The following is a 72,089-nucleotide window of genomic DNA, read 5'->3' as shown; positions in this document are numbered from 1 at the left end:
GTCGAACGTCCCACGACCAACGTTCCGAATCACGTTCGCGTTGCCTGAACACCCCACGACCGCGACTACAAGCACAAGAGTGTTCTATAAACTACAATTACAAGTCCAATTCACAAGAATATATACAATCCATCATTAAATTTATAAATTCCATACACATTGTTATCAACGTCCTAGAGCTAGCCTTTCAGTCTCACGAAGGTGTTGGTACTGAGGATTTGTACCTAACTCAGACTCTCGGTCATGGTATGCGCCTCTGACGTGTACAATCTGGTCCAATATGAAGTTGCAAAGGTCGTCGACGAGCTCTAAGAGTTGGTCATCCCTGTATGGGTCTCTTTTTATTCTTTCTCTTCTCTCCACTACAAGAGAACAAGTTTCGGTTTAGTATTTCATACCATTTACAAAGTTTTTATACTACGGGTGAAGAGGTTTAAACTTACCCTTAAGGGGTGTCTCCTGTAGGCACCAGTGTTACTCATTATAGAACATATATAGTATCCACAATGTACACTCCCAGGCTTCTGCTTGGGGCACTGTGTGTTTTGCATATGAAAATGTTAAGTAATGCTTTTGACAGCCATGTAATAGAGTACTGAAGAAGTAAGTTACACTTACCGCACATAGTGTTTTTATAGCCAACTTTTTTCTTCCTTGCTGGATCATGCCTTCCATGATGATTAGTGACATAGAATCCTAAATGCCCTATTCGAATTATTTTAGCAAATACAACTTGTTAGTATCCAAAAGTGAACATTACAAGTATGTATACAAACATATAAGCTAATAAGGATTGTCGATATGTATACGTCTTGAGAATCGATATGAAGTCTTTGTATGTCACCGTGTCCTTATTTAATGAATCAAAGACCCATGCCATGCTCCTCCCGACATCGACGGCTATACAAATTCAGTGGTTACTGCATGGATTTAATCATAGAACTAGATAAGCTCTTTTGCATCGAATATAATATATCGAACAAAGCTTTAAGTATAGAGTTGAGCTTACTCGAAGTTGTATGGTAGCCATATAGTAGAGTGTTGTTGGAGATTTTTGAAAGCTAGGGCAATGTATGCCGCAACCTTAAGGGACTCTTCCCTTAGTTTCGTCGTACGGATGTGCTCTTTCTCTCGAAGAGTTTTTGCAGCAGCTAGCTCTTTGGCATCCAGTGTCCACTGTTTAGGGTAATTGAAATTTAGTTTGGGCTATAGCTTGAGGGTCCACATACCTCGGCTTTCACACTTGGCATTTGTTTGACAATGTGCACTTGCAGTCTACAAATCACTGGCGTGGGTTAGTTACAACAAAATTCAAAGATTACATTCATATCATATCGAGAGGACAAGGACTTACAAGCATCACGTGCGGATTAGATTCATCTTCCATTTTTCCCAGGTGAAAGCATGTTTGCATGTCATTGAAGTCAAAGACAATTTTCCCGACCTAGGCTTCCAAATGTGCCAGTGGGGAAGCATGCTTGTATGATATCTATACTCGTTGGGAGAACACGCAAGTACCAATCATGGAACCTTCTCATTCCAAGTGGTAGGCTGCTGGATGTCCTAGTTTGGTAGGAAGGGCTTGCCTCTTTCATATGTTTTTCGGGCAATCCTTTGACCATTCGATGGCATCAACATTTGGATACTGCTTTGCAATTTGGTAGAGTTTGCTAGTGACGGCCTTCTCAGAACCCCATGATGGGACTTTTTAACTTGGTTCTCAGGCTTGAACTGGTCATGGGAATACCACTTGGACACCGACGAGACGTCTTTGATCAGGAACATAAACTGGACCTTATGGTGATTGGATGCTTATTTCGAAGTTCCCATTCAGGCACGTCCTCATCTTCTTGTGCTGCAGCTTCTTCAGGAGGCACTCGTTGTTCATGTTTCGGCTGTACTTGTTGAGAAGACTGTGGTATCTCATGATGCACTTGCTCGGTACGAGCTGGAGAAGGTTGTGGCATCTCATCAGGCACATGCTCGCTAGGAGGCGGGGAAGAATGTGGCATCTTAGGAATAGTGGGGGTCACGAGATGGTGAAAATATCTCCCCGACCTCAATAACTCGCTCCAAATTTGGGAGAGAGGGAGGTGGCGAAGAAGCAGTCATTATAATATACCGTTTGTGCTAGATGATGAACTGCCCCATAACGTCTCCGAGTAACACTAGCCCCTCGGGAGTTGCATAGTCTATCCTCCACTGCATGAACTTGGGCTTCACTGTATGCACCTCGACCCTAGTGTAGTCCGGAGGTATCTTATTATTGTGGTGTAAGCTACCAGGAGGATGTGCCACACCCGTTGCCACCTCCATCATAGTGTTCTGCCGACCGCTGAGAAACACCAAGGTGCAACTAGTTGGTTCCCGTATGCGATCGACTGGGGTTGTGGCTGCAATGGAACCTTGGCTGCTAGGAACTTTCGGAGGGCTGCCAACTAATGCCACTTCTTCCGACGGCGTCACTAATATCCGTGGCTCCGTAGACAGTCCTTGCTCCTCCAGCGCCTTCGCAACTAGAGCCTTCACTTGGAGCTCAAGACTAGTCTCCCGGTCTCGGCCATGTTTCTTGTACATGTGCCTGTCCTCTTCGAATCCTTGCTTCCAGGTCATCCTTTTCCCTAACCCCCTGGTGCGGCCTATGTGCTCCTTGTTTCCCAAGCCAAGGCTAAGCTCGTCCCTCTCTCTGGAAGGATTGAATGAGCCCTTCTCCTTGTCTTCAGCATATTTCAGTATCCTTGATACCGCCTCTTGGGTCTCCGGCTTATCAAACTTAAGATTACTGCCGGATGATTCTGTACTCCTCGCATATATCTAGTTCCTTGAGCGTACCTTCAAATTCGTCACATCGATATTCCCAGCAGTTGCGGCTTCTTCGTCCATCTTCCTAAACTGCTCTTCCTTGGCATAGTAGCCACCGGGGCCTAGATGATGGTGGTGTTTGTTCCTCTTCACCAGCTCGGTATTACGGGCACTGAGCTCCAATGCCTCCGGTGAAGTCTTCTGAGCCACGAGCTCCTCCCATTTGTGCTGAAAGGATTGAATGAGCCATTCTCCTTGTGTTCTACAAATGACCCACATATAAAACAGCTGCTGCACTTCTTCCTCCTCGGGTGACTCACTCCAACCCATGAAAGAAAGGAGGAGAAGCCTTAGGCACCTCCTAAAAATTACTTACTAAGGGGAAGGTTTTGGTCTCAAATCCTTTGGTGGAGAGGTTGTAGAAGGTAAGAAAATACTATTCCACACTTTTTTTTTGAAGTTTTAATGGTTGGTTAGTGAGTAATTAGAGTTTTATTTTTCTCTCTCTTCTATGGTGCTTGAGCTACTTATGAAGCAAATTAGAGCCAAGTTTTAAATGTACTAGGATAAATTAGGGAGGAGAACAAGAGCTCAGCTGTAATGGGGTCACCATAGCGCAATGAGCTTCAGGAACAAGGATAGTGCTAGTTTACGGTGTCGCTGAGGCCAGGCTGACAGTGAACAAAAGGCAAAATATACTACCTGGCGGTGACCTGCTGATGTCTATTCCAATACTGCCTCATAAATAAATTAATTCATAGAGCCGTGTTAAGTTAAATACTTCTAAGTTTGATCAAATTTATAGAAAAGAGCCATCAAATTTATGACATTAAATATAAAATATTAGTACTATTAAATATATCATAAAATATATTTTCATAATATGCTCATTTAATGTCATAAGTATTTTCTACAAATTCGGTCAAATATAGAAAAGTTTAATTTCAGATAATTCTATGAATTGATTTATTCAGGGACAAAATGTGTATTTTTTCTCTAGTGAAACACACTGTTTATTAGGATTTATGAAAACATCACAATAATATGATTTGATGACATCATCAACCCAAAAAAGAGATTTGTTAAAATTCAGGTGCCTAAAATTTAGTTCTTTCTGGTGATGGTTATTGTATATATTTTTTATTAAAATTGCAGGTTTCGTTCATTACAATTTTTGTAGACGCAACCTGTAATTTTTGGTATTGAGAATAAAAAACCTGTTAGACAAAACCACATACCCGATAAAAATTAATTTGTGTTGGCACAAAGACAATTAACAATTTACAATTATTTCTATAGGATGACAAGGACAAAACTTAATATGTATGACATAAAGACAAATAATAAATCATAAAAGTAATAATTCATTTATACTAGTTGGTGCTACAAGAGTGTTGCCTGAAATCACCTTCAAATTCAAGCACACGAAGTATAGGAAAAGTGCCAAAGAAAAAAGTTAGCAAAAATTCTAGCAACCTTTGACTCCTTAAGTACGAGATTCAAACCCCATACCCGGGTACTCATCCGACGACACAAATGACTGTAGCTAGCTGTGATACACCCATTCACATCTAACGCTACATTTGGTTTCAATAATGTTGGGATAATCAAACTAACACAACTTGCTAGTGATAGTACAAGCAAATACCCACAATCAACTTATTCATGGAAGCAAACATATGCATAACACATATGTAGAGATATATATACTCCCCCCCCCCCCCACACCCAAAAAGAGTGTCGTTATGAGGTTTCTGTTAGTCAAAACTTCTCAATTTTGATTGATTTTGTAGAAAATATTAGCAATATTTATATCTCCAAATAAATTTATTATAAAAATATATTCAGCGATTTATCTAATGATACTAATTATGCACCATAAATTTAATATATTCTTATATATATGGTCAAGGTGGCAAATGTTTGACTTCTTGAAAAATGAGAATGTCACTATTTGTGCGACGGAGGGACTAGGCAACAACAACCACATCAACTAAAGAGAAAGAAGATATAACGTGAAAACATCCAAATCAGGGTGAAAGCCATAGCACCGAGCCTGTAAAAGTTCTACTATCATCTTGTGGAATTACAAGTTTACTAGATTACACTAGAGGCATACCCCATACATTAATGTTTCTCAATCTTGGACATGAGTAACAAAATTTGGGTTGTTACCTTAGGGATATAGAATGACCTCACTAAAGATGGTGTAACAGTACATTGAAAGCACCAAGTGTCCAAGTTTGTGGATATAGAACTTCACGACCTTGAGAAGAATCCTCTCCACACCTCCCTCTTTCTTCCCTTCTGGAACAGTCTATTCTGGTCTTCTTACAATGGTTGAATAGTTGGTGGCTTTGAATATAGAGCATGTTTCGTTTGTTGACCAGGTAACTTTGCTTGGCCAGCCAGACAAAGTTTGATCCAAACAAGAATAATTATATGATAGATTATTATATAATCAAAACTTTAGGTTACCATAATCCCATAATCTAGGTGAGACCAGGTTATAGAGGATTGTGGGAGCTGAAAGTTCAATTTACCCCCAATCAATTGTCCAACTTGCCAAATTATAAAGGATAAGATAGAGATTTATTGTTTTAACTAACCTTAATTCAGTCACCATAATCCAAAGATCCAAATACTCTGAATATTATTATTAAAAAAAATCTGATTATTATAATCTAGATTATAGTAATCTTGTTATGATCCAAACATGCCCTAAATTTGCTGCCAATGTTTATTAGGGCATCAACCAGGCTCATAGTATAGTATGTGGTCGTAGATGTTGCTCTGCTTTCTTAAGCTGCACTTATTATATGAGGGCTTACTGGCGTGATCAAATACTTTCCCAACACATCAAAAAAAAATCTATGTCGGATTCTATGGAAAGATGTTTTTTCATGTACTTTCTAATTGTAAAAAACATCCAATTTTGTATTGGAACAATTTTAAAAGCCAATAGATGTACACAAGGCTTCATTCAATACAGGTCTAGCAAACTTTGTGCTCCGAAGATGAAAGCCTGAGATAAATATTTGTTCACACACAGTGTGAACACTTCTTATCTTGACAAAGTAATTGAACTGCGTTGCTCACTGGGAAGCCATATGTTTGGTTTCCTACTTTCCTTGCTCAACCATGTCAAATAGCGAGAAAGAGTCATGCTAGCGGAGGAGTCTTAGTTTGGTTTCATAATAAAATTTAGAGTAATGCTAAATCACACACTCGAGTGTTCCTCTCCCTCTCAACACTCGATTCCTCTCACTCTCGGTCCTCTCCATCTCCGACCTCTCCCCTCTTCTTCCCCAACTCTGGCAGGCTTAGAAGGGGCTCAGGGGAGGTAGGCTGGCCAGGCGGTGGGGACGGCGGAAGGGCGGCATTAGGGTTCTGGCAACGGTGGAGGCGGCCAGGCCAGGTCAGGGCAGGGGCACCATGGCCACGATGGCAGGGGGGGTTGCGTCCGGCGGCGGAGCTCCAACGAGACCCTACCGCGACGCGGGATGGTGGAGGCGCGCCGGGCTTGAGGAAGAAGAAGCTGTGAAGAAAAAATTGAGTTTTTTCGGCCTCCAAAACACTCAAGTGCGATGTAGACAGACTCTAAAATTTATCTTGCTCGGGAGCAAATGTCTACAACAAGGAGAGGAGACCAAGCAATGCGTGATATTGTATTTGTATATTCACTACTGGATTTAGGTTCAAATTACACTCGGCAAAGAACACACGGTAAAAATTTGATCGGCAAAGCCCTCTTTGCCGAGTGTCTTTTATCGGGTACTCGGCAAAGGCTTTGCCGAGAGCCCGGGGGGCACTCGGCAAAGAAAAGCGGCCGTCACGGCGCTGGCCCCGTTGACGGTGGCTTTGCCGAGTGCCAACCCTGCAGGCACTTGGCAAAGATTTTTTATTTTTTAAAAAAAAATTCTTTGCCGAGTGCCCTCTGGCCGGCACTCGGCAAAGTTTGATTTTTTGCACTCGGTAAAGTTTGATTTTTTTTTAAAAAAAATTCTTTGCCAAGTGCCCTCTGGCCGGCACTCGGCAAAGTTTGAATTTTTTTTAAAAAAAATTCTTTGCCGAGTGCCCTCTTGTCAACACTCGACAAAGTTTGAATGTTTTTTAAAAAAAAATTCTTTGCCGAGTGCCATGGTCATGGCACTCGACAAAGCTGGAAAAATGGTTTTCCGAGTGCCTATTTTCTAGCTTTGCCGAGTGCTGTGACCATAACACTCGGCAACGGGGTCCTTTGTCGAGTGCAACACTCGGCAAAGTGACCCAAAACGGCAATTTTTAATTTTTTTTACATTCCATCATGACAAATAAATTCATACAATCATATATCTCATCCATCACATATATATCTTATTCATCACATATATATCTCATCCATCACATATATATCTCACCCATCCACACATCCATCCGCACATATCACATCCATCATAATATATATCACATATATAATAATAAGTGCTTAAGTCCATCTAAATAAATCCATAAGTCCATCAAAGTCCACAAGTGCATCACAAGTCCATCACCAAGTGAACAACAAATGAAAAAAATACAACGTGCACTCATCTCGGCCACTGCGACTGTAGTGAAGGCCCAGTTCCATCATTTGGATGTGCATGAGGTGGATTATTCGAAACCACCGTCAGATGGAGACTGCACAAAGGAGAAAAGATTGCATGTTAGACAAGATTATTTAGAAAGCACAAGCGAAAGTAAAAAACTTTCATACTCACTAGGAGTAGCTGGAGCTGCTAGGACGCGGGGGCAGAGGTGGAACCAACAGCCCAGTTAGCAGAGAGAAGCCCACACGTTGCTCAAGCCCTTGTAGGAACTCCATAATGTCCGTCAGCCTCTGCGCCTGGGCCTATCGCTCGGCCCGCTCGGCCTCCAGCTGGCCGCCATCCTCTGGTGCCCTGGCCTCCAGCTCCTGACTGTTGCCTCATTTCTTGTTCCAGCCAGGGCCTGCAATATTTTACTCCAATGTTTCAGTAATGCAAAGTTAATTAAGGTGTGTAAAGATCGATGTATGATGAGTAAAACGGGAATAACCTTGAGTGCTCGGATCTAGGAGAGAGAGGGAGTAGAGGCCGTGTCGATGACGCCGTCGCCAAGCCAGAACCGCCCATGCTTCTTGCCTTGCCCCGCCCTCATGACGGCCTCTCCATCGAAGTCCTGGGTGCTCGGATCGTAGTCTGACCCATGGAGCGACCTCGCCACCTCATTGTACTCACTGATGCGGGAGTGGACGCTCGGGTTCGTGTATGCCTCGGGCGGGTCCTCTAGGTTGAAGGAGACGTCGAACGTCGCCTTACCCTTGTGGGCCATACACCATGCCTGAAAGTCCGAGCAAGCCTGGCGACTATATGACGCCGACTGCGAGAAAGACAACACAATGATTAGAAATCAGGCAGAACTGAGCGTCACAATAGATAAATGAATTCGCATACCCATGCTTGTTTGTATCCGGCGAGGCTGCGGCTGCCTTGATGGTGTGCTGGACCTTGCATCTGCAAACGACGATCTTGAGCATCCCTGTGTATCTTGAGGTACTCCTCCGTGAACCACCTCTCCACCATCATCGCCCAGCACTCGGGATACGCTTGGCACCACCAGGGAATCATCTACACGTCATCAAGTATTAGACATATAAGAAGATCAAATTAAACCAACTTAATCTCAAAATGAATCAATATTGATGTTCTTCATTTACCTCAAGGTACTGCTCCTGGGTCAGCTGCATCTCTCTTGCGTCTTTCTTGGTTTTTCTCTCTCCAAGCTTTGACCCGTAGTAGGTTACGATGGCCTAGATGTGCACCTCGTGATGCATGTCGGTGATGAGTTTTTTACAGGCTTTGGTAGTCACCTGCTCTAGCCCTGGCCTCAAATCCCTCCTCGCATCTGTAAAAAGTCTGCATACAAAAGCGATGTATCCATTCATTATTTCAAGAAAAGTCAAATGAATGCGACAGTATTGAGCAATGTTGTGCAGGGGAGACTTACCCAAAACTCTGCCTTCACCCGCGCCGCCTTGTTGGGGTACTCCGCATCGGTGGCGACGACGTAGTGGTCAAACGAGTAGGTTCGGCTCCGTCTTCGATGCGTACGTGACAATGTCAGGGAAGTGTTGCCTGCACAGAAGTCCCAGGATACCATTGACTAGCCATGCGCAACCACCCGACACAACCACCTAGTTCCTGCACAAGTGATTAAGAAAAATTATTAGTTTTTTTCATCATATCATATGAAGTAGTGATGATAACATATAAAGTTACTTACTTTTGTCCTTCGAGGTGAATCACTGGGCGTTGGTGAGGAAGCGAAAACCTATGGGAGGCTCCGTGGACCTCGCAAGTAGACACTCGAAGAGGAGTCGGAGGAAGCGAAACCCGTGCCAGCCGCCTCCAACTCGTTGTCCTCGTGCGGCCCCTCCTCCTCGTCCAGTCTGCCAAACCAGCTCATTGTCTGACTCATCCACAGGCACCACCTCCTTCTTCGGCTCCTCCTCACGCTGGCAGTGGGAGGAGACAGGCCCCCTCCTATGTCTGGCGGTCCTCCTCCTCCTCCTCCTGTCCGATCTCTCCACCACCCCCTCTGCCTCCTCCTGCAGCCGATGTGGTCTGTGGTAAATCGAGTTCACGGACCTATGACGGTCGCCTGCCATCTTTGTTCAATCACCTACAATAAAAAAGAAAAACAAGACTGTAATTAGAAATAGGTGCAAAAATGAACAAAACATAATTACAAAAAATATAGTAATACATGTATTAGAAATATTTGCAAAAATGAACAAAACATAATTACAAAAAACATAGTATTACATGTATTAGAAATAATCTTCACTGATTGAGATTAGCTGGATCATAGGTCTCGTCATCACTATCGACATTGTCCAACTCATCAACACTATCCGAAGGAGGAATGTTGTCTTCATTGTCATTGCCTAAACGTAATCACTCAAGCATTTGTATGTCCTGCAGATTTCACACCTTGTCTCTAGCGTCCTCGTCATCATCCCTTTCATTGTCTACTTCCATTCCTATTTCTTCGGTTAAGTCTATGTGAAAGGTCCTTGTTTGGTTTTGGTAATTGAGTGACAACTTAGGTGGACTAATTGTGTTTATGTGAGATACACAGGTGATTAGTCCATAGGTACATGTGTGTGAGCAACATATGCCATGAAGGTGAAAATGGCTTGGAGATAGTTGCAAAGCTCACACATGCGATGATGAAGGAGCTTAAATGCACATGAGACATGACATTGAGTCATGTGATCAAGGTGGAGAAGATCAAGACAAGACTTGGCTTGATGGACCGGTTGCAAGCGTAAAGGGCAAGTCGAAGGCTTTGGAGTGATGGACCGCGTGGCGGTGAAGCTTGAGCAAGACTTGGCGCCGATGGACGATGGCAACGGTGAAGAGCAAGTAGAGTCAAGATCGATGAACCAATATGATCATGTGATGATATGAAGTGGATCATATCATTGTTGATCGTGTTGGTGCATGTAGTTGCATCGACATTGAAGGAGATGGAATGGAATGCGCAAGGCAAAGGTATAACCTAGGGCATTTCATTTCACCGATCATAGGTGTGTAGAGAAGTTTATGACCGGGTTTAGGATAGATGGCCAGTACTATCAAGAGGGGCAAACCTGTTTGCATATCAGTCATCTAGTGCCACTCGAGTGATCTAACTTTGCATGGTCACTAGGATCGAGTGGCATGGCAAGTTGAGTGGCTAACATCCTTTGGGAAATGATTGTGAAAATGCTAACACACTTACACATGGTGGTGTACACTTAGTGGTGTTGGCACATTTACAAAGGAGGTGGTGTTTGCAGGGGTGAGATGGGTTTGGAGAGTGACCAGACGCTGGTGCTGCGTCCGATCGCGTTCGACCGGATGCGTTCCGATCATGCTCGGGAGCTTACTGGAAATGACCGAACGCTGAGGGTCCAGCATCTGGTCAGTTGAAGCTGCAGCGTCCGGTCAGGTCAAGTGACTGTTGGAATCGGAACACGTGGCCATCTGCGGGCGACCGGACGCTGAGGTCTAGCGTCCGGTCAACACGACCGGAGCATTCGGTCGGCCTGACCGTTGCCCAGTGAAGGGGTAACGGCTAGTTTAGCCCTTGGGGCTATAAATAGAAGTGGCCTTTGGCCATGGCCAGTGGGGAGCACCTTAGGGGACTTTGTGTCCATGCTTGAGAGTGCTTGGGAGCCCTCCATCTCACACATACTTGATAGCGATCATCCGATTGTGTGAGTGAGCGATTCTAGTGCGATTGCATCGTGAGGTTGCATGGAGTGGCACTAAGTGATCGAGTTGTAAGCCGGTGGTGCTTGTTACTCTTGGAGGTTGCCACCTCCTAGACGGCTTGGTGGTGGTCTCCGTCAAAGCGCGCAAGAAGCTTGTGCTGGCGCTCCGGAGAAGTGCTTGTGAGGGGCATTGTGCTTGCCCTGTGGGAGCCGCGAAGAGCAACTCTAGTAAAGCGTGTCATTGAGCTACCCTCACTCAAGGGGTAGGTTCTTGCGGCGCCCGACGTACAAGCTTAGCGGGTGATGCTAATTAGCCGCCGAACCACCAAGTGAGCGGTCGACACAACGGGGACTAGCGTGTTGGCAAACATGTGAACCTCAAGGAGAAAAATCATCGTGTCAACCTTGTTCTTCCCATTGGTTTGCATCCCCATTACACAAGCTTGCAATTACCTTTATATATATTAAGCTTGTGTAGTTGCTCTTGTAATTAGATAGCTTGTGTAGCTTACTAGTTACCTTCTTGCTTGTGTAGCATAGAAGTAGCTCCCGTGCATGGCTAATTTGGTTTGTGTAACCTTGTTAGTCACATTGCTTAGTTTGTGTAGCTAAGTATTTGCACTCTCTAATTTGGCATTGGTTGCCTTGTTATTGAGCATTGCTAGTGAGCTTAGTTGGCTTTGTGTTTTTGCTTACTAGCATGTGTAGGAGCTCTCTTGTTGCTTAAAGTACTAGTGGCATAGGTTTGTGTAACCTTGCTCCTAGAATTGTTTAGGAGAGCTCTAGCTAGTCCAGGCACCTTAGTTGCATAATTAGTATCTTTGCAAGGTGCTAGTGAACATATATAGAGGGGTGTAGTCTTATCTAGACCGATTGTTTTAATTCCACATTTATATCAGGTTAGCCGACGTGTTTAAGTTTTAGAAAAGACTATTCACCCCCCCTCTAGTCACCATCTCGACCCTTCACTATGTCAAACCTCCCTTGTAGTCCCTCTTCTTGATAGAACTCTCCATCATATGTGTTTGGGTTAAAGTTGTAATCTTCATCGTTTGAGACAGGTAGTTTACCGTGTGACGATACCTTGTGCACAATAGACCATTTGCCATTTTTGTGCCATGTCATCTGTTTCACGGATTCCTCGGTCATGTATAGCCATTGGATCCTCGGTAGGAATGAAAGATACCGTAGGATTTTCATGGGGATCGTAAGTTGCCTCTTCTAGCCATCATCAGAGTCTACCTCCAGGTACCTGGAGGATTTACACTTTGGACAGAACTTTGCATGCTCGTGTTCTTTCCTAAATAGGACGCACCCCTTCGGACAAGCATGTATATGCTCATATGGCATCTTAAGTGCACGAAGGAGTTTCTGTGACTCGTACATGCTCTTTGGCAGAATGTGGCCCTCTGGAAGCAGGGTGCCAATCACGGCCAACATCTTATCGAAGCCAAGTCGACTCAAGTTTAACTCAGACTTCAACCCCATTAAGCGTCCAATGGCATCCAGTTGAGACACCATTGACCGATTGTGAAGGGGTTTCTATGTCGAGTCCATCATGTCGTAGAACGCCTGTGCGGCTGCCTCCATCTCCTCCTTCTCACGTCCCTCATCGAACTATCCTTGGTGAAAGTCATCTAACATGTCTGCTACCTCGGCATCAGCATCAAAAGCCTCCACCCGTGGTCTCACCACCTCCTCTCTCATACGATGGGCTTCACCATGGTGGACCCACCGGGTGTAGTCCAGCGTAAATCCATTCTTCACAAGATGTTTACCCATTTCCACCTTGTTTACCCTTCTCCTATTTCCACATTTGCTGCAGGGACACAAAACTTAGGCAATGTCCTTTAGCGCCCTTGCCAAATGCACTGTTCAAGAAAGCATCGGTCTTGTTCATCCATTCCGTGGTGTAATCACTCTAACTTCTCTAGCCCGTGTACATCCACTGATGGTTATCCATCCTCTAACATATGTATCAGCGAGTAATGTAACCATCAATTGCATCTACATGGTGTTCCTACTGTCTAATAGGTGAGGATAGGTCCTAATCCCACCTGCGGATGCATAGATGAGGTTAGTTTCCATGCTCTACTCCTATCCGAGACAGAATTTTGGAAGCACCTCCCCGCTTGTTCTCCTGAATACACGTCCTGCCAAAGAAGAGTGCGTATCCGGAGAACAACAGGGAGGTGATGCCGAAACTCTGTCTTAGACCTAGAGAAGACCATGGAAACTAACCCATCTATGCATCCACGGGTTGTCCAAAAAACGTGGACTAATCCTAAAATGGATACGGTCATAGATATGCAAAGATCTGCATACCTCCAATCATATCTCTTTCGAACGGGAGACGCCTAACTGGGTTACGCGATCTACGACCATGATACGAAAAGAGGGGTTATACCTAGGGTGGTGACAGGAGTCAGGCTAGCGGGGCCATGGCGGGTCAGTGTAGTGGTGAGGCGACGCGGTGCTGGTAGACCAGCACAGTGATGGGAACTCTGACTCGGCTCCGACGGGCTCTTCTCTACAAAAATGGAACAAAATACTGTCATTTAAAAAAAATTAGCAGAACCTCCCCTGCACGGTGAGGTTTTCAAAACCTAAAAAAAACAATGGCACGATGGCCAACAAGAACATATGTCTTAAGAGAAGCCATGTAGTTTTGATATCAATCCATGCAGAAGAATATCTTCAAGTAGTACCACTACTTCTACTACTACTTCCACTATTGCTACCACTACTACCACTAGTTCTACTACTACTACTACTTCTACTACTACTACCACTAATTCTACTACTACTACTACCACTAGTTGTACTACTACTACCACTACTTCTAATACTACTACCACTAGCACTACTAGTACAACTAATACTACTATAACTATAACTACCACGACAACAACAAGAGAGAAGGCATACCTGACGGGCGCCGGGGGTAGGGGCGAGCAGCGTCAGGGTCAGGGTCAGGGGTCGCCGGAGTCGGGAACGGGGTTAGGCACGGGCGACGTCGGGGCGGGCGGTCCATAGGGCGCGATCGGGGGTAGGGTCGGTGGCCGGGGGCAGGGCGTGGCCGAGGGCAGGGTGCGACCGGGGGCAGGGCGCGGGCGGTGGCGCGTGCATGTGTGCGTGTGTGTGGGGTGCATGGCTGGCCCAGGGGTTAAATCCATACTTTGCTGAGTGCCCTTGATCTGGCACTCGACAAAAGGTTTTTTTTAAAAAAAAATTCTTTGCCGAGTGTCCCAAATCTAGCACTCGACAAAGATTTTTTTTTTTGGAAAATACATTGCCGAGTGCCCCTGACACGGCGCTCGACAAAGAATTTTTTTTGAAATGTCTTTATCGAGTGCCCCTGTGAAGGCACTCGGCAAAGAGAATTTTTTTTAAAAAAAATCAAACCCCTCTTTGCCGAGTACCTTATTCTTGGCACTCGGCAAAGACCCCCTTTGCCGAGTGCCATGCCCCGACACTCGATAAAGTTTTTTTTTGCCTCCAAATTTTTTGTGCAGCCCTTTTAAGGTACCAGAAACTCCTAGTTAGAATTTGGGGATTTTTTGTGGCTTTTTTATATATTTAGTTACTTTATTTCGTTTACTTGAATTTTTTCGAAAAAATATAAATTTGAACTGCACGTGGTACAAATAATGGAATTGTCGGTGTTTCGGACCGGGGGGGTCCTCAACCGACTAGTGAATTTGTTCTGCGTGCTCCCGATTCCGGATGGTGAATGCAAAGAGACACAAGATTTATACTGCTTCGGGCAATCGGTGCTCTACGCCCAGTCTGAGAGATCGAACTTGTATTCCTTGCACCGAAGTGCTCATAGTAGGGGATTACAAGCTAAGGAAGAGAAGGAACTAGTCCCAGGTCTAAGCAGGGTGTCAGTGTGGGCCAGTCTGAGACGTTGCTCTCAAGCGGCTGGAATGTGTGCGTGTGTGTTCCCCCGTGTTCTCCCCCCTACCTAAGTGGCCCAAGTCCTCTCCTTTTATAGTTGAAGGGAGGACAAGGACAGTACATGTATTACTATGCGGCTGTCGTGCCAATAGGGGTGGCACGTCCAAGCCCTGTGGCCTGTTCCTATGGCGGCGTGGTCAGTAGGAGTGGTCCATCCTTGGAGTACTAGGGGCGGTGTGGTTGTCCCATCAGATTCTGTGCGTCGTGGGAGCCCCGGGAATGCCTCGGAGCGGACTGTGGCGGCGAACGTGCAAGCCACTGTGGACAGACTATGCGCAAGGCCAAGACTTGGTCAGTGCCGAGGCTTGCACTGCGGTGGGGGGGGTCTCGGCAGGCACGAACCCCAAGATTGTCGAGGCCCTGGTGTATAGTGTCGAGGCCTTGTGCGGGCGGCTGATCGTGGGTACAGCGTTAGGACACAGTGGCCGGTAATCCCCATCGTACCCTATCCCAGCCGGTATGGCGCTGATCATGGACACAGTGTTAGGACACAGTGGCCAGTAATCCCCATCGTGCCCTGTCCCGGCCGGTATGGCGCTGATGCGACCTTGGGTCACGTCGGCCATTCTGTGGCATTGAGCCACTGTCCAGCTGAGATTGCGGGAGTGGTTGAAAGTATTAATGAGACGTGACACGCTGTCAGGGGGGTCGACCGAGGTGGGGGGCGACGGGCTGCGGACGAGCTGGCCTCGAGCGGTACAGAGAATGAGGCCTCACGCGAGACAGAGATCAGGCTCCTTGCCGAGGCCTCGCGCGAGAGGCCTCGCGTGATACGGAGAATGCACCTCCTGCCGAGGCCTTCTGTGGAGAGCCTCGGGCAAGGCGGAGACGACGTTCCCTGCCGAGGCTTTCTCTAGAGAGCCTCGGGCGAAGTGGAGTTTGCGTCAGGATGCCGAGACCTCCTGCTCGAGGCTCGAGGTGAGGAGGAGGAGGACCCAGTGGGCTCGGTCATGGCGGGTGAGGGGCCCACGACTTGCCTTCTAGTTTTTATTTATTAGATGGGACTCTAGTAACCCTTTTGATGTTTGCTTGGGGTACCCCAGTTCTAAGGTACCCGACAGCAGCCCCTGAGCCTCAGGGGGGGAGTGCGTGCACTCCCCCTGAGGGTTTGCCGAGGCTTATTTTATACCTGCCCCATAGGAATTGGGGTTTGTTTTTTGAGATTCCTGGTGGGTGCGCGCGAGCGCACCCGCCGGGTGTAGCCCCAAGCCCCTAGAGGAGTGGAGTTACTCCTCCAGGGGCTTTCTTCATCTATGCATCTGAACGAGTAGTTCTTATTGCATTTGCCGAGCCCCCAAGCGCAAGTTCGGGTTGCGGGGAGTCTCGGCGAGGCTGCAGGAAAAAGCCCTCTAGCCTCCGCATGGAGCGAGAGGTTCGTCAGGGGTCCCCTGAACTTTGGGTATGATCCTCACGCTTCCTTTCAGCTCGGAAGGAGGGGTGGAATGTGTCAGGCTACCCTCGATGGGCACGAGCGTGGACACTTCCGGTGAGCTGTTAGCGGGTAGTCCGAGTGGAGGCCCGAGCCCCATTCGCTAGGGGACGGCTAGCGGTCCAAAGACGCACTCTAAGAGTACCTAGGGGGTTTCTCTAGTGGGTGCTGAGGCCGTTCGCGGGCCTCGGTGGCTCGGCGCCTCCCTACGGTGGGATCCCATTCGGATACTTCCCCTGCCGGTCTCGAACACTGACTTAGGACGCCCCGAGCGACCATGTCGCTCGGGCCTAGGCCATTCGTAGGCTCACCCTAATGTTCATCCCTAACTCTGTTGCCCTAGGGGCAGGCTGTCGAAACCTCTTGGAGGCCCAGCCTTCGAACCCCTGGACCATAATGGGCTCGGTGCCCTTTATCGTGTTTGTAGCAAAACCTCTAGCGTGGTTTTGGACCGTTTGTCTTCGTCTTGAGTGTCCTGGCCCTTTCATCTGATCTTCACATGTCCTTTTCGTTTGGACGGAGGGTTAGTCTGCCGAGCCCATTCTGGTCTCAGGCAAGGTTGCAGGAAGAGCCCCTAGCCTCTGCGTGAGAGGGCCGTCGGGAGTTCCCCTAGCTTTTTATACGCCCCTCAGCGCGTGAGGGTTTGTTTGCCGAGGCCCCTTTGGGCACAAGCCTGGGTTGTGGGGTCTCGGCATATTTGCATGAGGAGCCCCCTAGCCTCTGAGAAGGCCGTCAGGGGTTCCCCTGACTTTTTTATGCGACCCTCGCGCTTCCTTTTCGCTCGGAAGGAGGGATGGAATGTGCCTCGCTACCCTCGATGGGCACGAGCGGTGGCACTTCCGGTGAGCTATTATCGGGTAGTCCGAGTGGAGGCCCAAACCCCGTTCGTTAGGGGATGGCTAGCAGTCTAGAGACACACTCCAAGAGTACCAGAGGATTTCTCTAGTGGGTGCCGAGGCTGTTCGTTGGGCCTCAATGGCTCGGTGTCTCCCTATGGTGGGATCCCATTCAGATACTTTCCTGCCGGTCTCGGACACGACTTTAGGCGTCCCAAGCGTTTCGCTTGCTTGGGCCTCGGCCCCATATAGGCTCGCCCGCAGTCGCCCCTGACTCTGTTATCCTGGGGCGGCTGTCGAAACCCTTTGGGGTCCAGCCTTCGAACCCCTGGATCGTAATAGGCTTAGAGCCTGGTTCCTTCCTATGAAAGGAATAGGCCGCGGGGAATATTTTCCCTATTGGCTCGGCCACAGGTGGCGCGCCTTTTGAGGCGGTCTCATGGGGAGGCGAAACAACGCCTACTACCGTAGTGGCCGAGCGTGACGTGATGGACGGGACATAATTGTCCTCGCATTTAATGCGGGAAACGTGGGCGCGTGGGCCGACAAAATCGGCTCGTGGTTAACCACGCCGGACGGGGGAAAACCTCCCCGATTTCGTTGATCGTTTGTTTTACCTCCTCCCTGCATAAATACCCAAGGAGCCTCACCCCTCCTCGTCTTACCTTGCCTACATTAGCACCGCCTTCATCGAGCCGTCGCCAGAGCAGCGGGTGCCGGGAAGAAGAGGAGAGGAGAGCGAGCCTGGGGAGAAAGCGAGAGTGTGGGAGGGAGAGAGAAAAACTCACCGCCGCACCCGATTCCTCCATCGCACCCATGGCCGGCAACGTCGTCGTTGTCGAGGCAGACCCTTGGGATCCGTCGGACGTCACCGAGGAGATGCTCTAGTCGCTTGTCGATGGTGGACTCCTCCACCTGGTGACAGACCCTAGTAGGCTGGAGTGGATTGCTCCGTACGGTGAGCCAGAGCCGAGGCCCCACGATGGCTATGTCGTGAGCTTTGTCTCCTTCTACGAGCGCAGCCTTGGTGTCCCGGCGGACCGGTTCATGCGGGCGCTCCTACACTACTATGGCGTGGAGCTCCACAATTTTAATCCCAACTCCATCGCTCAGGCGGCTATCTTCGTTGCCGTCTGCGAGGGGTATTTAGGGATCGCTCCCCATTGGGAGTTGTGGCTCCACCTGTTCTGGGCGGGGCATACTACCAAGCCAACGGGCACATCGGGTAAGAGGAAGGCGTCGAGGGCCGGAGGCTACACTCTCCAAGTGCGTCAGGACCGCCTGCACCTCTACATCCCGGCCCAACTCGCGTCCTCCAACCGTCGGTGGTACACGAGTTGGTTTTACCTCCGCAACAACGATGAAGGACTTCCCCCCTACACTGGGCGGATTGTGGGGAGTTGCCCAGAGAAATGGAAGTGGGGTGTCCTGAAGGTTGACCAGCCCAAGCTGGAGCCGCTCCTAGAGGGGCTGGCGAGGCTGCGGGGCCATGGCCTCACCGTAGCTGTGGTCGTGGCCGCCTTCCACCGCCGGAGGGTGCTGCCGCTAATGGCTCGGTGGCGACGGCTGTTCGAGATGAGGCTGGGTGAGCCCATTGAGGGCACCCGGATGTCCTCCTCTGCCCTCTCCGATGAGGAAATTCTCCATCGGGTGGGGGAGACGGTAGATGCGAAGTTGAGGGGCGGCAACTTGACCCCCTTCACGATGCGACCATCACGGGGGTTCCTTTCGCTGGTAAGTCGAGTGCCATTGTAGCCTCTGAGCCTCCTCAATCCCCCCTTATCCCTTGTTTCCTTATGCGCATTTGTCGTTCCTTCAGGGGATGAGGGACGTGTGCTCCTCTCCGCCGCCCGTTCCCGAGGACGTGGGGCGGCGGGCGATCAACCGCGCTTACGCCAATGCGCAGAAGAAGCAAAAGGATGCTAAGGCGGCGAAGCACACGAAGCACATCCTCGCACGTGAGGAATTGGATAAGCGCCGCCGTCAGCAACGGAAGGATGGTCTCTCGTTGGAGGAATCCCCATCGACGTCGCTGTCGACGGAGGCCTCGAACGGGAACGACAAGGGCGAGGGAGGGCGAGGTCCCCTAGACCACCTTCCTGACATCGTGGAGGTGGTGCCCGGGGCGTTAGCAAGCAGCCCGGCACCCCTGAGAAGGGGAGGAGAAGCGGACCTAGGGCCGGCGGTTGCCCACTCCGGGGCCGAGGCAGACGCGCCTGAGGCGCGGGCGTTAGGCAAACGCGCCATCAGCCCGGTAGGCTCGGCGGCCGTGGTGGAGCAGGTGGCGGTGGAGGCGACGCCACCTCCCCCGCAGAGGACCGAAAGGGCGCCGGGGTCCGCTGAGGCCCGACTGGTGCTGATGGATACGGATGCGACGCCACTGCCGCCGCCTCTACCATTGCGGATGAGGTTTGCTGTGGCGAAGCGGGGGCCGCCCCGTTCAAAGTAAGTGTATTTTTGGCAGGGTCATAGTGTCTTCCATTCGCTTTTTTGGTCTCACGCTGACCCTGTAGGTTAATTTTCTTTAGTCAGAAGCGGCCTGCGGACGACCTCCCCTTGGCGCCCCTCAAGGCGCTTAAGGCGAGCCCCGACTCCTCCGCCCACTGGGTGGTGGAGGCACAAGCCGCTATCCAACGCGGCGCGGCGTCGGCGAGGGTCGACCCAAAGGGACCGGCCGCCCAAGGAGGGGTTGCTGAGGCGGCCCCTACACAGTCGGATGGGGCCATCATGCCCTTCGTTGCCGAGGCTCCCAGGGCCTCTGAGGCTGAGGCGATGGAAGCCACGGCGCCCATGACCGCCGAGACCACAGTGGCCGTGGTCGGCGTCTCTACGTCCGCCGAGGCCACGATGGCGGAGGTCGGAGCCCCTGAGACCGCCGAGGCCATGATTGCAGAGGCCGAAGCCCCCGAGGTCACCAAGGCCATCGTGATGGCGGTGAGGCCATCTATGCAGGAGGCGGGGATGCAGGCAGCGGAGGCCTCGGTCGTGCCCTTGGTTCAGGGCCCGCCGTTGTTGCGGGAGAGCGCCCGGGAGGCGGAGGTCTATCCGATCTCCTCCGATGATACTTCCCGGGCGCAGGAGGTGGTCGACACCAAGGAGACCGATGCCGTGGAGCAGCCGGTGCCGCTCTTGGATGAGGGAAGTTCGGCCCTCGTGTGGGTGCAACCCGAGCCCCGCAGGTGGGATCACTCGTGGGTACTGTGGCGGAGCTGGGACGACCCTGAGGGGGAGCCTCTGTTCGCCCTCGAGGACACAGCCGAGGGTGGGCGCTGGAGCACCTTTGAGCAGTACCGCGAGCTAGCGGAGCGGTCGCTACGGACGGCGCTGTCCGTGGTGGCCGACGAACTGCCCGGAGTCGCCCAGGTTCGTGTTTTCCTTTCTCGCGTGATGTTGTTCTTTTCTCGGTTTTGTCGCAATCGACGACCTTTATTCTGCCTCCTTAGGAGCTCGAGACCCGGTCCCTCGGGAAGTTGGTCTTTCTCCGGCGGGAGAGGGGAATATGGGACCAGCTTCAGTGGCAGAGGGGCCTTCTTGCCGATGCTAACAAGCTTCTGTTGGCACGAAGCGCGGAGGTGGAGGACCTCCGCCTTCGCTGTGTCGACGCGAAGGTCGAGGCGGCCACAGCCTAGACGCAGCTCGCCCCCTTGGTGGCGTGGGTCAAGGAGCTGGAGGAGGAGCTTACCCGCACCGTCAGCAATCAAGATGCCTTCAGATCTCAGGCCGAAGAAGCGACGGCCTCGGGCAAGGCCCTCGCCAGGAAGCTGGGGCAGAGGAGAGTGCGCACCGGCTGACCAAAGGCACTCTGAATGAGGCCCTTGCTATGGTTGAGGCCTCGCAAATCGAGGCTATGGTTTTGAGGGGGACAGTCAAGGGTGAGTTGCAGTCCCCTTGTTTTGTTTCCTTCTCCTTATGTTCGCTACCTAACTTCCTTGTATGACGCAGAGCTGGGAAGTGAAGCTTCCAGGGCAGCCGAGGCCTCTCGGGTCGAGGCCCAGCGGTTGAAGGAGAAAGCCAAGGCCTGTCAGGCCGAGACCCGACGCTGGGAGCAGAAGGCCAAGGGTGAGTTCTGTGGGCTTCCGTCCCTAACTTAGGTTGTTTTTTCTCTGGCTCGACCTCATTCCATTTTCCATGGTGCAGAGTTAGAGGCGGAGTTCGCTCGGGCCACCGAGGCTTCCAGCGCGGTGCAGACAGTGCTCGACACCGAAGATCGAGGAGCATGAGGCGCTGAAACTGTGCTGCCCTTTCCGCCTATGAGGCCTTAGAGGTCGAGGGGGTTCAGTCAGGCAGCTCCCTTGGGAGTCGCTTGATTGCGCTGAGCAGCCAGATGCGTGAGCTGACTCCGAGGGGCGCTGCACACGGGTGTCAAGTGGGCGATGGCCGTCATCTCCTCTCACTACCTTGGCGTCGACCTCCCGGCCATCAGTGATGGCTATGTTCTGCCTGATGATGACGAGGAGGCCAACAGCGGCGGTCGCGAAGCTGATGGAGGCGGCGGAAGGCCCTAGCATGGTGCTGGCGACACTCTTCGAAGAGGAGGTGGTTCCTCCCCTACCATCTGCTGGTGTTGAAGGCCCCGAGCCTTAATCTGGGCCCCGGGGGCTATGTAAAGATAAAATAGGGGTTATTTCTGTATCATAACAGTTTGTGGCCAGTCGAGGCCTCTATTTCTAAGTATTTGTGTTTCCTAGTTGTTTTTCTCATGTTTCCGAGCCTTTGTCCTCTGTTGCTTCTGATCAGATTTCGTTTGGAAAACACCCCTTTGGGGCCTAAGCCGTCCCTTGAGCGAGAGGTAGTGAGGGAGTGCCGTAGCCCGGGGGCGTAGGCCGTCTCGCGACTCTACCGGCCTCTTGCTTAGGGAACAGACCTTGGTCCGAGGAGTCTTTACAAATGATTCGTTAGAACCTGCTAGAGTTTGGGCATAGGAATTTTTGCGACAAACAACTGAAGGATGGTGCGTGGGACCTAGGGGGGATTCCCCCATCTAGCCCCCGAGGGAGGCTTGGTTCTGCCGAGGCAGAGCCGAGTCTCCCTTGTCGTGTTTATTGTGCTGCCGAGACCTACGATGGGCTCGGGGGGTTTCTCAAAAAATAAGACCAACTAAAGAACTGCTTTTTAATTGTATTTCGAGAAATGACATATACAATGCTTGGAAATTTAGGGATAAAAGCGACATAGCTGTTCTATGTTCCAAGCATTGGTGAAGATTTCACCCTTCTCGTTGGCCAGCTTGTAGGTCCCGGGCTTCAGTACTTGGGCGATGATGTATGGTCCTTCCCATGGTGGGGTTCAGCTTGTGGTGACCCTTGTTGCTCTGTGCTAGCCTCAACACCAGGTCGCCTACCTTCAAGTCTCGGCCTCGAACGCATCGGGCCTGATAGCGACCGCAGGCTCTGCTGGTACTTGGCCGAGTGTAGTAGCGCGACTGTCTCGGGCTTCCTCCTAGCTGATCAAGGGCGTCCTCTCGGGTGGTGCGGTTACTTTGTTCGTTATAGGCTTGCAGCCTCGGGGAACCATATTCTAGGTCGGTGGGGAGGATGGCCTCAGGCCCCATAGACAAGGAAGAAAGGCGTGAATCCCGTGGCTCGGCTTGGAGTATTCCTCAGGCTCCAGATGACCGAGGGGAGTTCGGTGAGCCATTTCTTGCCAAACTTTTTCAACCGGTTGTGAATCCTTGGCTTGAGGCCTTGTAGGATCATGCCGTTGGCACACTCTACTTGGCCGTTGGTCCTTGGGTGTCCTACGGCCGACCAGGCCACACGGATGTGATGGTCGTCGCAAAATGTCAGGAACTTTTTGCCGGATGAACTGCGTCCCGTTGTCGGTGATGATGGTGTTGGGGACCCCAAACCTATGGATAATGTCAGTGAAGAACAGCACCAGCCTGCTCGGATTTGATTCGATTGATCAGACGAGCCTCGATCCCATTTGGAGAACTTGTCGATTGATACCGGTAGATGGGTGTAGCCCCTGGGGGCCTTTTACAGAGGCCCGACCATGTCGAGCCCCCACATGGCGAAACGGCCATGTGATGGGGATGGTTTGAAGGGCCAGGGCCAGGAGATGCGTCCTGCCGAGCATAGTACTGGCATCCTTCGTAGGAGCGTACTAGCTTGGTAGCGTTGGCGACCGTCGTCGGCCAGTAGAACCCATGGCGGAAAGCATTCCCTACGAGCGTCCGAGGCGCCGTGTGGTGCCCACAGGCACCTGCGTGTAAGTCCCAAAGTAGGGCTTGGCCCGCCTCGGAACTGATGCACCATTGAAGGACACCTGAGGGACTTTGCCTATACAATTCGTCATTGTAGAGGACGTAGGTCTTGGCTCAGCACGCAAGCCGTCGCGCTTCGGTTCTGTCATCAGGAAGCTCCCCCTGATCAAGCCAATCGAGGAACGGGACTCGCCAATCCACGTCCTGATCAGTCTGCGGAGGCTCGCGTTGACTTCCATGACCTCGGGCTCGGTTGAGGGGGTCTCGGCAGCGGAGGGGGCGTCGGGCTTTGCCATGGGTTCCACAGGTGGGCCCTCCTCTGTTGTCGAGGTGTAGCCGATGGAAGGTTTTTGGAGGTCTCTGGCGAAGACATTCGGGGGGACCGGGGCTTCGTGCCGAGGCCATCTTTGCCAGCTCGTCGACGGCCTCGTTGTACTTCCGCGCGACATGATTTAGTTCGAGACCGTCGAACTTGTCTTCTAGGCATCGTACCATCCTGCAGTAAGCCTCCATTTTGGGGTCGAGGTAGTTTGACTCCTTCATCACTTATCTATGATGAGCTGCGAGTCGCCTCGGACTGTTCGAGGCGCCATGCCCCAAGCTTCGATGGCGACTTGCAAGCCATTGATGAGGGCCTCATATTCGGCCACTGTTGTTGGAGGCGGTGAAGTGGAGCCGCACCATGTAGCGCATGTGTACTCCTAGGGGCGAAATGAAGAGCAGGCCCGCGCCTACCCCTGGTCTTCATCAGGGATCCATCGAAGTACAAGGGTCCTAGCACTCCAGTCTGAATTTGAGCAGGTGGCAGTTGGGTATCTGTCCATTCAGCCATGAAATCGGCCAAGACCTAAGACTTGATCGCTTTTCGAGGCGCAAAGGTCAAGGTTTCCCCCATAAGCTCGATAGCCCACTTGGCTATCCTACCCGAGGCCTTCCCGGTTATGAACTATCTCGCCCAGGGGGAAGGATGATACCACAGTCACTGGGTGCGACTTGAAGTAGTGGCGCAGTTTGCACCAGGGCCAGGACCACTGGCATAGACCAGCTTCTGGATGTGGGGATAGCGTGCTTTGGTCTCGAAGAGCACCTCGCTGATGAAATAAATAGGTCATTAGGGTGGGCAGAGTATGCCCTTCTTCCTGCCTCTCTACCACTACAGCAGCGCTGACCACTTGGGTCATTGCGACGACGTAGAGTAAGAGGGCCTCGTCCATGGCCGGGGGTATCAGGACGGGAGGATTGGTGAGCAGCCTCTTGAGTCTGTCGAGGGCTTCCTCGGCCTCGGGGGTCCAAGAAAAATGCTTAGACTTTCTCAAGAGTCGGTACAGAGGCAAACCTTTTTCGCCAAGGCACGAGATGAAGCGGCTTAGGGCCGCAAGGCATCCCATGACCCTCTGCACTCCCTTGAGGTCTCTGATTGGTCCCATGCTGGTTATGGCCAAGACCTTCTCTAGGTTGGCTTTAATGCCGCGTTCTGAGACTATGAATCCCAAGAGCCTACCTCGGGGGACCCCGAACACACACTTCTCGGGATTGAGCTTGATGCCCTTCTCTCTAAGGCATTTGAAGGTTATCCTTAAGTCGTCGACGAGACCCTCGGCCTTTCTGGTCTTGACCACGATGTCGTCTATGTAGGCCTCGATGGTCCGCCCAATGTTGTCGCCAAAGACCTGGGTCATGCATCGTTGGTATGTGGCACCTGCGTTTTTGAGGCCAAAGGGCATCATCACGTAGCAGTACATGCCGAATGGTGTGATGAAAGAAGTCGCGAGCTGGTCGGACTCTTTCATCTTGATCTGATGGTAACCAGAATACGCATCGAGGAAAGACAAGGTCTCGCACCCTACGGTGGAATCAATGATTTGATCAATTCGAGGTAATGAGAAGGGGACCTTTGGATAGGCTTTGTTCAAACCGATGTAGTCTACGCACATCCTCCATTTCCCATTTTTCTTCTTGACCAACACGGGGTTAGCCAACCATTCTGGATGGGACACTTCCTTGATGAACCCAGGCCACCAAGAGTTTCTGTATCTCCTCACCGATGGCCCGACGCTTTTCCTCGTCGAAGCGGCGACAGGCGTTGCCTCGCTGGTCTAGATCCAGCCCGGATGTCCAGGGCATGCTCGGCGACCTCCCTTGGTATGCCCAGCATGTTCGAGGGACTCCATGCGAATATGTCAGGCATTCGCACGAAGAAAGTCGACTGAGCACGGCTTCCTATTTGATGTCGAGGGTGGCGCCTATCCTCAGCGCTCGGTCGTCGGGGCAGGCGGGGTCGACCGGGATGAGTTTGATGGTTTCAGCGGCTCGAATGCCCTCAGTGCGACGCTTGGAGTCAGGCACCTCACCACTAAGTTAGTCGAGGTGGGCGATGAGGGTCTCAGCCTCTGTAAGAGCCTCAGCAGTACTCGATGCATTCGAATGTCATAGTCGTATGCATGTTCGTACGTGGACTCAATCGTGATGACACCGCTAGGGCCTAGGCATCTTGAGCTTGAGGTTGGTATAGTTGGGCACTGCCATGAACTTGGCGTAGCACTGACCGCCCTAGAATGGCGTGGTAGGCTCCCCTGAACCCGACTACCTCGAAGGTGAGGACTTCCTTACGGTAGTTGGAGGGGGTGCCGAAGCAGACAGGAAGGTCGATGCGCCCGAGGGGTCGCATGCACTTCCCTGGCACGATGCCGTGGAAGGGTGCGACTGTCGCCTTCAGAGCCTCGACCGGTCGATCTCCAAGAGCTCCAGGGTGTTGGCGTAGAGGATGTTGAGGCCACTGCCTCCATCCATCAACACCTTGGAGAGTCAGGTGTTGCCGATGATCGGGTCGACGACCAGTGGGTACTGCCCGGGATTCGGAATATGGTCAGGGTGGTCATCTCGATCGAAGGTGATTGCCTCTCGAGACCAAGTCGAGGTACTGGGGGGTGACCACCTTGACCGAGAAGACCTCTTGACGTTCCCTCTTGTGCTGCCGTGCCGTAAGGCATGCCGAGGGCCCACCAAAGATCATGAAGGCGTTGCGTACCTCAGGGAACCCATCGTCCTTGCCTTCATCCCGGTCGCCGGCGCCCTTCTGCTTAGCGTCGTCGTCGGGGAGCCCGAGCCTGGCATAGTAGCGCCGCAGCATGGTGCAATCCTCGAGAGCATGCTTGACCTGGGCTCTGGTGGTAAGGGCAGGGTTTCTTGAGCATGTCATCGAAGGGCCTAGGGCCTTTGAAGCCTTGGGGATTCTTGCGCTCTGTGGCCGCTGACCAGATCAGCCTCCAGGACCTCCCGCTTCCCTAGGCGCCCCTTTTTCTTTCTCTTGGGGAGGTGGGAGGCTGAGGCCTCGAGGGCCTCGTCCCTCTACTTACCCTTGGTGTCGATGTCGGGGAAGATGGCTCCGACAGCCTCTTCACCCGAGGCGAAGCTGGTGGAGATGTCAAGGAGCGTGGCAGCAGAGCGCGGCACGTTGTGACCTAACTCTCGGACCAAGTCCTGACAAGTGTGGTGCCGAAGAGGAAAGCTTGGACGATCTCCAAATCGCCGACGCTGGGCAACTCGGTGCACTGTTTGGAGAAGCACTAGATGAAGTCTCAGAGAGACTCGTCTAGCTTCTAGCGATAGCTCTTAAGATCCCAGGAGTTCCCAGGGCGCACGTATGTGCCCTGGAAGTTTCCGACGAAGATCCTAACCAAGTCACGCCAGTCGTGGATTTGCGAGGGAGGAAGGTGCTCGAGCCAGGCTCTCGTCGAGTCCGACAGGAGCAAGGGGAGATTGCGAATGATGAGCAGGTCATCGTCCACGCCACCTAGCTGGCAGGCTAGGCGATAATCGGCAAGCCAGAGTTCCGGGTTGGTCTCATCGCTGTACTTCACGAGATTGGCCAGCTGCCAGAACCGGGCGGGGAAAGGAGCAGCGCGGATGGCCCTACTGAAGACCCGAGGGCCTGGCGGTTCAGGGGAAGGACTGCGGTCCTCCCCGCTGTCGTAGCGACTGCCTCGGTGTGGGTGGTAGCCCCGAGCAGGCCCCTCGTTGTCATGGCGTCATCGCCTACTGACCACCTCATGGTCTCCCTGCACCTCACGTTGATTGCCGAGGCGGTCCAGAAGCACAGGGGACCCTGTGGGCTATTGGCGCTCGGTCGGGCTCGGGACGAGCCGGGGCTTCCCTGTCCTGCCTGAGGCGGTGCCGTGGGAAGGTTCAAGGCACCCCCATGCCGTCGGGAGGTGGAACTCTCGGCCTGCTGAACCGCAGCGGTCTCTAGGAGATCGCAGAGCTCACCGCAGACCCGCCGCCCCTTCGTGGTAGAAGGCTCGGGCATTGCGCGGACCAGCATTGCCGCAGCCACGACGTTCTGGCTGGCGCGATTGAAGACTGGGGGTTGCTCACTCCCTTCGTCGTCATGGATGCGGTGATGCACATCGCGGGCCCTCCGTCGGGCTCCCCCGCCTTCACCACGGCCTCGCTGTTCTTGTTCGAGAGAGTCTCAAAGCTGCTACAGAAGGAGTTGGTCTTGTTCGACCTTGGCCTGGAGCTCACGGAGCTGCTCTAGGTCTAGGTGCTGAGGTCGTGCAAGAGCGACGTTCTCATTTCATGCGGCTAGGCAGGACATTGCGTGGGGGCGTGGCGGCGCCCGCCCCTAGGACGAAGCGGGGGAACGGCTACCTACCCCCTCATCCTCTTCGCTGGCCCTCGGCATCCCTGAGCCCGACGTGAAAACACTCGTGAGTGGGGTCATAAGTGCCTTCATCAGTCGGAGTCGGAGTAGCCAAGGCAGTAGTCGCTTGCAGCCAAGAACTGGCGCAAAGCCTTAGGGTCGTGGAGCCCGGAGAAGTCCACTCCGGGCCATGCCTCGTCCTCATCCGAGGAGTCGGCGTGGGTGCTTAGGTCAAGAGCGAAGCGCTGGCGACTGTTCCGAGGGATCCTCGTGAGCGGTAGTGTAAGCGTTGGCGTAAGAGGCGGCGGCATTTCTCAACCCAAAGGGGTATGGGGATGGTGCCATTGCCAGATTTGCTCCGCCGGGTCGGTTCTTTAGGGAGTGGTGGAGCGGAGCTTGATGACTGGGCATCGCCGCGTGTCAACGGTGATTTTCCTTTGTCCAAGCTCAGGCCAGACAGGTCCCCAGCCAGGGACCCTGTGCCAACAGCTAGTCGTAGGATATCGGCAGGGAGTGGCAGTGCCGCCCTAGGTTCATGTAGCGTCGGGGTGGCCTTGCTCGCGTCGTGCCTAGCGAGCGCGGCGAGAGCGGCCGCCCGGGTGCCGCCTGCGCATGGGCTGCCGGTGCGTAACTTCATCGTCGGACGGTGGGGCTCGAGGTGTGAGGAGTACCATGTCGTACTCATGCCCTAGAGACATGAACTCTAGGCTCCCGAACCAAACTACGGTGCCGAGACTGCAATGGTCGTACGGGGTCTGCCATCCAGAACCTGCTGGGATGACGAAACTAACACGCAGACGCCCCCTACCTGGCGCGTCAACTGTCGGTGTTTTCGGACCTGGGGGGTCCTCAACCGACTAGTGAATTGTTCTGCGTGCTCCCGATTCCAGATGATGATGCAAAGAGACACAAGATTTATACTGCTTCGGGCAATCGGTGCCCTACGTCCAGTCTGAGAGATCGAACTTGTATTCCTTGCACTGAAGTGCTCGTAGTAGGGGATTACAAGCTAAGGGAAGTGTGAGAATGACCTAGTCCCAGGTCTAAGCGGGGTGTCGTGTGGGCCGTCTGAGACGTTGCTCTCAAGCGGCTGGCAATGTGTGCATGTGTGTTCCCCCATGTTCTCCCCCACCTAAGTGGCCCAAGTCCTCTCCTTTTATAGTTGAAGGGAGGACAAGGACAGTATATGTATTACTATGCGACGTCGTGCCAATAGGAGTGGCACGTCCAAGCCCTGTGGCCTGTTCCTATGGCGGCGTGGTCGTAGGAGTGGTCCGTCCTTGGAGTACTGGGGCGGCGTGGTTGTCCCATCAGATCATGTGCGTCGTGGGAGCCCCGGGAATGCCTCGGAGCGGACGTGGCGGCGAACGTGCAAGCCACTGTGGATAGACTGTGCGTGAGGCCTGAGACTTGGTCGGTGCCGAGGCTTGCACTGCGGGGGGGGGGGTCTCGGCAGGCACTGAACCCCAAGATCACCTGAGGCCCTGGTGTACAGTGCCGAGGCCTTGTGCGGGCGGCTGATCGTGGGTACAGCGTTAGGACACAGTGGCCGGTAATCCCCAGTCGTACCCTGTCCCAGCCGGTATGGCGCTGATCGTGGACACAGTGTTAGGACACAGTGGCCAGTAATCCCCGCCGTGTCCCTGTCCCGGCCGGTATGGCGCTGATGCGACCTCGGGTTCGCATCGGCCATTCTGTGGCGTTGAGCCACTGTCCGGCTGAGATTGCGGGAGTGGTTGAAAGTATTAATGAGACGTGACGCGCTGTCGGGGGGGATCGACCAAGGTGGGGGGCGACGGGCTGCGGACGAAGCCGGCCTCGAGCGGTACGGAGAATGAGGCCTCGCGCGAGACGGAGATCAGGCTCCTTGCCGAGGCCTCGCGCGAGAGGCCTCGCGCGATACGGAGAATGCACCTCCTGCCGAGGCCTTCTGTGGAGAGCCTCGGGCGAGGTGGAGACGGCGTTCCCTGCCGAGGCTTTCTCCGGAGAGCCTCGGGCGAAGCGGAGTTTGCGTCAGGATGCCGAGACCTCCTGCTCGAGGCTCGAGGTGAGGAGGAGGAGGAGGACCCAGTGGGCTCGGTCGTGGCGGGTGAGGGGCCCACGACTTGCCTTCTAGTTTTTATTTATTAGATGGGACTCTAGCGACCCTTTTGATGTTTACTTGGGGTACCCCGTTCTAAGGTACCCGATAGGAATTTAATGATTCAAAAAATGATAGTCATGTTACTAAGTGTAGTGTGAGGCCGTATCCAGGAACGAACCTGAAATTTCAGGACATTTTGTTCACGAAACATGACCGCGAACTTGCGTGCGAAGTGTTTTTAAATTCTATAAAAAGCAAACGAAGTCCGAAAATCATGAAACTTGTTGAGATGTCATGATATCGTATGTGGAGGCTATGATAAAAATTTGAGAAGGTTTGGGGCACGTTGTCACGTACGATGCTTACAAAACAGGACATCTCCACATGTTAAAAACACTTCGGATGAAAAAAAAATCACTCTCACCTGGCTCTCAGGAAACGAAATCAGGTTTCGTTTTCTGACGGCCCGGCTAGCTACGACGCTGAAGGGCGTATTCCGGTCACCTCCGAGTCCCCAGTGCTAGGCCCTAGGAGAGGTGCCAGAGGTGCGACGGCCGAGGGCCTAGGGGAGGGAGGGGCCTAGACCCAGGTATACCGTAGACCCAGCCCTATAGTCCTGATGGCACTTGATAGGCAGCCCGAGACATTCAGGATCAGAGCGCCGAGCTCTTGCTTCCCCAGTCCGCTAGTCTACTACATACGCGAGGGCCCAGGGCGAAGGATCACGATATCAGGGAGTCACGGAGAGTTGGAGGCGGAGCCGCGTCGCGCCGCCACCGGCCACCGCGCCGTCGCCGGCCGCCGCGGAGAGCCGGAAACATGGAAACGGCGCACTCATAGGCTCAACTCAACGACGACGCAATCAGGCGGATCCGTCGATCATCAGTTTATCAATCATCACTTCATTAGTTCATCAGCCGATCAAGCCCTAGCACCTAGGTATTTTTTTTTCCTATGATCGTTTTTAAATCCAAATTAATTATTTCAGACTTCTAGTACTCGTACTCATATAGTCATGTTTTTCTTTTAATTTAGGTGTTAGAATCTTAGAATGTTACTTAAGAAACATTTGTCGAGATCTCATAAAAGAAAATGGAAAAAACTAGAAGATCAATTTATTGAATCTTAGAAAGGTGCTATACATAAGTGGACATTATTAATCTCAATACCGTCCTTGATAATTCTACATCAAGAAGTGCCCGAAGAAGTATCTTTTTATGAGAAGCAATGTATATTATAGAGTTCTATTCTTTCTTATGGTAATCATATTAGTTTTAGAAGTACAGATATACTATTGTTTATTTTACTTTTTTTTTACGATCATCGGGGAAATTTTAGTCACCTGAATTTTATTTGGCACTCGTGGCCCACGATAATGTTTACAAGATGTTTATATTTTGAGAGAAATATAGTTTACAGGTCACTCATGAACCGTTTTAGTTTATATTGTTGCTTATAACTATCAAACATGTTAAATTAAAAATATATCATTGAATTTGTTTTTGCTTTTTAATAAAAATTAGCATCCATGTATTATAAGATTTTATATGTGATTCAGGGCCATCGTGACGAGTTCGCCCTCAAAATTGTAGGAGCGGCACTGCGAGTCCCCTTGTCCTTCATCCACCGCTCCCTTTCTTCCACCTAGCCGGCCGCGCCGAAAGTCGTACGAGGAGGCCGCGGCGGCGCCGTCGTGCCACGCTAGGCCTAGATCGGCAGAGACCGGGCGCCTCCTGGCCAGCTTCCTCCCCGGCGACCACTCCTGGCCAGCTTCCTCCCCGGCGCCTCCTGGCCGGCTTCCTCCCCACCAAGCTGGTCGCGACCGACGACTCCGATGCCGCCTCGGACCGCTCGTCGGTGGCGAGCGAGAGCGACACGCAGCTGCCGAGGTCGTCCGGTCGTCTGCGCGGTCATCCTGCTTCTTCTTCGCCTTCTCCACTTCCCGGTCGTCCGTGCGGGAAGGCAGAGGCTCCGGCCACCGGACGGGTCTTGCGCTTCTTGCCGAAGCAGCAGCCCCTGTCTCCAGCTGTGGCGGGGTCGACCGGGCGAGGTTGCGCGCCGGGAGTGCTACGGCGACGCGATCAGAGCCATGGCCAACACGCCCTAGTCGGCGCCTAGTATGTGCTCGACGGAATGCCAACAAGAGACAGGGCCACCATACTCTGGATGCAAGGTGATCCTATCCATCTGTACGTTCTATCAAACACGATCCCAACTCACCATACTCTGCTATCCATCTATACGTTCTATCAAACACGATCCCAACTCAACCTGGCTCGTTGAATTAAACAAGTGAGGGTGCACCATGGTAGCTGGGCATAGCCAGGCCAGCCGGCCGTGCCGGCCAAAGAGAGACAGGAAATCAAACATGCCCTATTTAACCCAAATACTTCCTTCCGGTCGATTTCTTCGTAAACCTTTGTCGACCGTCGATCTATCATGTGCGGCGGCGTCAGATACTAGAGGGATCGCTGCTCGCCGATGGCGCCATGTGCGGCGCGCTCGCATACAGAATTACAGAAACGAGCGGATGCGTGCGTTACGACTTGGACCACGGGTTAATTAGGGGATGAGCAGTTAGCTTAATTGAGCTGCTTCCGTGTATGGTGTAACGGTAGCAACTTAGCTAAAAAAAGGAAAGGAGCGGAAGAGCCTACCAAAAACGGAATGTGCAGTCGGATGGATCAAAAACTGCACGCGCATGCTGTAGCAAAGTTCAATATTTAAATAGAAACTATAGAGCTCAACAGGATTGATAACTTTGTAGCTCACAATACAATGAACCCGTGCGCGCTTTGTTTAACTAGCCCAGCTTTCTTTGTGGCTCCCGTGGGCCACCACTAGACTATTCTGGTGGCCCAAGAACTTCTCTACTAGGCTATCACGAGAGGTCCGGAACCTAGCACCGGATAACTTCGTTACCTGACACCAAACAAAATGCCTCCAAGTTTGAACTCTCTCACTCATGCATTAGCCAGCCACGTCTCCCCTCTCCCCTCTGGGATAGCTTTCTCAAGTGCCTCACACCTTGGGTGCACTAGAAATCCGATGCAACTCTAGGCACAGAAAATAGCACAACGCAGTGTACGTACCCCTTTCTGTGGTGGTCTTTGCAGGCCATAATTGAACTATTCCGGTGGTAGCAGAGACACTCCACCGAGCTCTGTTTCAAAACCTTTTTCAAATGCACTAATTCCAAATGCTATCGCGTAAGATCACCAACACCTTCAACCTTGAGTTGGCATTTTCAAAGTCATCTTGCAAAGGTTTTCTCTCTCCTTTCCACGCCACTCAATCTAAATGCATCACGAGTTAGATATCACCTAGTGGCGTTAGATAGCCGATTAGCCAACAAGAAAGCCCCTCTTGATAGTACTATATTTCCTAAACCTAATCAAGAACTTCTCTACTCAACCTTACACCAGTGAAATGAAATAACCTATAAATATACCTTTGCCTTGCGTGTTCTATTTTCACTTCATGTTGGTGACGCCACACAATCATCCAACCTCAATCTTCATCTTCCAATGCTGAACAATGGTCATGGACAATTGTAGCCAACCATGCTACCTTGACCATTGCCCATAGCATGAAGCTCCTCCATCACCCCTCCATCAAGCCACTTGATCATCAACACTTCACTTGATCACCTTGGAATGATGATATGATCCACTTCATAGCTTCACGTGGCCTTATTGGTCTATTGATCGTAGCCTTGCTTGCTCTTCACCTTTGCCTCACTCCATCGGCACCAAGTCCTCTACTCGCACTTCACCACCTCGATAGTGCATCACACCCGAACCTCTAGCTTGCCCTTCACTCGTGCAACCGGTCGTTCGCCTAGCCTTATGTGAGAGTATATCATGTCTCATATACAATAAACGCATTCATCTTCACTCGTTGAGCACTTGCATCACATGCTCAACCTAGCGTGTGTGGACCAAGTACCTATTCATCTCACATAAAAGGCATTAGTCCATCTAAGGTTGTCACTTAATTATCAAAGTCAAACCAAGACTTTTAGAGTTCAAGACACAACTGTTGTGTTGGATTGAGCCATGGGTAGACACAACTTACACTTGGGTCGTTGACAATATTTGGACAAGTCCTTTTGCCCCCCCCAACTATGTTCGAAGTCCATGTTTCCTCAAACACCTAAACAAAACAGATGTTGTCCCCCCACCCACCCCCCACACTTTTTAAAACCGTTTGTTTTTTCAACTTAAGCAATTCAGATTGAGATTTTAGCCTACATGTCACCATGCCAACTATGAGGGGGTAAAATGAACTACGTTAAGAGGGCAGGGACCAAAAAATTTTACCAAGGAACAATTATAAAAATACTTTATTTTGAAACATTATCAAAATACTTTTATCTAGAAAAGTTACACATTATTTTTTTTCTAAAATGAGCTCTAGCCACTACTACGAGACGAGGATGGACCTCGCCCACCCTCCCGACCCGTCCCCTGCCCCCAACAACATCGGCGGCGCACCTCCATCGATCTACCTCCCTGTTGCACACCAGCCCCTTCCAAGTCCAGATCCAAGCTCCCAGCTTTCGGATCTATCGATCCATGGGGATGGGGCTGCCACCACGACACTCCTTAGCATGTCCACCGGGTCGACTTCCGCCCCCATCCACCTCAGCCCACCGACAGCCACTCTAGCACCGCCGGCCACCTTTGACGCCTGAAAGGTTCTTGTTTGGTTTTGGTAATTGAGTGACAACCTTGGTGGACTAATATGTGTTTAAGTGAGATACACATGTGATTAGTCCACAGGCACATATGTTTGAGCAATGCATGCCATGGAGGTTAGATGGCTTGAACTTGGTGCAAAGCTCACACATGTGATGAAGGAGCTCATTGCATATGAGACATGACATGGAGTCATGTGACTAAGGTGGAGAACATCAAGACACGACTTGGCTCGACGGACCGGTTGCAAGTGTGAAGGGCAAGTTGAGTGATGACTTGGCGCTGATGGACCGAAGCAACGGTGAAGAGCAAGTGAGGTCAAGATCGATGAACCAATATGGTCACATGATGATATGAAGTGGATCATATCATTTGTTGATCAAGGTTGGTGCATGTGTAGCATCAACATCGGAGGAAATAGAATGAAATGCGTAAGGCAAAGGTATATTTGTAGGGCATTTTATTTCACCGGTCAAAGATCGTGTAGAGAAGTGCATGACCGGGTTTAGGATAGATGGTCGTACTATTAAGAGGGGCAAACTTGTTTGTATATCGGTCATCTAGTGCCACTTGAGTGATCTAACTTTGCATACGTGTTAGGATCGAGTGGCGTGGTGAATTGAGTGACTAATCCTTTGGGAAATGTTTGTGAAAAGCTAACACACGTGCACAAGTTGGTGAACACTTGGTGGTGTTAGCACATTTGCAAAGGTGTTAGAAAATGTGAAGAAAAGGAGGCGAAATCGGGCTTGGGGTGCTGCCCTAGGGGCACCGCCACCCCCTGTCCGGTGCACCACTATGCCTAGCTAGACAAGGTTGAGAAGGAGGAGTTGGGGTGGCACCGCCCTACCTTGGCGGTAGCACCACCCTCCTGTGTCCAGTGACTAGTTGGTCGTGGCTGAGAGCAGCACGGTGTGTGGGCAGGCACCAAAAGCGGCGGTGTGCACCGCCCCAGGCGTGACGGTGCACCGCCATGGGCACCACCACCCTGTCTGGTGGCACCGCCCCATTTTTCTCGAGACTGGGTGTTTCGATGGTTGAGCAGGGGGGTCACCACCACCCCTATAGCGGTGCACCGCCCCTAGCTGTCCGGTGACCAACCGTTGGGAGGGTGAAAGCTCTAGTTTGGTTTTGGTGAATTGATGAAACTCTAAGTGCTAACCTAGTTTATCAAAGTGATTATGAGATAGGTAGCACTACTCCAAGTGGTGAAGCAAATGAAGATCATGACATGATGATGGTGATGCCATGGTGATGATCAAGTGCTTGGACTTGGACAAGAAGAAAGAGAAAAATAAAAAGCTCAAGGCAAAGGTGAAATTGATAGGAGCTTTTTGGTTTAAGTGATCGAGACACTTAACGAGTGTGATCACATTTAGGATCGATAGCCGTACTATTAAGAGGGGTGAAACTTGTATCGAAATACGGTTATCAAAGTACCACTAGATGCTCTAACTCATTGCATATGCATTTAGAATCTAGTGGAGTGCTAACACCCTTGAAAACATTTGTGAAAATATGCTAACATATGTGCACAAGGTGATACACTTGGTGGTTGGCACATTTAATCAAGGGTGTTGAAGTTCAAGGTCAAAAGGAGAAGTTTTGTATTGACCGAACTCTGACCCCGCGTCTGGTCAGTGGCGTGCAGTGAAGGCCACCCTTGGTCCCTTGACCGGATGCTGAAGAGAAAGAGGGACCGGATACATAGGGGGTGCGTTCGGTCACCTAGTGATGTACGCTGACGCAAGCAACGGAGAGAGGTTGAGTTGACCTGATGTAGGCCTAGGTCCGATCATGAGCCACCGGACGCGTCCGGTCGTGAATTTCTGCCTCTGGAACCTTACTAGAAGTGACCGGACGCCAAGCGATAGTGTGTTCGGTCCTACACTGCAGTGCGTCCGGTCGCAACTTAACACGTGGCGTGAAGCTGACTAGCCATTAAGATCGGGCGCTCAGCATTTGAGGCTGATGACACGTGGCAAGCATCGGGCTACCGGACGCTAGGGTCCTGTGTCTGGTCAACCTGACTGGCACGTCCGGTCAGCCCGTGTTTCACTGTACAGAGGAGCCAACGGCTCTTTTGTGGGGGTTCTCTATTTAAGCCCCATGGCTAGCTCAAGCTCACCCTCTTGGCCATTTGCATTGACATAGCAACCTTGTGAGCTTAGCCAAAACCCTCTCACTCATCTCTATCATTGATTCATCATCTTTGTGAGATTGGCAGAGAATCCAAGTGCATTGCTTGAGTAATTGCATCTAGGGGCACTTGGTGTTCGTGTTTCGCTGCGGGATTCGCTTGTTACTCTTGGTGGTTGCCGCCACCTAGATGGCTTGGAGCAGCGAGGATCGTCGAGCGGAGGTTGGTGATTGTCTCTGGCTCCGATCGTGGTGATTGTGAGGGGTTCTTGACCTTTCTCCGGCAGAGAGCCACAAAGTACTCTAGTAAATTGCTCATAGCTTGTGTGATCCTCATCTTGTATTGGTTGTGTGGCACCCTATTGAGGGTTTGGCATATGATGCCAATTAGCGCGTGAACCTCCAAGTGAGTGAATCACCACAACGAGGACTAGCTTGCCGGCAAGTAAGTGAACCTCGGTAAAAATCATTGTGTCATCATTTGATTCCGAGGTGATTGGTCTTCATTGGTATTTATTCTTGTGATTGATTGGTTCATTCCTCGACTCGACGGTATAACCATCTTGCTCTCTCTCTTTACATTACTACAAACTAGTTGTCAAGCTCTTTAGTGTAGCTAGTCGTGAGAGCTTATTAGTTTAGTTAGTGTGGCTCTTTAGTTAGCCTTTGAGAGCACACTAACTTAGTATAGTAACATAGCCATTGTGTGGATAGAGACTATAGAAACTAGAATTGTGGTAGGTGGCTTGCTTTTTAGTAGGCTAGCGCAACACTCGCTTTGCCTCACATTTGTCTAACCGGTTTGCTAAGTATTGTTGTAGAAATTTTTAATAGACTATTCACCCCCTCTAGCCATTAGGACCTTTCAAGTGCTATTAGAGATGTGGTCACCATGATTTGAGGCTTAACAACCTTCGGTGTCAAAATGGCTCAAATCAATAACACCAAGAAGCCACCCTAATTTGATGGCTAAAACTATCTCTATTGGAAGGCTAAGATGACAACATATATTAAGTCAATTAATAGAAAGGTTTGGAAAGTGGTGGAGACCAAGATTGAGATAGAAGATCCAGAGAATCCCACCGCCGCCGAAGAATTGCTTCTCCAATACAATGACATTGTTCATGATGCCATTGATGAGAGAATATTTGAGCAAATTAAGAACATTGAGATGGCTCATGAAGCATGGAAGAAGTTGGAGGAATCATTTGAGGGCACTCAAGCCATGAAGGGTGCCAAGGCATATATTCTCAAGGAGAAGTTTGCTAGTTTTAAGATGAAGGAGGATGAAAGTGTGCCGGAGATATTCCATAGGTTATAAGTGCTTATCAATGATCTCAAAGCATTTGGTGAGAAGGTGGAGGACAAGGACTTCTCCCATAAGTTCTTGAGATGCTTACCCTCAAGATTTGGCATATTGGTTACTATTCTAGTGAGGAGTGGTTTGGACACTATGACACCAAATCAAGTATTGGGAGATATAATGACCGATGATACATATAGAGATGATGATGAGAAGAAAGAAAAGAGGGAGAAGAAAGATGACAAGAAGGATGACAAGAAGAAGAGTGTGGCGTTCAAGGCCACATCATCCAAGGGCAAGGCAAAGTAAGAATCATCAAATGAAGATGAAGACTTGAGCTTTGATGAGATGGATGATGAGAAGATGGCTCTTTTTGTCAATAGATTTGGCAAGTTCATGATGAAGGACTACCGTGCTAGAAGAAAGAAGTCTTCATCCAAGAACAAGGAATAATCAAGAAGGTGCTTTAATTGTGGAAGCAAAGATCATCTTGTTGCTCAATGCCCATACAATAGCGACAATAGTGATGACAACAAGAAGAACAAGAAGAAGGACAAGAAGGAAAAGAAAGAGAAGGACAAGATGACATTCAAAAAGAAGAACAAGGGTGGTTCATATGTAGTCACTTGGGATAGTGATGCTTCCTCAAGTGATGACGATGATAGTGAAGATGACAAGACCACTAAGAAGAAGGCACTTGAAAGCATTGCTATCAATGAGAAGCCTTCTCTCTTCGACATTCCATCATGCTTCATGGCTAAGGCCACTAAGGTACAAACTTGTGATGATGAAAGTGATGAGGAACATGATAATGAAAATAAAAATGTGAGTGATGATGATGAACCAACTAAGGATAAATTACTTGACATGCTAGATGATGCTAAAGAACACTTTGACATTAAGAGAAGGGAATGCAAAAGCTTACATAAGGAACTAAAAGTCCTTAAGTAAGCCTTTGATGAGCTCGATACATCTCATGAGAGGCTAGAGGAAGCTCATGAGAAGCTTGGCAAGGTTCACAAGAAGCTTGAAAAGCTCATTCCTCTTTGCTTAATGAACAAAATGAGAAGAAGCATGTTGAGACATGTGATGCAGGCTTAACTTATGATATAATTGATGAATCATTCTATAAGTCTATCATTGTTGCTCCCACTAACCCTTCTTGTAGCACTTCTACTTCCACCTCATCTAGTAGTGACGGTTTCACATGTGATGCCTCACTAATGGTTGAGAATGAGACCCTCAAGAAGGAGGTCAATGAGCTCACTCACACCTTGGCTAAGGTTTATGGTGGTGAGGACCGCTTGCTTATGTGCTTCGGTAGCCAAAGAGCTTATCTCTGCAAAGAGGAATTGGGCTATACCCCCAAGAAAGGCAAGATAGCCTTTGCTCCTCACAAGACTAGTTTTGTGAAGAACAATGGTCGGTTTTGTACTAGTTACAAGCAAGTTAGTCATAAAGAGCATGAGTGCAAGAACAAGAGTAAAAATGCTAATGTATCCTCAATTAAGATTGATTCTTTCTATGTGCTTAGTAAGGATACAAATGGTATGAAAGCTAAGTTCATTGGTACACTATGGATGGGCTCAAAGAAGAAAGCTATTTGGGTGCCAAAGAGCTTGGTCACTAACCTTCAAGGACCCAAGCAAGTTTAGGTACCTAAAAAGAATTGATCTTTTTTTGTAGGTCAATTACAAAGCCGGAGGAAGGGATTGGGTTCTTGATAGTGGGTGTACTCAACACATGACCGGTGATGCAAGAATATTCAACTCAATCAATGCCAATGGCAATGATGGTTATGATAGTATCATATTTGATGATAATGGCAAAGGCAAGGTCAAAGGGCTTAGTAAGATTATAATATCAAATGACATGAATATTTCCAATGTGTTGCTTGCTGAGAGATTGAACTTCAATTTACTATTCGTGGCTCAATTGTGTGATCTTAGATTCAAATGCATATTTGGGATAGATGATGTAGAGATCATAAGTGTAGATGGCTCTAACTTGATCTTCAAAGGCTTTAGATATGAGAATCTATACTTGGTTGATTTCAATGCTAGTGAAGCTCAACTATCTACATGTTTATTCACTAAGTCTAGCATGGGTTGGTTATGGCATAGAAGGATTGATCATGTTGGAATGAAACAATTGAATAGATCGGTTAAGCATGACTTGGTTAGAGGCTTGAAAGATATTGTGTTTGAGAAGGATAAGCTTTGTAGCTCTTGTCAAGCCGGCAAATAAGTTGGAAACACCCATCCTAGAAAAAGCATGATGAGCACTAGTAAAGCATTTGAGTTATTGCACATGGATTTGTTTGGGCCAACATAATACACTAGCATCGGTGGAAACAAATATGGCTTTGTGATAGTAGATGATTATACTAGATACACTTGGATATTCTTCCTAGTGGACAAAAGTGATGTGTTTGCAACATTCAAATCATTTGTCAAGGGCATTCACAATGAGTTTGAAGCAACCATCAAGAGAGTTAGAAGTGACAATGGTAGTGAGTTCAAGAACACTAGAATTGATGAGTTGTGTGATAAATTTGGAATTAGACATCAATTCTCGATCAAGTACACTACACAATCAAATGGTCTTGTTGAGAGGAAGAATAGAACACTCATTGATATGACAAGGTCTATGCTTAGTGAGTACAATGTGAGTCAATCTTTTTGGGCCGAAGCAATCAACACGACTTGCTATTGTAGCAAAAGCCTCTATTGTCACCCATTAAAAGAGAAGACACCATATGAGCTCTTGAATGGTAGAAAGCCCAACATTGCATATGAATGATGATGAAGATGAAGATGAACAAGTGCAAGTGCTCTCTAACACAAATATGCAAGACGATACAAATCAAGCTAGTACAAATGGCTCTCATGATAATGAACAAAATCAAGTGGCTAGTACATCATCTCAACCAAATGATTAAGCAAGTGCAAGCGATCAAGTTTCAATACTCCAACCAACCAATATTGCAAGGGGTCATCTATTGGACACTATCATTGGTGATATTTCAAGAGGTGTGCAAACTAGATCAAGATTGGCTTTATTTTGTGAGTATTTCTCATTTGTGTCATCCATAGAATTAAAGAAGATAGATAAAGCAATGAAGGATGTTGATTAGGTGAATACTATACATGAAGAATTGAATAACTTCACAAGAAATCAAGTATGGAAATTAGTAGAGAGACCAAAGGGACACAATGTGGTTGGAATCAAATGGGTTTTTAGAAACAAGCAAGATCAAGATGGGATAGTAGTAAGGAACAAAGCAAGATTGATAGCACAAGGATATACATAAGTTGAAGGTCTTGACTTTGGAGAAACATATGCCCCGGTTGCTAGATTGGAAGCAATTAGAATCTTACTAGCCTATACTTGTGCCCACAACATCAAGCTCTATCAAATAGATGTTAAGAGTGCATTTCTCAATGGTTACATCAATGAAGAAGTATATGTTGAGCAACCTCCCGGTTTTGAAGATGATAAGAAGCCTGACCATGTGTACAAGTTGAAGAAGGCATTGTATGGCTTAAAGCAAGCACCTAGAGCATGGTATGAGAGATTGAGGGACTTTCTACTCTCTAAAGGGTTTATGATGGGCAAGGTTGACACCACTCTTTTCACCAAGAAGATTGGCAAAGACTTATTTGTGTTGCAAATCTATGTTGATGACATCATATTTGGATCAACCAATTAAGATTTTTGTGAAGAGTTTGGAAAGATGATGGCTAATGAGTTTAAAATATCTATGATTGGGGAGCTAAGTTACTTCCTTGATCTTCAAATCAAGCAATTGAAAAATGGTACATTTATGAGTCAAGACAAGTACATCAAAAACATGCTCAAGAAGTTTAACATGAGTGATAACAAAGCCATTAGCACACCAATGGGGACAAATGGCAACTTATATAGTGATGCAAGTGGCAATATGGTGGGTCAAAAATTGTATCGGTCTATGATTGAAAGTCTACTCTATGTGACCGCATCAAGGACGGATATCATGTTTAGTGTATGCATGTGTGCAAGATTTTAAGCCTTACCAAGAGAAAGTCATTTGAAAGCTACAAAGAGAATATTGAGATACTTGAAGCATACACAAAATGTTGTTTTGTGGTATCCCAAAGGAGCAAAGTTTGAGCTAGTTGGTTACTCCGACTCGGATTATACGGGATGCAAGGTTAAAAGGAAGAACACCTCAAGCATATGCCAATTATTGGGAAGATTACTTGTTTCATGGCCATCAAAGAAGCAAAATAGTGTTCCATTATCAACCACCGGAGCCGAATATATATCCGTCGGTAGTTGTTGTGCACAAATACTTTGGATGAAGGCCACCTTGAATGACTTTGGAATTAAGTTCAAGAAAGTGCCATTGCTATGTGACAATGAGAGTGCAATTAAATTAACCAACAATCTGGTTCAACATACAAGAACAAAGCTTGTATTTACTTCCATATACTTGTGCTTGTGTAGTTGTTCTTATAATTAGTTGACTTGTGTAGTTAGCTAGTTACCTTCTTGCTTGTGTAGCAGAGAAGTAGCTTCCTTGCATGACTAATTTGGTTTGAGTAATCTTGTTAGTCACATTGCTTGATTTGTGTAGCTAAATAATTTGTGCTCTCTAATTTGGCTTGTGTAGCCTTGTTATTGAGCATTGCTAGTGAGCTTAGGTGGCTTTATGCTTTTGCTTACTAGATTGTATATGAGCTCCCTCTGTTGTGGAAAGTACTAGTTGCATAGGTTTGTGTGACCTTGCAAGCTAGATTGGTTAGGTGAGCTCTAGCTAGTCCGGCACCTTTGTTGCCTAATTAGAACCTTTGTAAGGTGCTTGAGAACTTAGATAGAGGGGTGTAGTCTTGGCTAGACCGATAGTTTTAATTCTACATTTGTTTCGGTTAGCCGGCGCGACTAATTTTAGGAAGGACTATTCACCAACCCCTCTAGTCCGCCATCTCGACCCTACAACGCCCTGTCTCCGGTGGTCATCCCCGGCGTCGCTCCCTCCACCGGGCCGCCGGCACCCACTCTGGCGCCACCAGCCACCTTTGTCACCCCAAATCCGTCGTTGTCCTGCCTATGCCTACCACAGATGGAAGGATTGAGGATGAGACGCTGGTCATCGTCGAGGACGTTTCGGAAGATGAGGACGAGGAGGAGGATGCTGTGCGTTCGAGCAGGTCCTCGCCATCCTCCCTCTCCGCGCTTGCCCCCCTTCTTCCCCGCCCGTCGGTCAGCTGGCAGGAGCAAGTTCTGATGTTGGGACGAAGACCCCTGCACGGGTAGCTCCGACGACGAAGCCACATGCTCATTGTACCTGGACGTCGCTCGCAAGGTTCTCCGGGCCACGCCTCCACCGTCGGTTGGGGCTCCGGACGCGGCGCAAAGCGCTGCCACCATGGAGGGAACCCTTCTAGTGCCTGCAAGGGGGAAGCGGTGCTGTCAACGCAGGACCAGTGCGCCTGACGGCCGTGGGACTCCACTGCTGAACGCTGTGCGAGTGCACGCAACGCATCGCCTTGGTTCGCAGCCGGCGGCGAGAGTCCCGGTGCACCAGCACCTTGGCCCACGGTGTGGGTCATCGGTGCCTAACATGTCCCGGCAGCCCCATCGGGGGCCCAACGTCGACGCCGATGTTTTTTAGACTGTCGTGAGCCATTGTCACCGGCATTGCTTGGGGAAATCAACACCCAAACGCAACCGCCCCATCCTGCCAGAGCTTGCGGGTCTCTGCTGCAACTGCCTCGCGCACGACCACATCGCCGCTCAGTGTCGCTCCCCGTCCCACTGCTTCCGCTGCCAGGGTACCGACCATCGGGCCAGGGCGTGCAAGCGTGGTCATTCGCCGGCGTGCAAGCCTTCGTCCTTAGAGGTGCTTCGCCCCGGTCAAGGTGCCAAGGCGTGTCGCCTTGCTGGTCCAAGGTTGTCGCCGAGAGGTTGCGACACGCCAGGCCAGGCGCCGACGCCGTCGTCGCCTCGTCGTGTGCAGCAGTCGACCAGGTCGTTGTCGTCGCCGCAGCAGCAGCCTACCGCTATCACCACCTATGGAGCTCGCCACGCCTGAAGCGGACTTTTCCCTTGTTCTTGTAGCGCTCGTTGGTGGGAATCAGCCAACTGTCTCGCCAGAGGAGTTCCGGGCACACCTTGCCTCAACGTACGAGCTGTCGGAGGGTGCGGCCCGCGTTTGTGCCTGGTTCGGGGGCAGCTTCGCATGCGAGCATCGGCTGGACGGCCGCCCTAGCTTGTCGTGTGAAGGAGTTGGTCTTGAGGTTACGGCGGACCTGGTGCTGTGGAGCCGGCCGAGGCAACTGCCACCCGTAGTCGACTCGACGCTAGACCCAATGTTGGTTGAAGTGGCAATCCAAGTTTCGCCACCAAACTGTCACTCCGCTTCAAAAACAGGCCATGGGACATGGCCACCATCGTGGTCAACAATCCTAACGATGTCCAACCGGTCTTGACTTCGACCACGGAAATGGAGATGATGGGCGTGCCGAGGGACTCCTCGAGCGATGACGACGCGGGTAGGCCTGCGAGATGTGTGAGAGATGTGGGTTGTGGGTTACGGTAATCTTTGGATTACTGTAACTTGACAGTTTTATAACAAAACTTTCTACTCCTACTTAATGAAAAGCATGCCAAAGGCATGATCTCGAAAAAAAAATTCTAAAATAATGTTCTACTCCCTCCGTCCCAGGATATCTGTCGTTTTCGTTTCCCGAGAAATAACTTTAACAAAATATATATTAAAAAATATTAATATTTTTGGTATATAATTGTTATCATTGGAAATATATTTAAATCTAGTTTTTTAATAAATTTATTTGGAGATACAAATGTTACACGTATTTTCTATAAATCGAGTTAAACTTGCACTACGGAAACCAAAAGCGACAGATAATTTGGGACAACGGGAGTACCTTTTGGTACCTAACTTGGCAGGTAGGGATAGCCTACCTGTGTCACACCACACATGTAGCGGTACAATTCACTCAACTCACATATTTTTATCTTTATAGTCCACCAATGCATGATGCTAATTTACAAACCTCAGCCTTTATTGTTTAATAATAAGTAAAAACAGTACAAGACTTGACAATAGGGCTAACCGATAGCTCACCGTCTCTGCCAATGGTCTCTCTGCTACTTTGGTATGTGTGACGTGTCACTCCACAACCCCGAGTTAGTTGAGCCAATGTTGCTGTCCATGACGTAGTGGAATGGGTTCGCAGGCGGGACGATGGCCATCTCCCCCTCCAGCATCCGCACCACGTTGCACATCGACGGCCGCGCCGCCGGTTGGAACTGCACGCACCACAGAGCCACCTTGCACATGATCTCCGCCTTCTCCATGTCCACCTCCCCGATCCCGTCGCACGACACGACGTACTCAATCTCACCCTGCTCGTACTTCTCCCAAACCCATCTCGGGAACCACTCTTTGCTCTCGCCCCGGCAGGGGTCAAAGTTCCGGCGCCGCCCCAGGATCTCGAACAATACCATTCCAAAGCTGTACACGTCGCACTTCTCGGACGCCGGCAGCGCCATCCACAGCTCCGGCGCCGCGTACCCGGGTGTCCCGCGGCCGCCGCCGGTCAGCGACATGTGCGTGTTCTCGCGCTCGCCCAGCCGCGCCAGCCCGAAGTCGGCCACCTTCGGGGTATAGTCGGCCGTGAGGAGGATGTTGGCCGGCTTGATGTCGTAGTGCACGATCCGCTGCTGGCACTCCTCGTGCAGGTACATGATCCCCTTCGCCGTGCCGACGGCGATGCCGTGCAGCGTCCCCCACTCCAGCGTCGTGGCTGTGCTGCCCTCCTCATCGCCGTAAAGGTATTTCTCGAGTGAACCGTTCTCCAAGTACTCGTAGACTAGTGCCTTCGTGTTCGCGTCGAAGCAGAAGCCGTAGAGACGGACGAGGTGCACGTGGTACGTCCGGCCTATGGTGCCGATCTCCGCCATGAACGCCTCTTGAACCCTCTTGTTCATGGACACCTTCAAGACCTTCACGGCCATCGGCATGCCGTTCGGCAGCTCACCCTTGTAGACCACGCCGTAGCCTCCGGACCCCAGCTCCGACGAGTAGTTCCGGGTGCAGGCCGCCAGCTGCTCGGAGCTGAAACGCATCGGCTGCTCGTTGAGGATCTGGTTGAGGAACATCTCAACTGGCCCGACCTCGATCACCACATTTTCCACGGCGCTGCTGGCTTGCATCTCACTCTCAGCCATTCTTTTTCTCAATTTCTTCCAAGACTTTCTTTACGATTTTCTTCTTCATCTTCTTGTTCTCGTAGATTGTGTATACTGAACAACGAAATGAAACAGCCAATTAATTAGCTAGCAAGTCGCCACTGTACTAAGTCAATAAGGAGAAGAAGGTGCCAGATCGATGTATCGTACTGATTGCAACTGCATTCCCCATGTCTATGACGCTTCTGGGGCCGTAGGCTTGATTAGAGTCTGCGTCATGGCATGCGTCACATAAGCAAGTTATAGGTGAATGAACAGTTCAGTCAAAGCCTGGAATGAGCTTGCAATCCCAACTAGAAACACACTGATATTTTATTCCTTAGATATCTACTGCCATAAACATGGGGGAGGAATCAAAATTTTGCTTCTGAACAAAATTTCTGAAAGTTCTGGTCATTCCATCAATTGCTCAACTACAGGAGGCAAGGAGCACAAGCATGAAGCTCGTATCTCCAGCTGTGAACCCACAGAAACATTCCTATAACATATGACTGACAGAATTAACAAACTGAGAAACTGACTAGCCCGAATACTCACCACCGAGAAAATCTTCAAAACAAAACGGAAACTAGCTTTTTTTTAAGAAAATGAAACGGAAACTAGCTGAGGAAGAGGAGCTCACCTGTGTGGAGGATACCCTGGACGTGTTCTGTCCTCTTTCTAGCGCCTTGTGCTCGCTGGCGAGCAACTGCTGCGCTGCCCGCTGGGCTAAATCACTGAGGTTATGAGAGACCGCTCTGACTGGAGGAGCAGGAGGACGTATGCAGCTACGACTTGATAAAGGCCTGGCCCCCTGGGCAGGCACACACGCAGCTGTTGCTGACTGCTTCCGGGCTAGCTTGATTAGAGTATGCGTCATGGCATGCGTCAGATAAGCAAGTTAGTTGAATGTACAATACAGTCAAAACCAAGTAATGAGCTTGCAATCCCAAGTTCCCAACAAGCAATTCTAGTTTTCTGAACAAAATCTCTGTAGGGAGGAGGAATCAAAACCGGCTGGGAGCTCCAGGAACCATCCTATCCTATAATCTCTGAAGAAAATTTAGTTTTCTGAACAAAATCTCTGAATGGATAAGAGTTACTGATCATTCCATCAATCCACAGAAGGAGCACGAGCATGATTGCATGAGGTTACTACCTCCTGACTGAATTAACAAGCCGACGTACCCAAATACCCAGACCGACAACAAGTGCTTCAAAACAGAGGAAACTAAGAGGAAAAAGAGCTAACCTGTGTGGAGTGGATAGCCTTAGCCTCTCCGTGTTCGGCCTTTGCTCGCCGGCGACCAACTGCTGCCCGCAGGGGCAGGGCTAAATTATTGAGCTGACGAGAGACCGGTCTAGCTGATGACTGGTGATTTGTTGAAGGAGAAAGATGACGGGAAAGGACACACTACTGCATAAATCTTTTTGTAGTGGCGGCTCTGGAGGCTTTATAAGGTTGGTTTGTTCAGCCGTCCCTACCTAAATGTCTCTATAAATCATGTATTTGTAGAGATGGTTCTCATGTCGTCCCTACAAATCGATATGTAAGGACGGCTGGTGTCTACAGTCGTCCCTACAAATCGATTTATATGGGTGGTTGTAGTACCAGCCGCCATTTTTCCACAAAAAAAATTAAATTTATAATTCAAATCTAAATTTACAGAACATATATATATATATAAATATATATATATATATATATATAATTTGAGATGGGCTAATCAATCAATCGTGGTCGTCTCCTTCGCCCGAGCCCCCCCCCCCCCCCCCCCCCCCCCCCCCCCCCATCAAGACCACGCACGACGCCTGCGGATTGAGAGGAAAGAAAAGCGCAAGCAAAAGGCAGGGAAGGGCACAGCAGGGAGCACAGCTAGCCGACATGTACCTTGCTCCAAAGTACAAGTCCAAGAGTACAAAAGTATTATATAAACTACAATTACAAATCCAATTCACAAGAATATATACAAGACCAATATAAACTATAATTACAAGACCAATGTTAAATTTCATACACATTGTTATCAACAGCTTAGAACTAGTCTTTCAATCTCACGAAGGTGTTGGTACTGAGGATTTCTACCTAAGTCAGAATCTCGGTCATGGTAGGTGCCTTTGACGTGTATAATCTGGTCCAATATGAAGTTGCAAAGGTCGACGACGAGCTCTAAGAGTTGGTCATCCTTGTATGGGTCTTTTTTCATTTCTTTCTCTTCTTTCTACTACAAGAGAACAAGTTTCAGTTTAGTATTTCATACCATATGTGAAGTTTTTATACTACGGGTGAAGAGGTTCAAACTTACCCTTAAGGGGTGTCTCCTGTAGGCACCGGTGTTACTCATCATAGAACATACATAGTATCCACAATGTACACTCTCAGGCTTCTGCTTTGGGCACTATGTGTTTTGCATATGGAAATGTTAAGTAAAGCTTTTGACAGCCATGTAATAGCCAACCTTTTCTTCCTTACTAGATCATGCCTTCCGTGATGTTTAGTGACATAGAACCTAAATGCCCTGTTCGAATTATTTTAGCAAATACAACTTGTTAGTATCAAAAGTGAACATTATAAGTATGTATACAAACATATAAGCTAATGAGGATTGTCGATATATATACGTCTTGATAATCGATATGAAGTCTTTGTATGTCACCGGGTCCCTATCTATTGAATTAAAGACTCATGCCATGCTCCTCCCGACATCGACGTCTATATAAATCTAGTGGTTGTTGCATGAATTTAATCATAAAACTAGATAAGCTCTTTTGCATCGAATAAAATATATCGAACAAAGCTTTAAATATAGAGTTGAACTTACTCGAAGTTGTATGGTAGCCATATAGTAGAGTATTGTTGGAGATTTTTAAAATATATCGAACAAAGCTTTAAATAATTGTATATACTTCAGATATATATGAATATAAATCAAATATAATTACATGAAGCATACAAAACACCATGGTAGAGGAAAATTAATTAATGACCTATTTATCCATAAATAATTAAAATGCATATTTATTGATTACAATAAATAATTTCAAAGACAACAATTAGCAACAATTATATTTTACCCCATATCTTTCATGCAAATCCTAGTCCAATTTCATCAAACATAAATTTACAAAAACAAAATTAATAAAAAAACTAAACCCTAGATCTAGATCTACATGCACATAAAACATCCATAAAACTAACTAATTATTTACTAAAATCAAGAAACATGGACCAAATAAGGATATGATCTTGTTCCCCTACCTAATTTACCCTAATATATTCAAAACTTGGGTCTAATTTGTTTCATAAGTAGCTCAAACACCATAGAAGAGAGAGAAAAAAACAAAACTCTAATTACTCGCTGTCCAATCATTAAAACTTAAAAAAAGTGTGGAATATCATTTTCTTACCTTTTACAACCTCTTCATCAAAGGATTTGAAATCAAAACATTCTCCCTTAGTATAATAATTTTTAGAAGGTGCCCAAAGCCTCTCCATCTTTTTTTCACGGGTTGGAGTGAGTGACCTAAAGAGGAAGAAGGTGCTGTAGTTTTTTTATATGTGGGTCATTTGTAGGGGCGGCTGGTGATTGAGCTGCCCCTACAAATCGCAAGTATTTATACGCAGGGCATTTGTAGGAGTAGCTCAATCACCAGCCGCCCCTACAAATAGCAACACCGGGACGGCTCAATCACCAACCGTCCCTACATGAGCCGCCCCTACAAATAGCAACACCGGGGACGGCTCAATCATCGACCGCCCCAATAAATCCGACCCATTTGCAGGGACGGCTCGTATTATCAGCCGCCCCTAATATTCCATATGTAGGGACGACTGGTCTCGTGGATCCCGAACACATTACCATAGGGACGGCTCCATTACCGCTCACCTCAAAAAAAAAATTTATTCGGTTCCTACGGACCGTTTTTCAGGTGGCAGGCACACGCACGCGGGCAGCCATTGCTGACTAATTTAGAGACGTTGACTGCGCGGATGGGTCCGTTGCAGACTAATCTGTGAGGTTGCTTCTGCTGACAGCGACAAGCGCGAATCCTCGGAATGTTCTTCCGTTGCATCATCACCATAGACAGAAAGAGTGCAAGACGGATCTCTTCTCTGCTGGATTGGGCCGTAGGGCCAGACAATCTGTTCATGGGCCTCTGGACGCATGTCACACCACGGGAAGCTCATTATCTAGCCCACTTAGGTCCATGAACGAATTCAGTTGAGTTTGTTGTCCGAGTTGGCCCAATGCTTGCTATGAATCACCGAAACGTGTCTCCCCGCCGCGAAAAATATCTGTGTCCCTATCCATTCTTTTCTGGCCGGCAAAGAGCTGCAGTTTCCGATGGTGGACATGCCACGGCAGCAGTATATTCTTTCTGAGCTACGCAAGGCCATTGTTGTCTACATCATGCGGCCCAGTTTAGCCCATCGCCTGGAGCGGAAAGTGGGTGGGAATACACACACGGCACATGTATGTAGTGTGTGCCCGTATATACCATACATGATTCTTCAAATAAAGAAAATTAAAAAACGGTGTCCATACGTTCACAAAACATGGAGCCAAACTTTTCGATCACACATGACATGGCCTGTCGTTGAGATTTCACAAATCACCATAGGGTCCATAGCCTGTCGTGAGATTTCACCGGTCACCAATCACCAATCACCATAGCCTGAGTTTGATAAAAAAAATTATATAGAAAACAACAAGGTCCGCGTTGTTTGTGCCGCTACTACTATTCAACGAACGCGGAAACTTATCTCCGAAGAAAATGGCAACGATCATACGAATAGTAAGCGCCAATTGCCTGAATTCTTAGTGGTTATCCTTATGCATCCAAACAAAATCATATATGGACTCATTGGCTATATATACGCATGCACAGCGTCCGATTTTTCCTTGGCGACCTCGGTGCAATTGCGTGGGAAACATCGATCAAGTTGCGCCATTGAAATATTGAACAGTACTACTAGCACAACTAGAACTAGAAGACTTTGACCACGCAAGCCAATCAGAGCGGAGCCTCCCTTCTTATTTTTGCCCCTTCCACCTTCCCCGTCTCCATCACGCTCTTGCCCAGCTCTCCATCATCAGCAACGAGGAGGAGCCATGGTGCGGGCAAGTCTTCTCGCCGTGCGCGAGGCGCTAGCGGTCGGCGCTGCGGCGGCCACGCAGCACGACGCCGCCGCCGCCCCGCTTGGTCCCGTGGCGCTCGAGGCCATCGCGGTGGCCGCCACGGTGGCCGTGGCGGCCATCGCGGCGTTCGGGTGCGCGCAGGGCGCCAAGAAGCCGCGCCGCCAGAACAACAACAACGCCTACTACTACGGCCAGGGCTACCCGCCGCCGCCCGCCGGCGCCTACGGCTACCCGGCGCAGCAGCAGCCGCCCCCCGGGTACGCGTACCCGCCGCAGCAGAGCGCTGTCGGCGGGAGGCCCGGCCGCAGCGGGCTCGGCGCGGGAGCCGCGGGGCTCGCCGTCGGCGCCGTCGGAGGGCTGGCCGCCGGCGCGATCATCGGATCGGCGCTCGATTCCGGCGGCGGTGGTTGCGGAGGAGGCGGCTGCGGTGGCGGTGGTTGTGGCGGCGGCTGCGGTGGTTGACCTCTTTCTTCTTTTAAATTATGTTTTACATCTACCATGTGATACTCGTGGCGATCTGCGTGGTATTATGGCTTGTGTTCACGGGTTTTTTATATTGTGATAAAAAGAAAAAGAAAGCACGAATTGATTCGATGGGAATTTGTGATGTCAGGATCAAATGTTCTTGTGCGAACCATGTCTGATCTAATCATCCAAATGTTCTTGTCGCGTACATATGTACATACTCATGTTTTCCTGTTTATTATGATGATGATGCACCGAATCCTCATCACGTTCTCATTAAATTATTATTACATATTCGTCCAATCTCAATAAGAAGTTCTATTTTTTGTTGTTTCCATGAGTATTATGTTATAGTATATAGTGTTTTGTGTTTGAAACATGAATGATGATTCATAGATTATTTCATAGTTTCAGCCATGTTTTTATCAATTAAAAACATATTCTAGACAAAAATAATCGAGAACTCCATCCATTTTTTTTTTTACTTCTCGAACCACACAAATTGGCCATTCAATGTAATCCGGCGTTTCCTACCATTCCATGTAATCCGATACCGCGAGATCTCGCATTTCCCCCAGACCCCCACCGTGTGATGTTTTCCTTCAATTGACCCTCTCGCTCGTCCCTTTGGCTCCCACACTTAGCTCTGTTGCCCCGCCTCTCGGCTCCCACACTTGCTCCGTAGGTCCTAGGTCTGGTTTGCTCCGTCTCTCTCCCAAGTGTCACTTGATAATTGATCAGCCTAGGGGCAACTAGGAGTAACTCTGGCGATAGGTCTCTGGAGAGGAGGAACAACTCTGTTGATAGGCCTGTGAGACCGTTGATAGGCCTGTGAGATGGAGGGTCTCTAGAGAGGAGGAACAACTCCGTTGATAGGCCTATAAGAGGGAGGGGCAACCCGGCCGTAGTTATTTGCGGAGAGAAGTCCAATGTTCTTTCATTATCTAAAAATAAATTTTAAAACTTATTTGGTTGTACTTAAATTCAATTTAGAACTATTTGGATTAGAGTGGATTTTAGTACAATCAAACGAAGTGTAAGAAAATAAACAATCCCACATATATTTTAGAACAAAGTACCAGTTCTCTCTCTCTCTGGCATTCATTGACTGTTTGAGTGTTTGACTTCAGGACACTGTACAGCTGGTGCTAGCCTAGCACGAAACTGTCAAAACAGAAGGTGGTCAATCACTGTAGTATCACGGCACGTCGCTTATACATACAAGACCAAAATTATTTAGCTAGTTTTTTTTGCGTGCTCTCTATTTTGGTCCACGGCCTACCTGACACTTAGGTGATCACTTGGTTTATTCCACAATTTTGGCCCAACGAATGGCCACGGGACACGGGCCCACGGCCAACTATCTCTCCCAGTCTCTAAATAACTGTCGTTGTTGGTATGCATGTCATAAGTTTGACTTGATTTATAGAAAATACGTGTAATATTTTTATCTCTAAATAAATTTATTAAAAAACTAGATTCAAAGATATTTTCAATGATACTAATTATGTACCATAAATATTAATATTTTTTAATATATATTTAGTTAAAATTATTTTTTGGAAGCGAAAACGACATGTATTTAGAGACATAGGGAGTAAAGTCGATTCCGTTTCATGTAGGTGAGTTTCGACATTCAAATTGTACAGTACTCATAGAAGCTAAACTGATACTCCTCCGTCTGGATAAGAGTGCAACTCTAACGTACAAGTTGTATCTAAAAAAGTCAACTTATACACATAGCCCAATGATTGACCAAAGCTTGGCCCTGATTTTCGCCATGTTGTTCAATACCACTTTAGCAATACTTTTCAGCGAACAAAAAATATTTTTCTCTCACAATAAATCAGTATAAGCTAAATTTCAGCGAAACGAATTGTCTTACAAAGATAGAGATGTGGTGTGCAAACACATTAGGGAAGTGAAATCTCTGTGTTCTTTGCTAGATTTTTTTAAAGAACCAAGCAAAAAAGCTACCAATTAATATTAATAAAAAAACTCAGACTAAATAAACAATGCATTAAAGTGGTATAACAGAAAAACGTAGCATCAGTTACGGGCCTATTCGGCAGGACTGAAAAATACTGTTCCGACTGATTGTTGTAAGAGAAAAATACTGTTCTGGCAGGACGTGAACAGTGATTTCGTGAGTGACAGAACCAGCTAGCCGAACGGCCTCTACAATTGCTAACTAGTCAGGAGAAACATTGCATCAAGGCATACACCAGTAATCTCATCCTATGTACCAGTGTATAATAATTGGTATCAAAGTTGACCAAAACACTCGATAATAGTTAATAGATTAATATCCCCAGCCCGGGTGGCGGCTGCTCTGCTGAGATATTCGAAAGTGACTTGATAACAACCATTTCTGTTCTGAAATCCCCGCTCCTTTAATATCAATGTATCAAATTCTCTGACGTACAATTCGCCGTGTCCGTCTTTTAATTTTCTAATCTAAAACAAGACTACGGTGAATATAAACGCTCCCATGTCCCATCACCCATATGCATAGTAGTATTAATTAGAGATACAAACCTCAAATTTGACATTGTATAGGAGTATATCTTAGGCCTCGTTTAGTTTCTTCCTAAAACTTTACATCATATCACATTAAATATTTAGGACACATGAAGTATTAAATATAGACTATAAAATTAATTAATTCCACATATTGCGACTACTTTGCGAGACGAATCTTTTAAGCCTAACTAGTCCATGATTTGACAATAAAGTGCTACAGTAACACATAGGCTAATGATGGATTAATTAGGCTTAATAAATTCATCTCGCTGTTTATTGATCAATTCTGTAATTTATTTTTTATTAGTATCTGAACACCCCATGCGATACCCCTATGTAACTATCCGATGTGACACCCCAAAACTTTATACCCTAGATCTAGACACCACCTTAGTTGCTAGTGGCAGCTTGAGAGTCATGATTTAGCATACCCAAGCGGTTGCTAAATATATTATCTGAATCAAATTTTGAAAAAGAAAATCATAAAAATGTCCTCCAATAAGTGGGTAAAAGAATTCAAAAGGTAAAAAGTTGCTAAACTCACAAGCTTGCAAGGCACTCCCAGATCCCAATCCATTGGCCTAGCATTCTTCCATTCCGGCCGCGCTTGGCTGACTGGTGACCATGGCCCCACCTAGCCGCTCCCCTTCCGCAATAGTGCTAGCTACGTAGCTAGCTTTCGTGAAGGTAAGAGACAAAAGCAAAAATTATTTTATACAATCTTATTTTTCTATGTATTATTTGATCCACATATTTCTCTCTCAGATTTTTGGACTATATGAAATAGATCAGCTATTTGGTCATCGCTAGTGACTACTCTCTCTCCTACTTTTTTCGTGTCCACATCATAATAGCTAGCCAAATAGCAATCTATTGGGGGCGTCCTTAGGGCAGCTCCAGTGTGTAGAGCGAACCCAGCATGCAAGTGTCAGACGGTTCAATGGCCCTCTTCGCTTGAACTTATCAATCATAGTATATTATTTTTCTTTCACAACAAATTAGCGAATTGTACACGCATGAACAGGGCCATGTAGTGTGAGCATCGGCTGCTAGGACCCGTCACTCACCATGCAAGTGCCATGCAGAAGATTCAGCATCCCTCGTCTGGTCTCTCTCTCTCATGCGTGTACAATGCTGATTACTCCCTCCGTCCACATAGGAAGACAATTCTCACTTTTTGAGAAGTTAAGCCGTTTGAATTTTGACTAAATTTATATAAAAAATACCAACATTTATGATATATAATAAGTACCATTAGATTAGTTATAGAATATATTTTTATAATAAATTTATTTGAACATATAAATGCTAATACTATTTACTATAAGCTTGGTCAAACTTCAACTATATTGACCGACGTGGATTCCACAGTTGTATTCTTTTCTTGACAGAGGTAGTATTATGCTAGAGGGTTCGACTCGTCTAGGTGGTTTGCTTTCTAGTCTGACAACGACGGTTCACGCGCTCCGGTGTTCACGGTTCGCTTTTCTTCTCCCTCGGTTCGATTTCACGGTACAGTGGAGAGAGCATCTCTACCAGATATCCTGTCGAATCTCCTATACCTAAAAAGCAATAGTTTAGGAGATGAAGATATTGCAGCAGATCTTCAATTTCATCTCTTATATATACTTATAACTTTTAAGAGATCTCCTAAATACGCATCATTTCTCCTAAATAAAGGAGACAACCCTTTCTCCTCTATCTCTGAAAAAATATAGGAGACAAGTTTTAGGTAATCCACTCTCCTATATTCTAAATTGTTTATCGGATATTTTTCTAAAGCAACTTATAGGAGATGCAATATAGGATGTCTGGTGGAGTTGCTCTTAGCTAGTGGTTGGCTGCTCTGGTTGTTGCTGCCTGGAGGTGGGGGTGCGCACCAGCAGACCCAGCACTCAAATGGAGCTTAGGCGAAGCTCTAGGCGCTGATAAGATCATATGTTTTAAGCTCCTAACATAGCACAATATGGCAGAATACCTCAGCCATGGGGGTACGGACTGTAGGGGACGCGGACACACTTTAGAAAGAAAAAAAAACAGTGATTATTATCAGCACCTCAATGGTAAAAATCTAAGCACCCATAAGACAGTGCACCCCCTCATATTTCTCTCCTAAAATATTCAAGGCAAATCCCTTGCCATCTTTATAAAAATAACGCAATCACCAATTATTTGCATGGCTTATTGTTAATTTTTATTTGTTTTGACGGAGGTAAACCCTGCTATTAAGAAAGCTAAGTAAATGTCTCATTGTTAATTTTTATTGACAATCAATACGCTATGCTTTAAAAGGATAGGACGAAGATGAGTGCGTGCGTGTGGATTTGTGCGTCCGTAGCGTGTTTTACAAGAGAAATGTGCATTATATTTAGAGAAATGCTAACCTTCAACCGAGTGTTTTAGAAGAAAATAGACACCAGATTTCCCGCGGCGAGCGATGGCCATCCAATTCGCGCGGAGGAAGAAGGAGGCCGTCAGATTCAGCCGGTGGCAGTGGCGGGTTCCGGCGGCGCCAGTTGCGACGAGGTAGGCGTCTTCCTCCTCCTCCACCGGAGACGAAGACGACGGCGGCGGCCGCTAGGGTTCCGGCGAGCCTCTTTACCTCTTTCTTCTCCAACTCTGGCGGGTACAGAGGGGCTGGCCGAGGGAGGCAGGGCAAGCCAGACGGTGGAGATAGGTGGTCGGACGGTTTAGGGGAGCTGGCGGTGGTAGCGATGGCCGGGCCAGGTTGGGGCGGGGAGGCTCGCCGGAGCTGGAGAAGATGGCAGTGGTGGGGTGGGGGAGGGGAAGATGAAGGCTGCCGCGGGGGTTAGGGTTCACCGGAGCTCTGGTCGTCCAACCGCTTCACCACTACGTCGTGACCGTCTTCCAGCACGACCCTGTACAGGGTCCCCGACGCGCCCCTTCTGAGCTTGTCCGAGAACCTGCCAGTCGCGTCCGACAGCTCGTCGTAGGTGAACCTCCTAAAATGGCTGAACAGCACCGCATACCCTTCTTCGTTGTGGACCCGTCTTCTGGCAGCGGCCAGATCAGCTCGGAACACGAACATGTACCAGACGACGATGAAGATGGCTTCCACGACGAAGATCACCGCAAGGAACGAGTAGAAGTAGACGAACTTTATTTATCATGTTTCCCCTGACATGGAAGTAGGAGGAGCCGACGACGCTGGCATTCCGCTCTTGCACTGTGCAGGCATGGCCATGGAAGTCCAGCACCGTCAGGTTCAGGCCCTTGACCTTGAGACGCGTTGGGACCTTGAGGAAGATGTTCTGCTTGCTGTTGTCCGGAGCCCCGCCAAGATCTTGGGTAGTACTCGCCGGCGGCCATCCTGTAGCCGAATGCCTCGCTGTTGCAGTCGTCCAGACACATCTCCATGGACACCCCGGGGGTGTAGTTGAAGTCGAAGCCCCAGGGCATCACTGCAAAGTACACAGGCTCGCCGCACTTGACGTGGAACTTGTGGCAGCAGCCCTTACTCCAGTCGCTGGCATCGCGGGCCACGAACCCCTCCGGGCACGAGCACGCCAGCGCTAGCCCCGGCAGCGGCTGGTACGCGCACACGCCATGCACGTCGCACTACTGCGGGAGCGCGGCGCACGTGGTGCGCCAGCTGCCATCGGCATCATCGAGGCTGTACAGCCGGAGGTTGCCGTCGTAGTGCAGCGTCAGCCGCCTCATGACGCCCTTGTGGTCGCTCACCGAGAAGGCGCCGCGCCTGTCGAGGCTGCCGTACCGCTACTGTTGTAGGCCGTCCGGTTGTTCTTCCACCACCACTTGAAGGGATCCGACTAGTAGTTGCTACTGATCTCCGGGCCATCGTAGATGAGGTTGAGGATGTTGTTGCTGTCGAAGTAGAGGTTGTAGTAGCACAGGCCCCTGGCGGAGCCCGACACCAGGCGCTTGTACCGGGTGATGGGTTGCTCCGGGAGGAGCGTGTCGGTGGGCCAGTCGAAGCTCTGCCATAGCGTGCGCCCCACGGTATCGGCCACGACGAGGTTGCCAGTGTCGAGAAGCTGTGCGCGGTTGGTCTGCGTGCCACTGGTGTTCGTGCCCCACGCCACGTCGCCGTTGAGGTCTCTTAGCACCAGCAACTCGTCCCTCCGGAACTGGGCGCGCGAGCCCCTGCCGTTGATGGGGCGTCGCGGTTGGCCGTCCACGCCGGGATGGCATCCGCGAAGCGGGTGAACCAGATGGCCAGCATGTAGGCGTTCGCCGCCACCTTGTAGAAGCCACACTAGAAGTTGCCGCTGGGAAACAGGAGGACGTCGTCGCAGGAAGTGTCCTCCACGGGCATTGAGTCTCCACGCCATATAATGCTCCGGACGCCAGCTCGCCGAAATCACAAGGGAAGGCACCGAGACCAGCAGGAGGCAGACGAGAAAGGACCAGCTGAGGATGATGGTGTGTGCTCTCATGGTGCTTGCTGCGAGTTTACTGGTGTCAGGTGCATGGGCGGCTTTATTTTGTACACTAGAGATCGGGTCTATAGTCTACGACTCATGTGACCTGCTGTGGTCATGGTACATCTTTTTATATATATCCCTGACATGTGATTTTCAGGAAGCTGGCACCAAGTCCATTTGCACCTGTACACTATCATTTCCAATTTTAAGCATGAATAACCTAAGAAACCAATATTCCCATACCTATGGGCTTAAAAGCATATATACGAGTACCAAATTTCGTTCCATAGATATGCTCCACTATGTATAGCAGCCATGCCCAATTGGAGTCAACACTATATGGCATCATAGAATCCATTAAGCTCGCAAAAAGTCCCCGATAAAAACCATATGGGAAGTCAAACAAACAACTAGTAAAACTGAAGGTAGATCATAGAATCCTAGTTATGGAAGCTTCAAATACCCGATCAAACAGTCTTAATATAAGCGACCCTTCGAATAACAAAATAGTAGCAAGTCAAACAAGCAAATAAAATAGAAGATCAAGATTCCTCGTTAGCTTCGAATAGTCGATCAAACAGATGGTCTCAAACTAATTTGTAATAGATCTAGGGGTGAGTGCATGCATTGTTAGTGTCTGTATTGTGTTGGAAACTCAGGTTCGGAATAGTTGAGAGGGAGAGTGAAGTGGAGAGGAGAGGGTTTGCCAACGAGTGAGAGAGCCCTTTCTCTCATGCTCTTGGCATTATATAGGCAACGGAAATTTACATACTACCCCTTGGTGGGGTCAACTTCATAAGCTACTACACTAACCCCCATTGGGCCTCTTCAAGGGAAAGTTTGGCCCATACACCACATGGGCTTCACTCAACAGTAGCCCCTCAGCTACTAGGTTATGGCCGGTACTACATGACCCAGCAGATGCTCATATAAGAAGAGGCACAATACAAGTCAAACCATGGTTGCGAGGATCGTCCTTCGCAACCTACACGTGTGCACCTCACTAAAAACTCCATCCCAAAAATAATGTGGAAAAAAGGGCATGGAGAAAAAAAGCACGTGCACGACTCTACCCTATACATGTTCAAACTTTTGAGGCTTCTACCTCCAAGTGCCTTGATCTTGATTTTCCCGATGTCTTCATCTTCGGGCTTTGGTTCCCTTCGCTGCTTCTGCAACATGGTTCATCCACTTCATCCGGCGCATAGGTCTTCACCTCCAGGGCCTCCTCGATGCACAGGTCTTCGTCTCCGAGGCCTTTGCCTCTTGTATCATCTTGGTGAGCAGGTCTTTGCTTCCAAGGCCTTCGTAGGTCTTCATTCTCTGAGTCATTCGCCTCCGGTGTCTTCTTGGCACGTAGGTCTTCATTCTTGAGGCCTTCAAATCTTCGCTGATGAGTGCCGGGCAAAAAACTTCATGCTCTGGAGTGGCTGGTCCTTTGGTGTGCTCCCCTAGCCCCTCTTGGCTGGCACTCATGTCTGAATCCTTAGCCAACTTGCTAGTAGTCGACGTAGTCTTAGTAGTGGAAGTAGATGTCCAGACCGAAGTCAGTGAGTCCCTCAGGCCAAAGTGGTTGACAAAGGTGTGGTAGGCCTTGGTGCCGAAGGAGTTGACATAGCCCCTCGAGTTTGGCGATGGTGGCATGTGGTCATAGGCCATTGATGACGGAGGTGTTGATGAAGGCTCTAGAGCCATTGTAGTGGGTGAAGATGACAGCGAAACCCCTCTTGCCGAAGTGTTGGCGGAGGTGAGTCATAGGGCTCGTTGAAGATGTTGGTGAAGCCTCTCCTACTGAAGTGTTGTTCGGAGGCATGTCATTGTGGTTTGTCGAAGATGTTTACGAAGGTCCTCCTGCAAAAATAATATTTAGAGGAGATGATGTTGGTGTAGATGCTGAAGGTGTCGGTGAAGCCCCTCATGTCGACGTGTTGATGGAGGCGAGTTGTTTCGGTTTGTCGAAGGTGCTGGTGATGGTCCTCCTGCAAATGTATTTTGGCGGAGGTGCTGTTGGTGAAGTCACCGAAGATGGTGATGAAGCCCCTCATGCCGAAGAGCTTGGTGAAGGCGATGTCGGTGTAGATGCCAAAGGTGTTGTTGAAGTTCCTTTTTGTCGAAGGACGACAAAGAAGTCACGTGAAAATGCACCTGAATTGATGAGGTGCATTTTTCAGGGACTTTGGTTGAGCATTGTAGGTTTGTCGAATATCAACTTGCTGGCAAGTCTTTCGACACTCAAAAAGACAATGGCTTTCTACTTGCTGCAAAGCATGGTTAGTCGTTATAGTATGGTGAGGGGTTAAGTTTTTTAAGCTTTTGAAAGAGCAAAGGTCCCGATGCCTAATTATGGATAGGACTTTTTTGAGAGAAGCTTTTTGAAGCTTTTAAGAGTCTCAAGCTTTTTGAAGCTTTTGAGAGTGACGGCCCCGATGCCTGATTGTGGATAGGTCTTTGTCGAGTTACCGTGGTGCAATGCATTTATGTAATGCATGTATATATATGATGATGCAAGTGAATGCATTTGTATGAAAATATTAAAGGGATAAACATATCATGCACCATGCAAAAATGATAGTTATGCTTGAACAAGAGATAAGTGTTGCACATAAGGAATAATGACCTCGAATAAGAGGGTTATAGTTTTAGATGGCTAACCTACATGGTTAGTTTCCTATGAAGGTTAGCTCAAATAACATTGGGTTGATGCATATTATAGAAACCTGAAAAAAAAAGAACAATACAACCTGCTAAAAAAAGAGGAAAAATGTTAGTGTTAGAGTGTATGAAGGTTGGGGACTGCCGAAGGTCGATTGTTGATGGAGTCTGATTGTTGGTGAGGTTTGACGGTGGATGAAGGCCAATGACTAATGAAGGCCAATGATTGACAAAGGCTGCTGACTGACGAAGGCTAGAGACTGAGAAAGGCCGCTGACTGACGAAGGCCAGAGACTGAGAAAGGCCACTGACTGACGAAGGCCAATGACTATAGAAGGCTACTGACTGATGATAATCAATTATAGATGTAGGTCACTGACAGATGAAGGCCACTAACTAACGAAGGCAAATAACTGATGAAGGTTGACTGACTATCGAAGGAGAATAATTGACTAAGGTGGCGGACTGAGGATAACCAATTATAGACGAAGGGAACTAACTAATGAAGGGCACTGACTGACAAAGGCCAATGACTGTCGAAGGCTGTTGACTGATGATAATCAATTATAGATGTAGGCCACTAACTTCATGAAGGGCACTGACTGATGAAGGCCAATAACTGTCAAAGATTGTTGACCGATGATAATCAAATATAGATGTAGGCCACTGACCGATAAAGGCCACTGTCTGATGAAGAGTCAATGACTGATGAAGACCCCTGACTGTCGAAGGAAAATAACTGACGAAGGCTTATTTTTGCGAGGGCTACTAACTAATGTAAACTAATTTATTTTGGAATTGTGAAAAACAGTGCACACAACAAAGAAAATATACTTTATGGGAGGGTTAGCGTGAAAGGGTAAGAGACACTTACAGTGGTGATGGCCTACATGTTAGTAACAAAAAGAGGTTCAACAAAAATAAATAAATAAGTGTTTTAAGTTAGGCGATTAGGGCTAAGCATGTATAGTTACTCAGGTCATGCTTTTGATGTGGCAAAGGCTATGGCAACTTTCTTGGTCACATTGGTGACAAATTATATTGCAGCGGTCCTCGCCCAATACACTTAGTAAATAGTAAATTCAAAATAATAAATTAGAAAAATAGCCATTTGTTTTATATAGAAATTTGTATGAAAAATACCTAAATAATGAATCCATGTAAAATACGATTAGTAAAGACAAAGTTTGAATAAAAATATGAAAAATTAATACTTGATCTCCAAGTGAATTGTAGAAAAACACAAAATAAATAGTCCATATAAAATATAAATATTCAGCGGATCACTAGTGATAGCTTTAAAGTTTCTTTTGGAAAGATTTTTGTGATGGATCCGTCTACTCCCTCCGTTCTATAATAAGTGCACTTCTATATTCAAAATTTATCCAAAAATAAGTGCACCTATAGGTACGAGACAACCTAACTCTAGTTGTCTTTTTTCTACTTTCTCACATTTCAAAGTGCAATGATTACATCTTTATAGGAGTGTATATGTAATTTCTCCAATAGCATTGATATCTTCGCCAAAGGCCTAGGAAATACACTTATTTTGGGACGGGGGGAGTATGTTTTATTTTAGGGGGGGAAGGCAACTATGAATCCACAATTTTGAGTGACTAGGGCCATGATTTTATTGAGTACTAGAACTCATCATAATAAAAATGAAGACTACCATAATTTGGTATCAACAGAAATTGGACTGCCATGAGATTGGAGTGAGAAGAAAAGAATATAAGCGAGATGAAAATAGGCTTAAATGAAGGATAGTTCAACGATAACTAGAGTTCATGCCAATAGATGCAACAAGACGCATCAAGAAAGAACCGATACAATCGAACAAAGAAATAAAACTATTAATAAAAAACATCGCAAGTAAGAAACATCCAAATATTATATAGTGAAAAAAGAGTCAGCTACCGGTGTTATTTGCACAGGTTACCTTATATTGGTTAGAGTATATATAGTCTAGTGGGAGCAAAGAAATCTCGCCATGGACTAGATGAACGTGCATGCCAACATAGCGATTGACAAACCATGAAACCTAAAGAAATATAGGAAGTGAACCAACTCTGTAAATCACACCCCCTTTCAGTGGCAGCCCCAGGAAGGCTCATAGTTACATGATGATTCTGTTTTCACAAAATATAACTCGTTTTTGATGAGGGGCATCATATAGATGGATCAAGAACATTCAAGTGTATTCAAGCATATGAATTCAAACTAGATTTTGATACTAAGAGTTAGAGGAGAAATCTGATTTTACTATTAAGATCATGAATTCAAACTGAGTTTTACCTCTATGTTTCATGGAGAGTTGCTTAGTCTAGAAGTAATGTGATGTCATAGTGTCGGGTTCATAAACCCGGGGTCCCTCGCGGACCGGCTTCCCAACAAAGGCTCGGCCCAAGCAGACAATGCGCAACTCATGGGCCGACCCAAGTATGAAGGGCGATCCAATCACCGACCGAAAGGTCTGGCCGAGGAGGAACGATGCCCGTTTTCCGACTTTGGCCCATCTTTCCGACTGGAGGGCTCACTTCGGTCTCCAGCCCGCCTCCGGATGGCCTCTCCGACCGAAAGGCCTGGCCAAAGCACTACCTCCAACTCTGACCCCACGTCTCCGACCGGGGTACGCAAAAACCTCTGCTCACTGCTCTTCTCCGACTGGCGCAACCAGAGCCGACTAGGACCAACCGACCGGAGACGCCCGCTCAGAAAGGACCAGGGAACGAACGGGGAAAGCAAGGCAAGGTGCACAAGTCAAACCACGATACCGGGGACCGTACCCTATACACATGCAGAAAAAGTACTCTGCAACCTCCTTGACACAAAACAATGTTGTAGGCACCGACATTTTCCCTATAGTATTGTGGGCGCCATTAACTCCCATGCGTTAAGGCCCCCCACATGCCTCTAGGCATCGACAGTATTATAGGTGCCGGCATTTACCATACCGAGTGAACATGGTGAAACTCCTCACATGCCTCTAGGCATCAACGGTATAGCAGGTACCGACATCTGCCATACCCTGAACAAAATGACGTAGCCTCCCACGTGCATCCAACATCCAACAGTATTGTAGGCACCTACCATCATCTTGTACCCACCAGCGTGGGCAACAAGGTTTAGAAGCATACGTACTCTTTCCTCTAACTTATAAGGCCATCCCCTTCATCTATAAAAGGGGATGCGCTCTCCCCATAAATCCATATTCAAGTTCACCTAAGTCATTCCAGATTCATTAGATCAATCAAGTTCACTAGCACAGAACCGCTAGGTTCGAACCTCGAGCACACGCTCTAACACTTAGTTCATAACGGGGCTCTCGTCATTCTCGGCCCTTCCGGTAGGAGTCTGACCGGACCACTTGTACCCCCATCTTTCTCCTTCTCGTTTGTAACCCTACTGTAAACTTCGAGCACCTGGGCTCAGGAATAAAGTCACCGACCGACTCAAACTGGACGTAGGGCACGTTGCCTGAACCAGTATAAACCATGTGTCATTGAGTGCTAGGCCACCTCCGATCACAACGTACGGCAAAACTACAAATATTCACTTGGTCACATTCTGCACCGATAGTTGGCGTCATCCGTGGGGAAGACGTTGTACGTTCAACACTTTTTTGTCATCAGATGGCCCACTTTTCTGCCACCTTCGCTATGGCGGACTCAGGCGATACGAACTCGCTTTGGCTTACTAGAGTTTCCTACACTCCCACCGGTTGGGATGTGGGTTCCACCAGTCTCCAAGTCGTCCTGGGCCTTCCTCTTTGGAAGCCTGGACTTCGTCGCCGACCGTCTTGACATACTACACCTCCGAGAGGAGACTCTCATTCTGGCGCCCATCGGAGGGCCGCCCTCCATCAGCTCCAGGACGCACAACAACTTCAACGACGCGGCATCTGTGCTTTATTCCGAACAAACTCTCTGCTCAAACCTTGCTGTGAGTAATATGCATACTGTTATTTACTCTCTATTTACTATCTCCCGCCGATTATCCGGAGGGACCGTATTGACCGCACCACGAAAACACCATACGATCGGTTCCCCTATGGCCTCGCATCCCCCGTGGACGCGTGCGCTCGGGGGCTCCAAGGGACGCTGTCGCCATCCCCCCTCACATCTGAATTCATGGGAATGGCGAGTTATGCTCCAACTACATTCCATGAACTCCTGGATGATGAGGGTGAGAGCGATGGCTCCAGCATCGGTGATGTGGCACCTAGCCACCGTCCATCCCTAGAGTGCTCTATGGCAGGACGCTCTAGGGCAGCAGTCGGTCGTTGCGGAGTCTGTGCAAACTCACACCCCTCTGGACCCACGTGTGGGGGCCCTCATGTCTGCGCAAGGGCACACCGAGGAACTACGACAATGGTGGTAGAGCCAACTGCCGCCTGCGCCGGTAAGCTCGGTGCAGCACGTTGCACCCCATGCGCATAACCCGGTGGGCGGTGCCTGGGGTCGCGCCCGCTAGGTCCAACACGACATCATGAACAAGGGGAACGATCTCCCATAGTTCACTTGGGCTAGCCAGAACATCACTGCTGTAGCAATGCTTCTACGCGGCGTTCTCGAGCCCGTCGACCCCTAGGAGCGGGTGGTCTATCGGAACCTCTGGGTTCTAGTAGAAGCCGCCGCCATACAACAAGAGAAAAGATCCGCATCGCGACTCTGACATGCACCCTCTCTCCCCATCGGGAGAGCGAGGACACGCCAGATGGATCACTCCATCCGCTCATCGCTACAGCCACCAGGTGCGACTCGAGAGGCAGCAGCTACGCCTCGATCTAACCTGCGCCTGCTCCGCACCGACCGCTCGTACACGAGCAGCCTATTCCGCACCAGGACACTCGCAGCGTCGTCAGCAACCAGCATTGCGCCCGGCATGATGATGACGTCCACCGGGTGGTGGTGAGAGCAGGCGACATGGATCATGGCCGAACCATCAAGGGGAGCAGTGAAACGCGCCCCAGGCACAGTCGTCGGCTAGATGACTGGAAGTCCCAGCCCCGACGACCTAGGACCATGAGCCTTTGACCGGCGTATCCGAAGAGCGCCATTCCCACAACGCTTCTGACCGCCCACCAACATCACCAATTATACCAGGGAGACAAACCCCGGTATTTAGCTCGAAGATTTCTGGCTCGCCTGTCGAGCTGGAGGGGTGGATGATGACTTTTCATCATTCAGTATCTCCCCATCTGCGTGGGGGGAAATGTTCGAGCATGGCTTGAATTCCTCCCACACGACAGCATCCATGACTGGGTGGACCTCAAGAGGGTCTTCATTGGGAATTTCCAGGGGACGTATGTCTGCCCTAGAAACTCCTAGGACCTCAAGAGTTGCCAGCAGGAGCCCAGCGAGTCCCAGCAGGACTACATTCGTAGGTTCTCCCAACAATGCAACTCCCTCCCTGATGTCATCGACGTGGACGTCATCAGTGCATTCCTCTTTGGGACGACCTTTGAGTCCCTGATCCACAAGCTTGGATGCCTGAAGCCCTGTTCCACCCATGACCTGCTCGATGTCACCACTAACCACGCCTCCGATGAGGAAGCGGTCTTCAACAGGGGGCCAGGACAAAGGCAAGGCCAAGCACGTGGACCAAGACAAGGGCCCCTCCACATAGAGGGGCAAGAAGAACAAAAAGGACCGGCGCCAACTAGACAACACCACATTGGTCACCACAACTGACCGCACGGGCAAGCAGCCCCAACAGGGCCTGCCTGACCACTTCAACAAACTCATGGATAAATCATGCACCAACCATGCCTACCCCATCAAACACCTCTACAAGGACTGCGAGATCCTCAAACGTTTCCTACGACTGGCCGACGGGCTGAAAGAAGGGGACGACAAAGAGGCGACAGCCAAGCATGGAGGCGCGGTGGGCAAGGACAGAGATGGTTTCCCCGATGCTGATGAATGCATCATGATCTTTGGTGGATCCAACATCATTTGGTCCAAACGCCAGCACAAGGTACGCTATAGGGAGGCATGCGCCGCCGAGACGGCCGTCCCCTCCTTCCTCAGCTAGTCGGAATCTCTGATCACCTTCGATCAGAGGGACCATCCCTCCCACGTTGCAAGACCAGGATGCTACCCGCTCATCACCGATCCCATTGTCCACAAGAAACGCCTCACCAAGGTGCTGATGGACGAAGGCAGCGGCCTCAACATCCTCTACGTCAACACCCTCGACGCCATGTGCATCCCCTGATCGGAGCTCCGCCTGGCGGGCTCTCCCTTCCATGAGGTGATCCCGGGAGTGCAGGCATACCCACTTGGGTAGATCAACCTACCCGTCATGTTTGACAACCGAGCCAACTTCCGCTCGGAGGTCCTCATCTTCAAAGTGGTGGACTTTCTAGGGTCCTACCACGCCATCTTGGGGCAGCCATGCTATGCTAAATTCATGGCAATCCCCAACTACACCTACCTCAAGCTAAAGATGCTAGGACCGAACGGCATCATCACCATGAGCAGCGCCTTCTCACACGCCTTCACATGCAACCGCGAGCATTACAAACTCGCCACTACGGTCGTCAACTCATCCGAACTCCCACGGCTCGGGGAATCATCGATCCTGATAGTCCTAGACTGCAACAAACCAACCTCCTTGATGGCCTTCCATCTGCTCGAGGAAACCAAGGTGGTGGGGGTCGACCCCGCCAACCTGGCCAAGATGGTGCGGATCGGGACCCAGCTCCCGGCCAAATAGGAATGCAAGCTTGTCGATTTCCTGCGCGCTAATCACGATGTCTTCGCATGGTAGCCCTCTGACATGACAGGCATACCGCGGGAGGTCATTGAGCATGCACTGTGCCTCATCCTGGGCTCGAAGCCCGCCAAGCAATGCCTGCGCCATTTTGACGATGAAAAGTGTAGGGCCATATGCGAAGAAATCGCCAAATTCCTGGCAGCTGGATTTATCAGAGAGGTATTCTACTTCGACTGGCTTACCAATCCTGTTCTTGTTAAAAAGAAGACCGAGAAAAGGAGAATGTGCATTGATTATACTGACCTCAACAAAGCATGCCCAAAGGATCACTTCCCTTTGCCATGCATAGACCTGATAGTTGACTCCACCTTGGGTTGTGAGATCCTCTCCTTTCTGGATGCCTACTCGGGCTATCACCAAATCACGATGCAAGAGTCTGACTAGCTCGCAACCTCATTCATCACCCCATATGGTTCATACTGCTATGTAACTATGCCATTCGGCTTGAAGAATGCTAGCGCCACCTACCAAAGGTGCATGCAGCAATGCTTCACCGACCAAATTGAACCGCTCGATCAGCCTGATCAAGCTGAGCGGCCAAGACCAATGATCACCATCTATGTTGATGATATAGTGGTCAAAACAACTCAAGCTTGTGACCTGATCACAAAATTGGCCACAACATTCGTGAACCTCCGAAGATTCAACATCAGGCTGAATCCCAAAAAATATGTTTTTGAGGTTCCAAAGGGAAAGCTGCTAGGATACATTGTGTCCGAGCGCGGCATCGAGGCCAACCCTAAAAAAATCACAGCCATCTCCAACATGGGTCCGATACGCAACGTCAAGGGTGTGCAAAGGCTCACCGGCTGTCTGGCTGCCCTAAGTCGATTCATCTCCCAGCTTGACAAACGGGGGATGCCACTCTACAAGCTCCTCAAAAAGATAGATGCTTTTGTCTAGACTAAGGAAGTTCAGCAGGCCTTGGAAAGCCTCAAAGCATCCCTAACGTCAGCCCCAATCCTCGTCGCCACCGAACGGGGAGAACCCCTTCTCCTCTACATCGTGGCCAACAACCATGTGGTAAGCGTCGTGCTGGTCGTCGAAAGGGAGGAGCTGGGACACCAACTTAAGGTCTAGCGGCCCGTATACTTCATCGGGGAAGTACTCACCGACCCCAAGGTCCAGTACCCCTAGGTGTAGAAACTCCTATACGCCGTGCTGATGGCAACCTGAAAGCTTCTGCACTACTTCACCGACCACGAAGTCACGGTCATCACTTCATACCCACTCGAGGACATCATCCGCAACCGCGATGCCATGGGACAGATCTCTAAGTGGGCACTTGAACTCATGGGCCATGACATGAGGTACATCCCCCGTACTGCCATTAAATCTTAGGCTCCCACAGATTTTATCACCGAATGGATAGAGGTACAACTACCGACCCTAGACGTCACCCACGAGTACTGGACAATGTACTTCGACGGGTCCATAATAGCGCCCGGCTCGGGGGCTAGAGTGGTTCTGATCTCCTCGGATGGGAGTAGGCTCTGCTACACCATCTGCCTCTACTTTTCAGCCTCAAACAACACCATAGAGTACGAGGCCCTCATCAGTGGACTACGCATCGCCATCGAGCTTGGTGCTACGTGACTCTACGTTCGCAGCGACTTAGAGCTAGTCGTTGACTAGGTCATGAAGGAGTCCTCCTGCAAAAGCCCCCTCATGGTAGCATACTGCCAAGAGGTGCGCAAGCTCGAGGACAAATTCTAGGGGATCGAGCTATATCACATCCCTCGAAGGGACAACGCCGCCGCCAATTTTCTTGCAAAATTGGCCGCCAGGCGGGATCCATCTCCAAGCGGGGTCTTCATCAATGACGTCCATGAGTCATCCGCCTTCATCCTAGAAGGTCCTGTCTAGACACACCTTGATGCTCAGCTGGCGTCCGAGGTCTCCGACCCCGACACCAAGCTAGCGCTCAGGGGCTCCGATCCCAGTACCTCCATGACGACGTCACCCACCAACATTGTCGTATTGGCACTCAATCAAAGCAACTCGCAAGCGCCGCTACTCACCTACCTCCTCGAGGAGGTTCTCCCACCCAAAAGGACTAAAGCCTGATGGATCACTCGATGCGCCAAGACCTTCATTGCGCTCGATGATGAACTCTACAAACGAAGTCCATCAGGGGTACTCATGAAGTGCATCCCCACCAACCAGGGGAAGCAGCTCCTCCTTGAGGTCCATGCTGGGATCTATGGACATCATGTGGCCCTAAGGTCACTGGTTAGAAAAACCTTTGGACAAGGTTTTTACTAGCCCACCGCGCTACAAGATGCAAAGGAGGTCATTCGTAGGTGTGAAGGATGCCAGTTCTATGCTCGGCAAACCCATTTGCCAGCACAAGAGCTCCAAACCATCCCCATCACCTGGCCATTCATGGTCTGGGGCCTCGACATGGTGGGACCCCTCAAAAATGGCCCAGGCGGCTTCACTCACCTACTCGTAGCAATCGACAAGTTCACCAAGTGGATAGAGGCCAAGCCCATCACCAACATCCGCTTAGAAGAGGCAGTCAAATTCTTCCTTGACATCATCTACCTGTTCAGCATTCCTAACTGTATCATCACCAACCATGGGACTAACTTCACCAAAAAGAAGTTCCTAGATTTCAGTGATGGAGACGGCATCAGGATCGACTAGGCCTAGGTCAGACATCCATGAACTAATGGTCAGGTCGAGCGTGTCAATGGCATGATCCTCCAAGGACTTAAGTCATTCATCTTTGATCGACTCAACAAGTACACCAGGCGATGGGTTGCAGAGATCCCAGTGATCCTCTAGAGCCTGAGAACGACCCTAAACCAATCCACAGGGTTCACACCCTTCTTCCTAGCCTATGGAGCTAAGGCAGTGCTGCCCTCCGATCTCGACCATGGCGCCCCAAGAGTGAAGGCTTTCGACCACGACCGAGCCATGGAAGCTTAGCAAGACGTAGTTGACCTGCTCGAAGAGGCCCACGAGACGACCGTCATCCATTCCGCTCGCTACCAACAAACCTTGCGCAGGTACCATGAAAGGAAGATCAGGGGAGGATACTCAAAGTCGGCGATCTCGTACTCCGGAGGACCCAATCAACGAAGGAAAAACACAAACTCTCCACTATGGGAAGGGCCCTACATGGTGACCGAAGTAATCCAACTGGGCACCTACCGACTGGAGGACAACAACAACAACGTTCTCACCAACACTTGGAACATTGAACATCTATGTCGTTTTCCCCCTAAATTTAGTCTTACCACTTTTTAGTCAAAACACTTGCCCCTGTAAAGCACCTCAGCCCGAACACTTTCAGCCCGAGTCGCTCGGGGGCTCTATGAGGGTACAATACTGAATACTACCTCTCTTTTTCAATGTCACATAGTAAACAACTTTGTCCCTGAACGAAAGCACTTTCCTTTTCCTTTGATTGTCCTACGTAACTTTGTTCTTACTCCTAACCGAACGCACCCTGCCATGACCTACGATTACGAGCAGCCAAGCCCCGCGGGCCATGCCTAGGTTCTTAAAAAAGTTGTA

At 49.1% G+C, this 72,089-nt stretch overlaps 1 protein-coding gene and 2 pseudogenes across 1 annotated transcript; 1 reads left to right on the top strand and 2 right to left on the bottom strand.

Annotated features, from left to right (window-relative positions):
- Positions 1-45,353: 45,353 nt before the first annotated feature.
- Positions 45,354-48,002, bottom strand: LOC136497817 (rust resistance kinase Lr10-like; annotated as a pseudogene).
- Positions 48,003-51,553: 3,551 nt separating this feature from the next.
- Positions 51,554-52,375, top strand: LOC136497818 (uncharacterized). Its single transcript, XM_066493680.1, has one exon. The coding sequence runs from the start codon at positions 51,712-51,714 to the stop codon at positions 52,198-52,200; it is 489 nt and encodes a 162-aa protein (XP_066349777.1). The 5' UTR covers positions 51,554-51,711; the 3' UTR covers positions 52,201-52,375.
- A 5,930-nt stretch (positions 52,376-58,305) lies between these two features.
- LOC136496200 (putative receptor protein kinase ZmPK1) lies at positions 58,306-59,144 on the bottom strand (annotated as a pseudogene).
- Positions 59,145-72,089: the final 12,945 nt, after the last annotated feature.

This window comes from Miscanthus floridulus, chromosome 12 (assembly GCF_019320115.1).
Source record: "Miscanthus floridulus cultivar M001 chromosome 12, ASM1932011v1, whole genome shotgun sequence".
NCBI lineage: Eukaryota > Viridiplantae > Streptophyta > Magnoliopsida > Poales > Poaceae > Miscanthus > Miscanthus floridulus.
This window is presented reverse-complemented; position numbering and strand designations above follow the sequence as displayed.

Coding starts and splice junctions, on each gene's coding strand:
- LOC136497818 (XM_066493680.1), top strand. CDS start 51,712: ATGGTGCGGGCAAGTCTTCTCGCCGTGCGCGAGGCGCTAGCGGTCGGC.